This window comes from Pleurodeles waltl, chromosome 5 (genome assembly GCF_031143425.1).
Source record: "Pleurodeles waltl isolate 20211129_DDA chromosome 5, aPleWal1.hap1.20221129, whole genome shotgun sequence".
Lineage (NCBI taxonomy): Eukaryota > Metazoa > Chordata > Amphibia > Caudata > Salamandridae > Pleurodeles > Pleurodeles waltl.
The window spans coordinates 1,354,661,634-1,354,733,722 of NC_090444.1; positions in this window are offsets into that span (position 1 = coordinate 1,354,661,634).

Consider the following 72,089-nt stretch of genomic DNA (forward strand, 5'->3'; position numbering starts at 1 on the left):
AAGATGCATTACAAAAACAAAAAATGAAACAATTTCGTTTCATTTTTTCAGAGCAGGCAGAGCAGGACCACTGCCTGCTCTGAAAAAATGTTTACAGTAACATTCACAACAGGGAAGGGGTCCCATGGGACTGAAATGGGTGCAAACTCTGATTGGTTTGCGACCGCGTTCGCGGTCACAAAACAATTCTACATTGCACTGTGAGTCACAATTAAAATTGCGAGTCCCAAACCCGTTTTGCGATTCGGTAATCAGGTTACTGAAACGCAAAACTGGGTTTGTGCATCAGAATGTACTTTTTGCACGTCACAAACACCGAAATTCGCTGTTTGCGACGTGCAAAAAGCTACCTACATGTGGCCCCTAGTGTGGGTGACTCCTGGCCCACAGGCCCCTGGCCCAGTGCCAGGCATCGGGCATTACCATGCTTACCCGAGAGGATGGCTCAGAGATTAGAAATTATGATCATATTGTGGCCCAATTTAGGGATTTCTACAACAATTTATACTCTGCTCAGTCTACACCCAGAGTCGTAGTAGAAGGGTATCTCCAGCCAGGGAACCTCACTCGGCTGACTCAGACATAAGCAGACAAAATGGAAAAGCCCATTCGCACCAAGGAGGTCATAGCAGTCAGCGCATCTCTACATAAGTACATAAGTCCACAGGTCCAGAGGGCTTTCCAGCAAGCTGACTGGCACCCATACTGACTCAGGTGTTTCACTCAGTAGATGACACGCACAGTCTTCCCTCCTCCATGAGTGACGCCTCCATGGTGGTAATCCCTAAACAAGGTAAAGACCCTCAGAAATGTGCATCCAACAGGCCGATCACTCTTCTTTTTATTGATTACAAACTGCTCACTGGTATCCTGACAGCCGCCTGAACCCGCTGATGCCCAGACTGATTAGTCGAGAGCAGGCTGGATTTATCCCCTTGAGACAATGCAGTGGCAACACCAAGCGAATCCTGTAAATCATTGACAAGGCTAGCTGATCCAAGTACAAAGTCCTGCTTCTCACAGTTGATGCCGAAAAGGCGTTCAACTGTGTTCACTGGCCTTACCTGTCAGCCACACTAACCCCCTTTGGCTTCGGACCTAGATTTTGTGCCTGGGTGCTGAGTAACTATGTACATCCCAAAGCTACAGTTTGAGTGAATGGGACAACCTCGGCTCCCTTACCGATCGGCAGAGGCCCTGGCAAGGGTGTCTGCTGTCACCCCTATTATTTGATCTCTATATGGAGGCTTTCACCCAAAGAGTACAAGACAACCCAAACATTACGGGAGTCCATTTCGGGGGGGAAAGACCATACCATATGTCTCTACGTGGACGATGTCCTGTTAGTCCTTGATGACCCGTAATCATCCTTGCTGGCATTCCTGGAGGAAGGGGAGCACTTTAGTGCAGCAGCAGGATTTTGGATTAATATCCCTAAATCCCAAGCTCTAAACTTCTCAGTATCCCCTCAAACAGAGGCACTGCTATCTGTTAGCTTCCCTGTCCAATGGACCAGGACACCCATCCCATACTTGGAGATTCAGCTGGCCCCGACAATGACAGAGACTGTCAGACGTAACTACAGCACCGTCCCTAATCAAATTATGCAGGATCTTGCCTGCTGGGGTTTATACCTGCTCTCCTGGCTCGGTCAAATAGCAGCATTAAAGAAGACTATTCTTCCCAGGATTCTATTCCTGTTTCAAACTCTACTGCTGAACCCACCACCAGGCATGATCAACGCCCTTCAGTGGGCGCTCTCCCGGTTTCTGTGGGCAGATAAACGTCTGCAAATGCATCATCTGCAGAACTATTGACCCCTTAAGGAAGGACGGCAGAGAAACCCAAGCAAACTATATTTCCAAGCCATGCAACTTTGCCACCAAGTTGAATGGTCAAGGACAGAGTCTGAAAAGCCATGGCTCTTCATGGATAGGGCGATCGCCGGTATACACCTATGGAAGGTGCCCTTCCTTAACAAGGCACAGCATTCTTGAGGACTTTACTCCTCCCCGGTCACGAAGTCACTACTTCGAGTGTGGGATGAGGTGGCGGTGGACTTCACTACCTTTCCCTCATCCTTGACGCCCATCCTAGATAGCCCAGACTTGATGCCAGGTTTGGATCAGGTAGCACGTCACCACTGGCAGAAGAGCAGATGTTGCTCCATTGGGCACTTTTTGGGGTAGAGGGTGTTTTCCATTTTGACAAACTGCGAGAGAGCTTTACTCTGCCAGAGTCCGAACCCCTCTACTACCTGCAAGTTAGGCACTGGTTAACAAATCCCTGATGAAGCTGGGGGCCCAAATGACGTTAACACCATTCAAAAAATGGCTGCTCACAAAACTTACAGACAAAGACATGATATGGGACCTATACCACATTTTACTTCATTCCTAAAACCATCAGGTCAAATACGATGCAAGCGAGAAATCATTAGGGAACTGAGCCTCAAGGACTGATAGGAGATCCATTACAGAGCTAGGACCACTGCCCATAACGTAACAAACACCAAAACTGCTGTAAAAGTCACCACATATTGGTACCACACACCCCATCATTTGCAAAAAAAGCTACCCTACAGGCTCAGCTACAGGCTCAGCTGAATGTTGCAGACAGTGTGGCCAAAAGGGCACCTTGCTCCACATACTCTGGACACGCTCTAAGCTCTTGCAATTTTGGGACCAAGTACTCCTAGACATTGATACCCACCTGAAGACACAACTACCTGGTTTGCCAGCTAACAGGATACTAGGCCAGCCCAATCCACTTACTTTTCCGCTCAAATCCAGCACGGACCAATGCATAGAGTTGGCCTTGGGAGCAGCGCATCGGGCGATCTTAGCTCACTGGAGCACACAGACTCTGGCACATTTTGGGCATGGAGAAACTCTCCTTGGTTCTTACACTGCAGTGACACTCATACCGGGAACTATGGAAACAATTTATCTCACTCTTGTACCAGGAATTCAAGGAACTCACATGCCCCAAATATCTGAGGCTACTGCGGCTCTTGGAAACAAAACCATCAAATGGAGCCCACAATGCTGAGACCTAAATTGCATGGAAACCTTACCCCACTCTTGTTATTAAATTATAACTATTGCTAGAAAACATCTAAAAATGTCCTTCTTGGACTCAAAATCATAGAATAAGTCCATTAACTTGCCATTGTTTGATTTGTTATAGCTATTACAGAAAAGAAGTTAGAGACATTTCTTTTCTGTGAGCCAAAATCCAATCTTCCAGAAGCTCTTTTCTGATTAGCCAGCCTCTGCCAGGCTGAGCCAAGCTATCTTAATGAGGTATGAAGTGGCCTGCCTTGAGACAAAGGATTTCCTGTGGGAGGAGACCTGCAAGTTGCAGAGCAGATTGCAGGAATGGGGGTGGGCTTCAAAGAGGGAATGACTGTCTGGACAGGACCCAGCCTCACACCCACATCCTGAACCCCCAGACAAACAGAAGCCCCGGTAATTAGAGTATTGAGGTGGATGGAAGTGGAATGTTAGGGAAACTTAGCCACACCAGTTGGATGGCTTAGCCTGCTCTAACCCTTCCGTAGAAAATTTCTCCATCATGGATTTTGGAAGAATACTGCTTTCTGGGATTGAGTTTTGTCACACTTCGCAGGAAGTGGTCACCCCAGATGGTGGCACCCTACACCCCATTGGTCAGGGGTACCCCCATGCTTGCCAGCCAAGGAACACTGAATAAATAAGACAGAGTTGCACATGAAGTCAGATCCCTGCCTAGAAAAATCGAGAAAAGGACTGCCATGCTGGCACCCCTGGTCCTCATCCCAAGAGCACTGAACTCAATAAGGACTGCACCTGCTGCGCACTTTGGAACTACAGCTTTAAAGACATTGACTTGCTTCAAAAGGTTTAAGGAGGGACTCCCTCAAAGCAACAGGTACAAAAGAGCTACTAGAGATTCCTGTCTGAAACTACAAGAAGAAGAAGGACTGCCCTGCTGAAAACCTGGCTGTACCAAGAGGATTGCACTCTGAATGACTGCACCTGCTGAACACTTTGGAACTACAGCCCTAAGTACTTTGTCCTGCTTTGAAAAGTGAAAGGAGTGGATTCCCTGAAAGCAACATGTTAAAAGAGCTCCACCTGCATCATCTCCACCAAGAAGAACCCAGCTGGACTGCGTCCAGGGAACTTTAAAGGATTTGGCCAGGAACCTTGTGGGAAATGTAGTTCCAACATCCCAAGGACCATCTCAGAGCTTCTAGACCCTTGGACATTTCAAGAAGAAGTTCCAGACGTTTGGAGATGTTTGGAGCAACTGTAAACAACTCCATAAGCTGAAGAGGTGCATTGTGGGAGTTGAAGTTCCAGACCTCAAGAGGCCAACCAGAGCATCTGAACCCTTGGCTGTTGCTGTGGACCACTTTCCTGCTTCAAGAAACACTTCAAGAAGTGAGTGTAAAAGAGTTACATTGTGGGGGGCCTGAACTCTGGACTTTGTCCTGGTCCAGTGCGACCTTTGTTACCCTTTGAGCGCTACTTGCTTCTAAGCGCTAGTTTTACTTTTAATCTTTTAAAATTCATATCTCTTGTTCCTTATATTGGATTTTTGTCAGATTTGTGTCATTTGAATTTAAAAATAAAAATATTTCTTATTTTTATAATTTGGTGTTAGATTTGTATTGTGTGTTGTGTCTTTCTTATTTAAATTATTGGTGTTTATAAATGCTTTACACACCTGTCTCCAAAGTTAAGCCTCCCTGCTCATTGCCAGCTACCAGGTGTTGAGCAAGAGATTAATTTATTGAGACCTTAACTGAACCTGGTACTGTGATTGTGGCCTTATTGCTAGTTGTGGGTACCTACCAACCCCTACTAATAACCTACTTTCCAACATTAACAAATGCTTTTACACTAACTAACAGAAAGCTTCTGGAATTTTACAGCACTTGCAGTGGAAGAGAAAACATCTTGTGCAAAAACAAATGTTAAAAACAAAAAAAGGCCTTTCAATGTTAATGTATAAGGGCCTCATTACGAGTTAGGTGGTCATAAGACCACCAAACTTGCGGTTGCAGTTGGACCGCCAGGAGACACCACCGTGCTGATCATGCCTTCCCTTTCCACCAACCTTTTCATGGCAGGGGATGAAGGTTCATTATTTTCTGACCTTTGAAAAGGGACATATCATAATTTGCAACAATAATATTCAAAGTTCTTGTCTGTAAAACCAACTAAGCAATATACTACATGTGACTACATATGAATGTGTAACATGAAATTATGTTACATCCTCGGCAGCTGAAGAAGTTAAGGCCCAGATTTAAGAGGGTCTAGCGTTATCCAATGCCACATTAACATCATACGATAATGTGGCGTTTGTAGGCTAAAAACGCAGCACTATATTTACAAAGTGGCACAATGTACTTGTAATCCCTTGCTTTGTAACCCCTTGCTTCACATTATGCCTGCACCAGGCATAATGCATGCAAGGGGGGCATTCCAGCACTAGGGAGGCCAAAAGAAAATGGCGCAAAGAAATCAAAGAGATTTCTTTGTATCATTTTTATTGGTATTTTTAATGCCTGCTAACAGCGGGTGTTAAAGGGAGGCTCCCATTATTTTCAATGGGCCTCTGGGTCCTTTGCAGGATTAGCATCAACATTTTTTACGCTAATCCTGCAAAACGCCAGACTAGCGTAAAAAAGTATGGCACTAGCACCCCTGACTACTGCCATGGTGCACCAGTATTTTAATCATGGCGCACAAATGGTGGTGTTAGGGGGGCCCAAAGGGGCACAAGAAAAGTGGCTCTGCACTAGGTGCCGTGCCACCTTTCATAAATCTGCCCCTAAGTGTGCACGAACTTAACAGTCTTTAGCATCTGAAGCTTGGGTGTATTCCCTAACTAATATAAAAAAAAAGTAGCTGTGAAATCTCCAATTGAAGCATCTATGAATTAAGCTTTCAGTTTTCTCTCAACTATTGTATGTGCAGTTGATGGAGGTGCACATGTAGATTTAAGTGTTTCTACCTTTGGGGTAAAACTCATACCAACTAAAAGAACTATAAATTCTAATGTAACTGTTATTGTGACAGCAATTACTATTCTACACTTGGCCTTGGTAAGGAAAAACATGTTTGTCCACTGTTAGACCGTTAGTAGAATTCAGCAGCAGGCAGTGTCAATATTCTGTGTTGACTTGTACTTCTGCAAAATGACAAAAACCTTTGATGGTTAACTTGTGGTTATTTCATTCAACTTAAATACAGTAATCTTTGTGAGGCATCCCTAGCTGTACTCCGTCTTATTCTAAGTGTGCTAACATTACTCTTCTACTGCAACATTAACATTTGTCTTTATTATCTTTGCAAAAATGAATAGTAGCCTTGTATATTTATCACAGTCTTTACAGTTCGATTCAGACACAGCTTATAATTTGTAGAATCAGATGTCGCTAAATTGAATCAAGTAGATAATTATTGTCAAGCCATGTTTTATATTATTGTCTCAACTGTTTGAAGCAAATGCAGCCTTAGTGTGGCTTATCACGATCTCAGATCATTGAGATCCTGATCCATTGCATTAGACATGTTACAGGTGTAGTAGGTCAATTCAAAGGCTGAATACCTACGACAAGGTACTTTTGCTATTTTGGATCTCCTTGGTGTCTATTGATCTTCTTCAGTGTCAATTATACCACTGAATTCTGCTTCTTTGATGATGGTTAATGATATGCATTCAACTGACTCACTTGATTTCAATTGTCTCCTACTACTTGGTAATTCTGATCTTAATTGTAGTATTTCCTTCCTCACACAAGTTCCTTCACCAGGATCATTCATTTGTTCTGGTGGCAACTGCTACCCTACTTTCAGTTCTCAAGTCTCCATCTTCTTCAGAGGATCCTTCAATACCACTTTGTGAAATTTCAGGAACTCAGACAGGTGAGGAATTCTGTTTAAGGTTACCACCCTCTTGTCCTTCAGGACGTATGGACACCGAAGAACGTGGGCTCAAATGCCACCACTTCTTTATTCAGACACCTAACTCTCTAGGTGTGAGATGCACGTACCCATTTGGGTATCCCAGCACCTTTCACAGCAGTGTTGGTGATTAGAATCACCCGGTAAGGTCCCTTCTACCTTGGTTACAAGCAGGATTTTTGAATGTGGGTTTTAACAAGGATTCAATCTCCGGGGTTAAGGTTGTGACACTGCTCCTGTTTAGGAGTTGCAGTGGCAGCTCCAACCTAGTAAGAGACAGAAAACACCCGCTAACCGTTTGCAATAGTGCAGAATCATGTCATCTGTGATATTTACACACACATTTGCAGGCACAGCAGGTTGTCACGTAGGGCAATCCATGATTGTCTCATGTGGCGATAATCCTTTCCTTCTGTCGGGGGTGCTTCGTAGACTCATCAATACTAATGAAAAAGCATCTGTCCATTTCAGAGAAGTAAATGCACAGCCTTTGGCCAAATGTGATTTCAGTGTCCCATTAAGCTGCTCAACTATACCAGAGGCTTGTGGACAGCAGCTACAATGCAGTCTTTGTCCACTTAGAGTGCTACACACAGCATTATGATGACCTTGTTATTAAAATGAGTCCCTCGGTCTGAGTCCAGAGAAACTGGAAATCGAAACCTTAGCAGGAGTTTGGCTACAGTGAGACTGATATTTCTCTGTGTTAGGTAGGCTTCCATCCATTGGGAGAAAATGCACATCATAACCAAGGTATTTCTCAGCACAATACAAATAGGCATTTTGATCAAATCCAACTGCATCTTGTTAAAGGGTCATCCTGATCTTCCTATGCGGTTCAGCGTTACACTGGTTCTTCTCCCTAAATTAATTTGTTGATATCACACACCTGTGGCATAGCTCTTCAGCTAAAACTCTGAATCAGGGATTAAATCAGTTCAGCCTGAATAATCTCACCATTGCATCCTTTCCGATGTGTGCAGGGCCATGAAAATGTCTTGTCATGGGAAATAACAGACTATCTGGTAACACATGTCTTCCATCAGCTGAAACCCAAATATTATTTGCATTTTTAACACATCCTGCTCTGATCCATCCTGGTTGTTCTGCCTCTGAAACCCCTTCATGCAATCTCTTACATTTCTCCCATGTACCAGCTACTGACAACAGCATTGAAAAGGTGTAGTCTGCATCATATTTATTTGTATATTCTCATTAAATGCAAATGTCACAATGGCAAAATATCATGGAAACTTCTTTGGCATATATCTCCAACAGTTACATATCATTTCCACTCCTGTGGTCTTTGAATTCAACAACTGCAATTTCTTATGACAATTGTAATGCTCCCAACAATATCCTCACCTATTTCCCATTCCGTATTGGAGATCTGGATGAAGTCATGAATCCCTTTTGTGATCACAACTGTCCAAAATCAGGACCACACCAAAGCCATACTATCTATAAATATAGTCATTCACAATTATGCTGAAAAGTAGCAGACTTGTGTAATGGTGATCAATTCCATCACTTGTGCAGAGTTAGTACCTCAAACCCAGGAGGCTTTTACCACGTCATGAATTGTATAAGCAGCATAAGTTGCTCTCAAAGTCTCCTCATTGTATCTCAAACTTGAGCCATCTACAAAGATTACATAGTCAGGCTCATCAAGGGGTTCATCTTTAAAGGTAGGCCGTGGCTTGGTGCATTGATCCATAAAATCAAGGCAGTCATGCTCAACCTCTTTCCCATTAATTAGAATTTCATTTTCAGGCAATGTTACACTGTAGCTGGCATCCTTTTAGCATAACATTCTCTGCAGCAAGAATCAATTGTTCATATTTCATAAGTCTGCTGTTTGACAAATATTGTGACTTGGTACAAGTGAGCAAAATCTCACGTGAATGGGGGCCAATCAATGTAAGAAGATGTCTTATTACTATGTTCTTGCTTCTTTCAATGCTGACACCAACCACTGCAACCGATTTAAGGGAGATGGCAGTCACGCAGCAAAAGGGTCAAGAGTAGTTGAAAAATATACCACAGGTATTTGAGAGTCTCCATGCAACTGAGTAAGCACTGAGAGAGCACAGCCCACTCTGTGACTGCAAAACAACATTAACATTTTATGGTAATCAGGCATTGCCAATGGCAGGGCGTGGCAGACATTTTCTCCCAGCTCTAAGAATGCTTTAAAGCAGTTGCTGTTCCATGGAAGTAGATCAAACACATCCTTGTGCATCAGCCACAGTAACGGTTTGGCCATTAGGGAAAACTTGGGTCTACAGTAGCCCACCATTCCCAAAAACATTCTGGCCTCGCTCTGTGTTTTGGATGGAATCATATTAAAAAATGCTATGATTCTCTCATGTGACATATTTTTCATTCCCTTTTCAATGAGATTTTCTAAATAAAATACCTCTTTCTGGCAGTATTCCAACTTGCTCAGGGACACCTTGGCCCATATTTATACATTTTTTGCGCTGCATTTGCGTAATTGTTTGATGCAAAAGTGACGCAAACTTACAAAATACAATGATATTTTGTAAGTTTGTGCCACTTTTGTGTCAAAAAATTACGCAAAAGTGGCGGAGAAAAAGTATAAATATGGGCCTTTATGTGCATTGTCAGCCAAATGATTTGATAGAAGTTTCTTGTGTACTTGATGTCACAAATATGTCATCATTGTTTTGAACAAGAACTGAGTTACCAGACATTTGTAGTGCCTCAAGAATGTTTTTTAAGATCAGATTAAAGTGCAGAGGTCTCTCTTTATAACTGTTTGGAACTCAGCACCATGTCAAAACTCTATCTCTGAACATTAAGGAGAACAGGAATTCACTTTTCTCATGTAACAGAATACAGAAAGAGGCCGGGAAGAGATCCACAACAGTAAGACATTTAGCATCACAGGGAATCTGAAATAATTATCTAATTGGATTCGCTACCATGGGACAACATGGGGCAACTATCCTGTTAATTTTGTAAAGCTCTTAGACATTTCTATATTTGCTGTTAAGTTTCTGTAAACACATATTCAGAAAATTGCAAGAACTTCCAGCTATTTCTCTCAAAATTCCTTGTTCGGTGTGAGATTATAATGTTGGTGTTCTCTGAAACACTACATTCTGTTTCATTGTAATTCAGACTGGTTCTACACCTTTGATTCGTTTGATATCTTTCCTTGAAAAATTCCATACCTCTGAGTTTACAGTATCAAGTAAATCATGAGATAAATCCTCTACACTTCTTAGAGGGTACAACCCAACAGCTGTTCCCTGTCTTTCCATTTTAAATGCAACATCTTCATTGTATTTGGAATTCAACACCATATAGTGTGCAGTAAATTGTACAAGTTACCTTGCACAAAAGATACCTTCCTAACAGATTCACAGGAATTGATTCACTCATAACAAATTGGTGATCTTGCTCAAATAAACCTATTTTTACAGGAACTTTCTTTGAAAAATGGTTAGTTATTTCTAACACCTATGACTTTGATCTTCTTTCCCGAGAGGGGTAGATTTGGGACTTCTGCTCTTCTAACACTGGAACCTCTCCTTCTACAAATGGTCCACTTTAGTCTACCTCTAAGACTGCACCACATGCATAATCTTCAGCCCCCCTCAAGCACTTTCTTTGTGAATTGTCCGAATCAAAGCTCTCTTTCTCAAACATGGGGAATTGTGTAAATGGATTCTGATTTTGAGATGGATTTGAGTTTGGCCTTGGTGCTTGATTCGTATTAAATCTGAGGTTGCCTATGATCTGTGGAGTCATTGGCGCTTGTGAGACCTGCATCATAGGGGTTTGTGTCTGAGTTGGTGTCTGCATTCACTGAACTGTGACCTGAACTGGAACATTTTGTACCTGCATTAGATTTACACCTTGCATTTGTCCATCCCCACTTACTCTATTAGGATTCTCTCTAAACTCTCTGTTCCATTGCCCAAGCTTATTACAGTAATGACTAGGAGTCGATTTTTTCAACATTGCAACATCTATCCCTGAATTTAGATCAGTTGGAGCACTCAACCCCGTTCATGAGAAACATCAACTCCACCTTGTTTCATCAGACCTCCATTCTCAAAATCCCTTGCATTCCACCTACATGATCCTCACATCAAAGAGTGGTGAGACGCCCCCCTCTTCCCTTGTCCTCCCATTAAACTTCGAAACCACACACACTAGAAGGGAAAGAGTCAATGTGGAGTAGTCATCCCTATTGTTCTCTTGTTGGGTCCTGAGTGAGTTTGTTAAAAATTACCTCACCCACTAATGAAGTAGCAGGCTTCATCAAAGGGCATGCTACAACACTCTGGTACAGACCAACAGAAGATTAAGATACTTTTGACACTGGCCTGGGGTCATGACCAATCACCCACAGGCTCGATATGAGCACTATGAATGAAGAGTAAATTCAATGTGCTATCCACCATGTTTTATTGAAAGGAGCTTCAGAGTATATGATGTATACATTCACAGAGCCCTCAATGCTAATGCATTAGGAGACATACATCATGGTTATAAAAGGAGTGGTAATAAACTAATCATATTGCCTTAAATGTCGGTACAGAGTGTGACTACTGGGCAATGCCCCACTACAACCCTCGTTTTCAAGAAATTAATGTGAAACTCTGGTAAGAGTGAGCATTTTAATTTTTTAAATGTGTAGTTTTCAGAATGGGGACAGTGTGTCTTCTAGATTCACCATGTTAGTGAGATGCACTTGAGGGTGAGGTTGAGCATGGAACCTGTATTAAGCTTTGAACTTCTTTGTAATCTCGAGCAAGTATAAAAGGAGTAGTAAAATACACTCTTTCTCTTTACAGGATTACCCAAGGCATTACCGGGAACTACCAGATGCACCCCACCACAGTAGGTACAGATAAAAGAGGGGAACTCTCATGATAAGGGATTGAATATCATGATAAGAGATTGAATATCCTGATGAAGGCTGTCATGATGTAACTGGTTATAGAATGTGAGGCTGACAAAGTTCCACAAGGGTCAGTTGGCCTCTGAGTCTCGGGAAGGATCAATGCCATGTTGTCCGCTTAATAAATCATTCAGCTATAACCTTGTTTGACTCCCATGTCATCAGCTTTGAACCCACTATAGAATTTGGTGACGATTTATAAGGCACCTAAAGGAGCTGACCACCACACACAACCTGGGTGACCCAAGCAACAGTGATGGGGAAGAGTATCCAGAATATGAGGGTGAACATGTGTCATATTCAAGCTAAGAGAAGTAGGCAGACACCTAAAAGAGAGTAGTCCATTAGTAGGGATTTCAAAACAAGATAAAACATTAAGTTAGTTAATATTACAAATAAAATAGAAATAATACAGCAAGCATCTTCCATAAAGGAATTTCCCTAATCTAAGTTAAGCATAAGAATGGCAATTTACTATTTAAGTGAAGGTAAAGGTATCAGTTCAGAAAACCAGTAAAGATTTTTGATGAGAATAAAAGTGCATAAGCATGAATTCTTTGCGCTTAAACTATAAAGATTTTTCAAGCTGGAAAGTATTCTCAGCTATAAATCAGTAGACATCTTTTGAAAAGGAAAAGGCTCAATTGAGAATTTCTCCTGAAGAAAGATAATCCTACAGATCTCAGAAAGAGAGTCCACAGTGCTGCCAACTACTCTAAGAACACACGCTGATGTAAATTTGCTGAAACATATGTTGAAACATTTGATGCATTTGCATTCTCGGTATCCAGTCATATTTCAACAAGCTCCTGGGAGCAGGTAAACCCCCCAGCATTTCATAGCTGCACAACAGGTCACAGAAACAAGTCTTCGAAAAGATACTTTGTCCACAACTTGCAGTTCAGACAGTTCTTCCCATGAGTCATATTTTCTGCCATCTCACTTTCTGGTGTGAACCTCACTATCAGTTGTCTAATAATTAGCAACTGCCTATTCACTATCTACCAGAATGCTTCTGGAAAGTTACAGCATCTGCAATAGAAGAGAAGAACGAGTTACTTACCTTCGGTAACGACTTTTCTGGTGGATACATTAGCTACCTGTGGATTCCTCACCTCATGAATACTCCCATGGCGCCAGCATTCGACGGAAATCTTCTTACTAGTCTCTGCACGTTGACGAGGACGTCACTGTCGCCCACGCGACGCCGTCTGACGTCATACAGGCAATAAGAGGTCCTCGACGACGTGCGGACGTCAGTACCAATCATTTTTTACGTGCATGAGAACAACCAGGCAATGCAATGAAAGAGCAAGGCAACATCCATTATATTGTAAAAATACACCACATTGTATGAATAACTGTAAATCTTTTTATGTACATATATATATATATATATAAAACTCTCTCTTTTAAAATATATATGCACACCAAGTATATACACAAAGATATATACATATATACATATATATATATAAATATATTATATATACATCTATTGCACCCTCAAAGACCAAGAGGAGCGCACTCAAGAATTACTTGGTAAGACCAGAAAGGCAACGGGGAGGCGGGTGGGACCGTGAGGAATCCACAGGTAGCTAATGTATCCACCAGAAAAGTCGTTACCGAAGGTAAGTAACTCGTTCTTCTGATGGATACAACTACCTGTGGATTCCTCACCTCATGAATAGAGTCCCAAAGCAGTACCACGCCCGGCGGTGGGTGCCTAAATGGTCAAACCAAGAAATCCTGCAGCACTGACCGTGCAAAATGGCCGTCCCTTCTAACCTCAGAATCCAAACAGTAATGTTTTGCAAAAGTGTGAAGGGACGACCAAGTTGCGGCCTTGCAGATGTCGACCACAGGAACACCTCTGGCCAAGGCCGAAGTGGCCGACTTAGCTCTGGTGGAATGAGCTCTAATGCCCTCAGGAGGATCCTTCTTTGCCAAAGAGTAACATATTTTAATGCAAAGAACAACCCACCTGGATAGTGTTCTCTTGTGGACTGCCTTTCCTCTCCTCTTGCCCACGTATCCAATAAACAGCTGATCCTCCAGCCTGAAATCCTTTGTTCTATCGATAAAGAAGCTCAACGCTCTCTTTGGGTCCAGACGGTGCAGTCTTTCTTCCTCTTTGGAAGGATGAGGCGGAGGATAGAACGTGGACAAAGTAATTGCCTGAGCCAAATGGAAGGGTGAAACAACCTTCGGGAGGAAAGCAGCCTTGGTCCTCAACACCACCTTATCCCCATAAAAAGTTGTATAAGGGGGTTTTACTGATAAGGCCTGCAACTCACTCACTCTCCTTGCTGATGGTATAGCTATCAGGAAGACTGTTTTTAAAACCAAATACCTCAAGGGGCAAGAATGCATAGGTTCAAAAGGGGACCCCATAAGGAAAGTCAGGACTAAGGACAAATCCCATTGCGGCATAACGAATGGCTTTGGAGGATATTGATTTAGAAGACCTTTCAAGAATCTGATAACAATAGGGGATTTAAATAAAGATGGTTGGTCTGGAAGACATAAGAAGGCTGACAAGGCCGATAAATAACCTTTAATGGTAGCCACTGCACAACCTTTCTGCGCCAGAGATAGAGCAAAAGACAAAACGTCCGATAGATGAGCATGCAAAGGATCAATCTGCCTCTCTCCACACCACGCAACAAATTTAGACCACCTATTAGCGTAGATAGATTTAGTGGAGTGTCGCCTGGCCGCTAATATAACATCCACTACCTCAGGCGGGAGAGAGAAGGAACTCAGGTTGCCCCGTTCAATCTCCAGGCATGTAGGTGCAGACTCTGGAGGTTGGGGTGTAGAACCTGCCCCTGCGACTGCGAGAGGAGGTCTGCCCTGAAAGGGAGACGGAGCGGCGGGCACATTGAGAGTTGGAGAAGGTCGGAGTACCACACCCTCCTTGGCCAATCCGGAGCTATTAAGATTACTAGAGCCCGGTCTTGGCGAATCTTCCTCAATACTCGAGGAATCAAGGGTATGGGAGGAAACGCGTAAAGCAACTGGCCGCACCAGGTCATTTGAAACGCGTCCCCCAACGCTTCCTGCATCGGATACTGAAGGCTGCAGAACAACGGACAATGCGCGTTCTCTCGAGTGGCGAACAGATCTACCCGAGGAAACCCCCACCTCTGGAAGATCAAACGGACTTGATCTGGATGGAGACGCCACTCGTGGTCTGCCGAGAAGTGGCGACTGAGACTGTCCGCACGCACGTTCAAAACTCCGGCCAGATGGTTTGCTATCAAGCAAATCCGATGGTCCTTTGCCCAGGACCATAGTCGAAGAGCTTCTCTGCAGAGAAGGTACGACCCCACTCCTCCCTGCTTGTTTATGTACCACATCGTGGTAGTATTGTCCGTTAGGACCTGTACCGACTGACCACGAAGGGAAGGGAGGAAGGCCTTGAGAGCCAGACGTACAGCCCGTAATTCCAACAGATTGATGTGAAAAATCTGTTCCTCTGGAGACCAAAGACCTTTGATCTCCAGATCCCCCAGATGAGCTCCCCACCCTAGAGTGGAAGCATCCGTTATGACTGTGGCCACTGGTGGTGACTGCTGGAACGGCTTTCCTTGCGAAAGATTGTTGCTTACAATCCACCACTTCAAATCCACAGCAGCATCTCTGGAGATCTTGACAGTACCCTCTAGATCCCCTCTGTGTTGAGACCACTGCCTTCGGAGGCACCACTGAAGAGCCCTCATGTGCCAGCGAGCATGCGTGACCAACAGAATGCAGGAGGCAAAAAGACCGAGCAGACGAAGGACCTTGAGGACTGGAACTACCGCTCCATTTCGAAACATTGGAACCAAATCCTGAATATCTTGAATCCGCTGAGGCGGAGGAAAGGCCCGACCCAATGTTGTATCCAGTACTGCCCCTATGAACAGGAGGCGCTGAGAGGGCTCTAGGTGAGATTTGGGCTCGTTCACCGAAAAACCCAGGTCGAACAACAACTGGGTTGTTGACTGCAGATGACGCAACACAAGCTCCGGGGACTTGGCTTTGATCAACCAGTCGTCCAAGTAAGGGAATACTGCTATCCCCTTCCTTCTGAGCTCTGCCGCAACCACCGACATCACCTTCGTGAAGACTCGAGGTGCTGAAGTAAGACCAAACGGAAGGACCGCAAACTGATAATGTTGCGATCCCACCACAAACCGGAGATACTTCCTGTGTGACTTGAGTATCGGGATATGAAAGTAAGCATCCTGCAAGTCGACAGACACCATCCAGTCTTCCATGTTCAACGCCAAAAGCACCTGTGCTAGGGTCAGCATCTTGAACTTTTCCTGCTTGAGGAACCAATTCAAGATCCTCAGGTCCAGAATTGGTCTCAAACGACCATCCTTCTTGGGAATCAGGAAATACCTTGAGTAAACTCCTTGACCCCTTTCCTGCTCCGGGACCAACTCCACCGCGCCCTTTAAAAGGAGGACTTCTACCTCCTGTTCTAGCAACAGGAGGTGTTCTTGTGAACAATACGAAGGGCGGGGCGGGATGAGGGGCGGAAACTCCCGAAAAGGAAGGGTGTAGCCTTTTCCCACAACACTGAGAACCCAATTGTCCGACGTAACAGTCTCCCAATTGGTGAGAAAATGCTGTAATCTTCCCCCTACAGGAGAGGCGTGAGTTGGAAATGGTGGAAGCCTAAGGCTGCTTCCCCTGCTGCACCCCGCCAGAGGATGAGGAAGAGGCAGAGTGCTGCTGAGAGGCTCCTCTGGTGCGGACCCTACCTCTCCCCCTGAAAGATCTATAGGGATGGGAAGAGGCAGGTTGCTGATATCTTCCCCGAAAGGAAGAGGAGGAAGAGCCACGCCCAAATCCACGAAACCTCCTGAAGAATCTGGAAGAGGCCGTGGAAGAAGGAGCTTGGAGCCCTAACGACTTAGCTGTGGCCCTGCTTTCCTTAAAACGTCTCAAGGCCGAATCAGCCTTAGCCCCAAACAGTTTGTCCCCATCAAACGGGAGATCCAACAATGTGGACTGTACATCAGCCGAAAAGCCCGAGTTACGGAGCCAGGCCTGTCTCCTTGCCACCACAGTTGTGCCCATTGCTCTGGCTACCGAGTCGGTGGTATCCAGTCCCGTCTGGATAATTTGGGTCGCAGCAGCCTGGGCATTTGAGACAAGATCCAAAAGACCCTGGGGAAGCTCTGTAAACGAAGAGGAGATGTCATCCATCAGAGCATGAATATACCTCCCCAGGATACAGGTTGCATTGGTGGCTTTTAACGCCAGACTGCAGGACGAAAAAATCTTCTTCGACTGCGCCTCTAGCTTCTTTGAATCTCTGTCCCCAGGCACCGTCGGAAAAGAACCAGGCGCTGACTTGGACGAACAGGAGGCCTGCACCACCAAGCTCTCCGGCGTAGGGTGCCTGGACAGAAAACCAGGGTCAGTTGGAGCCGCCCGATACCTCCTGGCCGCGGCTCTGTGAACTGCTGGGGAAGATGCCGGCCTCTTCCACACCTCTAAAACCGGATCCAGCAGAGCGTCATTAAAAGGTAACAGAGGCTCCGCCGCGGCTGAGGCCGGATGTAACACCTCTGTCAAAAGGTTTTGTTTCGCCTCCACTACCGGCAAAGGCAGGTCCAAAAAACTAGCTGCCTTCCGTACCACTGCATGAAAGGAAGCAGCCTCCTCAGTATATTCCCCCGGGGACGAAAGGTCCCACTCAGGGGAAGTGTCCAGCCCACTGGCCGACTCCAGTCCACGCAGCCCATCACCCGAGTCCTCTAGCTCTCCTTCCTCTAGGGCTCGTTGGTACTCCTGCTCTTCTAGTACCCGGAGAGCACGTCTCCTTGAATGCAGTCGTTGCTCAATCCGCGGAGTCGACAATGCCTCCGCCGAAGTCGGAGATCGGCGCCGATCTTCCGAAGCCACCGACGCCGCATCCGGCGCCACAGGTAACTTCGGCGCCGACTGAAGAGCAGTTGAAACGGATGGGCCCACCGGAGTCACAGGCCGAAATCTCGACGTCGACGGGATGGAAATCCCTGGGGCCAATCCTTCCGAAGCCACCGGAGCGGCCACCGGCGCCGACACTGGCGCCGAGCCCACGTTCCCAAACGGGAGAAAGGGCATAAAGGGTGCCGGCCGAAGAGGCGCAGGATCACCCAAAGAAAAGGCCAAAGGCCCAGCCGGAGCACCCCCTGGAGCCATCTGTTGGAAGATGGCATACATCGCATTCAAGAATGCGGAACTATCGGCTCCAGGGGTGGGAAAAACCGGATACTGGGGTGCCTGTCTCGGAGGCGACCCCGACGCCGGCCTCGGCGTCTGCGCCGGAGAAAACACTTGAGGCTCCAATACCTCAATCACCGACGCCTGTCCAGGTGAAGTTGGAGACGCCGGAGAAGGCAACGGCGTCGAAGGATGCGGCGTAACCGTGGGGCTGACTTCCCATGTTCTTCGGCGCCGATCCGGAGACCTGGAACGAGCCTCCCTTGAATGACGCCGAGATTCTCTACGGCGCCGGGAGTCTCGATGACGCCGATGTCTTGGAGAAGACTTCTTGTGATGCTTCTCCTTTGACTTGGCCATAAACAGCTTCGCCTCACGTTCTTTAAGAGCCTTTGGATTCATGTGCTGACATGAATCACAAGTCGAGACGTCGTGGTCGGAGCTCAAACACCAAAGGCAATCGGAATGAGGATCCGTCACCGACATCTTGCCTCCACACTCACGACAAGGCTTAAATCCAGACTTTCTCTGCGACATTATTTCCACAGCGAAAGACTACGCAGCAAGATATACACTGTAACCGCAAGAGTAACAGTTGCTCCCTCGAAGATAACCGTTTCGAATGCACGGAAAAAAGGGAACTGACGTCCGCACGTCGTCGAGGACCTCTTATTGCCTGTATGACGTCAGACGGCGTCGCGTGGGCGACAGTGACGTCCTCGTCGACGTGCAGAGACTAGTAAGAAGATTTCCGTCGAATGCTGGCGCCATGGGAGTATTCATGAGGTGAGGAATCCACAGGTAGTTGTATCCATCAGAAAGCATCTTATGTAAAAACAACAGTTAAATGTGAAATACAGGCCTTTCCATGCAGATGTCTAAATCACTGTTAATATGGCATAAGTTACTTCATTTGTATGTTTGCAATGCCTAAGTATAATTTGCCCATTACAAAAATTACATCAATTGTACATGTGTTATTTTGCATAGATGTTTGCTTTTTCTTTCGAAATGCATTTTTATTTACAAAATGAGGAGCTTCTCTTCAACAAACTTGCATGCCATGGGCTGTTATTTTCGTACCTCCATCCTATTGCTGGCTCACAGGCAGCCATTTGTTATAACCTGTAACAGTTGAAATAATCTGAAATAGTTAATATGCATTATATCCACCGCTTCTCTGTTCCATGCCCTGCTCAGCAAGTGTGTGATGTCATGGAATGTTGGTGAGTGACTGAAGAAGTGGACAGGTAGGGAGATTAAGCTGAGCAGAGAGGATGTTGCTTCTGTTGGGGTTTTCCCTTTACGTAACCTGTAACCTACCTTGTAACCTCTTGAATAAATCTACAATCTGTTATCCTACATGAACTGGCTACCTGACTCCTACTTACTAAGAAGGGATCTTTAATGACAACACAATTCAGTGTGTATGCCCATGCACAAACCTGGAGCTCAACGGGTGTAGTGCTTGGATTAATTTTAGTGCTGTCAATGTGCGCCTTTTGATGAGAACATCTGTTTAAATATTGACTGAAAATGTTTCAGTGAGGAAGCTCAATATTTTGTCTTCTGCAGTAACAGCTATCAAGCTGAGTATTTTATGACCTTGCAAAAACCTTTAGGTAACTTTTTCTGAATTATCTGTTAATATTTTGTTGTAGTGGCTAACTCAAGTCAGTATAGATTTATGCTTTGGATGCCTACATGGAATCTATATGTATAAGTGTGCCATTGTTTGTGCTCATTTGTAAATCAGGCTATTGTTTGTTGTCAAAGCATTACACTGTTTGATATCAGCAAGGTTAGCATTTTTCTGCTTTCCTCTTTCTTCTACTATTACAATTTCCCAGTTTCTTGTACATTGAGCACAATAGGTTGTGTTTTGTTACTGATTGGAGCATTATACTTTGCGCTGGTTTGAGAGATACATTATCTTATTTCTGCTCATAACTCCGAAACTAGGTGAGTGATAGCCTCTTTCTTCAGAAACGTTTGTGATCATTTCGTGAGAAGAAATTAAAATAATTAATGTAAATAGGTGTTTCAATTGTTGTATTATATTTATAGTGAACACTGCAGAGATTACTAAGTATTTTCTGTATATATTTTTATGAAAGTGGACTACAAGGTTTGCTTAATTCAGTACCGATGCAATGCATAAAAAAGATACTTAACCTCTTAGCTGCTGGGCCTTTTCCCCCCCAGTGCTGAGCCCTTTTTTGGCTATTTGGGGTAGTTCGCGCTTAGGCATAACTTTTGTCCACATAAGCTATCCATGCCAAATTTGCGTCCTTTTTTCCAACATCCTAGGGATTCTAAAGGTACCCAGAGTTTGTGGTTTCCCCTGGAGGAGACCAAGAAGTTATCCAAAATAGAGCAAAAATTTCGTTTTTAAAAAAACAAAATGGAAAAAAGGGCTGCCGAAGAAGGCTTGTGTTTTTTCCGCTGAAAATGGCATCAGCAAACGGTTTTCGGTGCTAAAATCACCAGCTTCCCAGCTTTCGGGAAAAGGCAGACTTGAATCAGAAAACCACATTTTGCAACACAATTTTGGTATTTTTCCTAGACATACCCCATTTTTACTATTTTTTGTGCTTTCAGCCTCCTTCCAGTTAGTGACAGAAATGGGTGTGAAACCAATGCTGGATCCAGGAAAGCTAAATATTTTTTTAAAACAAACAAAATTTTGAATTCAGCAAAGGTTCGTTTGTGTAAATCCTACAAGGTTTTCCTACAGAAAATAACAGCTGAAATAAAAAAATATTGAAATTGAGCTAAAAACAACAGCCATTTTTCTTTATGTTTTACTCTGTAACTTTTTCCTGCGATGTCAGATTTTTGAAAGCAATATACTGTTATGTCTGCTGGACTCTTCTGGTTGCGGGGATATATAGGGCTTGTAGGTTCATCAAGAACCCTAGGTACCCAGAGCCAATAAACGAGCGGCACTCTGCAGTGGGTTTTCATTCTATACCGGGCATACAGCAATTCATTTGCTGAAATATAAAGAGTGAAAAATAGGTATCAAGAAAACCTTTGTATTTCCAAAATGGGCACAAGATAAGGTGTTGAGGAGCAGTGGTTCTTTGCACATCTCTGAATTCCAGGGTGCCCATACTAGCATGTGAATTACAGGGCATTTCTCAAATAGACGTCTTTTTTACACACTCTCTTATATTTGGAAGGAAAAAATATAGAGAAAGAAAAGGGGCAATAACACTTGTTTTGCAATTTCTATGTTCCCCCAAGTCTCCCGATAAAAATGGTACCTCACTTCTGTGGGTAGGCCTAGCGCCTGCGACAGGAAATGCCCCAAAACACAACGTGGACAGATCAAATTTTCCCAAAGACAACAGAGGTGTTTTTTGCAAAGTGCCTACCTGTGGATTTTGGCCTCTAGCTCAGCCGGCACCTAGGGAAGCCTACCAAACCTGTGCATTTTATAAAACTAGAGACCTAGGGGAATCCAAGATGGGGAGACTTGTGGGGCTCTCACCAGGTTCTGTTACCCAGAATCCTTTGCAAACCTCAAAATTTGGCCAAAAAACCCACTTTTTCCTCATATTTTGGTGACAGAAAGTTCTGGAATCTGAGAGGAGCCACAAATTTCCTTCCACCCAGCGTTCCCTCAAGTCTCCCGATAGAAATTATACCTTACTTGTGTGGGTAGGCCTAGTGCCCGTGACAGGAAATGCCCCAAAACACAACGTAGACAGCAGTGGACAACTGGAAGTCAAGGAAAGTCATGAGTCTTCCTGTGGTTGTCTGACGGTAAACAACATATGCATTATATGTTGCCATCTGAATCAGGTGGGTAAACAGTTTCTTGTACCAAGTGCGAGTTTTAAGACACGCATTGTATGGTTGAAGAACCTGGTCGTTCTTGTCCACTTCGCCCATGTACTTATTGTAATCAATTATACAGATGGGCTTGTGGACTTCGGCCATCTGACCCCAAACCGTGATGTGGAAAGTGCTCTCATCATGAATTGTAGTGAGCACGTATACATCACGCCTATCCAAGAACTAGACTGCGAGCAGTTCGTTAGAACACAATGCAGTACTCTCTGATTTCTGGAGCTTCTTGCAAACAAGCTCCTGCGGGAATCCTTTGCGGTTACAACAAACTGTACCGCAGGCCACAGTGCCAGCTTTGTAGAGCTCACTGAACAGCTCTATTCCTGTATACAAATTGTCCAAATAAAGGTTATAACCTTTGTAAAGAAGAGGCTGGACAAGTTCCCATACAATCTTACCTGTGACCCCTAACGCGGAAGGGCAACCTACGGGGTTTAGGGTAGAATCCTTCCCTGTATACACTCTCAAGCTGTACACATTGCCAGAAGAGCTCTCACACAGCATGTACAGCTGTATGCCATAGCAAACTCTTTTGCTCGCAATGTACTATCTGAAAAGCAGCCGTCCTTTGTACAGGATCAAGGACTCGTTGACTGCTATATTCTTTCCATGAGCATAGATCTCTGGAAACCAGGCAGACAAATGTTCCACGACAGGCCGAATTTTGAACAACCTGTCATGGTCTGGATGGTCCCGGGGCAATGCAGCAGAATTGTCATTGAAATGCAGCATGCGCTGCTGTAAAGAAATGGCTCCCTGTTGCAGTTACCCCCCACTTTTTGCCTGATACTGATGCTGACTTGACTGAGAAGAGTGCTGGGACCCTGCTAACCAGGCCCCAGCACCAGTGTTCCTTCACCTAAAATGTACCATTGTATCCACAATTGGCACACCCTGGCATTCAGATAAGTCCCTTGTAACTGGTACTTCTAGTACCAAGGGCCCTGATGCCAAGGAAGGTCTCTAAGGGCTGCAGCATGTCTTATGCCACCCTAGAGACCCCTCACTCAGCACAGACACACTGCTTACAAGCCTGTGGGTGCTAGTGAGAACAAAATGAGTAAGTCGACATGGCACTCCCCTCAGGGTGCCATGCCAGCCTCTCACTGCCTATGCAGTATAGGTAAGACACCCCTCTAGCAGGCCTTACAGCCCTAAGGCAGGGTGCACTATACCATAGGTGAGGGTACCAGTGCATGAGCATGGTACCCCTACAGTGTCTAAACAAAACCTTAGACATTGTAAGTGCAGGGTAGCCATAAGAGTATATGGTCTGGGAGCCTGTCAAACACGAACTCCACAGCACCATAATGGCTACACTGAAAACTGGGAAGTTTGGTATCAAACTTCTCAGCACAATAAATGCACACTGATGCCAGTGTACATTTTATTGTAAAATACACCCCAGAGGGCACCTTAGAGGTGCCCCCTGAAACTTAACCGACTATCTGTGTAGGCTGACTAGTTTTAGCAGCCTGCCACAAACCGAGACATGTTGCTGGCCCCATGGGGAGAGTGCCTTTGTCACTCTGAGGCCAGTAACAAAGCCTGCACTGGGTGGAGATGCTAACACCTCCCCCAGGCAGGAATTGTCACACCTGGCGGTGAGCCTCAAAGGCTCACCTCCTTTGTGCCAACCCAGCAGGACACTCCAGCTAGTGGAGTTGCCCGCCCCCTCCGGCCAGGCCCCACTTTTGGCGGCAAGGCCGGAGAAAATAATGAGAAAAACAAGGAGGAGTCACTGGCCAGTCAGGACAGCCCCTAAGGTGTCCTGAGCTGAGGTGACTCTAACTTTTAGAAATCCTCCATCTTGCAGATGGAGGATTCCCCCAATAGGGTTTGGATTGTGACCTCCTCCCCTTGGGAGGAGGCACAAAGAGGGTGTACCCACCCTCAGGGCTAGTAGCCATTGGCTACTAACCCCCCAGACCTAAACACGCCCTTAAATTTAGTATTTAAGGGCTACCCTGAACCCTAGAAAATTAGATTCCTGCAACTACAAGAAGAAGGACTGCCTAGCTGAAAACCCCTGCAGAGGAAGACCAGAAGACGACAACTGCCTTGGCTCCAGAAACTCACCGGCCTGTCTCCTGCCTTCCAAAGATCCTGCTCCAGCGACGCCTTCCAAAGGGACCAGCGACCTCGACATCCTCTGAGGACTGCCCCTGCTTCGAAAAGACAAGAAACTCCCGAGGACAGCGGACCTGCTCCAAGAAAAGCTGCAACTTTGTTTCCAGCAGCTTTAAAGAACCCTGCAAGCTCCCCGCAAGAAGCGTGAGACTTGCAACACTGCACCCGGCGACCCCGACTCGACTGGTGGCGATCCAACACCTCAGGAGGGACCCCAGGACTACTCTGATACTGTGAGTACCAAAACCTGTCCCCCCTGAGCCCCCACAGCGCCGCCTGCAGAGGGAATCCCGAGGCTTCCCCTGACCGCGACTCTTTGAACCTAAAGTCCCGACGCCTGGGAGAGACCCTGCACCCGCAGCCCCCAGGACCTGAAGGACCGGACTTTCACTGGAGAAGTGACCCCCAGGAGTCCCTCTCCCTTGCCCAAGTGGAGGTTTCCCCGAGGAACCCCCCCCTTGCCTGCCTGCAGCGCTGAAGAGATCCCGAGATCTCTCATAGACTAACATTACAAACCCGACGCTTGCTTCTACACTGCACCCGGCCGCCCCCGCGCTGCTGAGGGTGAAATTTCTGTGTGGGCTTGTGTCCCCCCCGGTGCCCTACAAAATCCCCCTGGTCTGCCCTCCGAAGACGCGGGTACTTACCTGCAAGCAGACCGGAACCGGGGCACCCCCTTCTCTCCATTCTAGCCTATGTGTTTTGGGCACCACTTTGAACTCTGCACCTGACCGGCCCTGAGCTGCTGGTGTGGTGACTTTGGGGTTGCTCTGAACCCCCAACGGTGGGCTACCTTGGATCAAGAACTGAACCCTGTAAGTGTCCTACTTACCTGGTAAAACTAACAAAAACTTACCTCCCCCAGGAACTGTGAAAATTGCACTAAGTGTCCACTTTTAAAACAGCTATTTGTCAATAACTTGAAAAGTATACATGCAATTTTTATGATTTAAAGTTCCTAAAGTACTTACCTGCAATACCTTTCGAATGAGATATTACATGTAGAATTTGAACCTGTGGTTCTTAAAATAAACTAAGAAAAGATATTTTTCTATACAAAACCTATTGGCTGGATTTGTCTCTGAGTGTGTGTACCTCATTTATTGTCTATGTGTATGTACAACAAATGCTTAACACTACTCCTTGGATAAGCCTACTGCTCGACCACACTACCACAAAATAGAGCATTAGTATTATCTATTTTTACCACTATTTTACCTCTAAGGGGAACCCTTGGACTCTGTGCATGCTATTCCTTACTTTGAAATAGCACATACAGAGCCAACTTCCTACAGCTGCAGTAGCAAAAAACGATCTCTGCTCATGTATGGGGCGAAGATGGGAGTTACCCAAACCGTGCGAGTCGTCCAGTAGGACTGCAAGGTGGGTTTCTGCACTAACTCCATTTTGAGCGTAAGGCCCAAAAATATCTTCAACTCCGCCAGCAAAGTGGGAGTCCACTGGTGTGCCCTAGAACGGAGCCCTAGAGTGCCTCCACGCTCCCTCAGAAATTGGTCTGCATGCAAATTTGTTTGCTGCACAATTTCCTGAAGGAAGTCAACATCCAAAAATAGATGGATGTAGTCGACTGGCAAAAAGATAGCTGTATCAACTTTACATCCAGCATCACCAGTAAAAGGTGGAATTTGGGGCTGACCTAAACAGGGGGGCTGCCAAGAGAGCACTCTCTCTGTGCTTGTGGCCGCAAGCACCTGTTTTGTGGGTTTGGCTAACCCAGTGTTGTCCCGCTGCACAGAAATGTGCTTGCGAAGTGACAGCATGGCTGTCGTCATTGTCTCCTTCAAACTCACTGGAAGAGGTGTCGTTGGATGGGACTCCGCCGACTGAAAAATCACTCCCAGATTCTGCCCTATTGTCCTCTCCCTCAGATGCTGTCTCAGTATCTGCTGTCTCAGTCTCTGAGCCTACATCAGAACTGTCCTCCATAACCTGAGTTAGGGCTTGATCAGCAGTCATCCAATGAGACACCATCTACTGCTACTGGCTAAACTGTCCCTCTAAATTACTAGCCTACATAGAAGGCAGATAGCCACAAAATTGCTCGTGGGTATGTTTGATGTGTACAATAGGAAATGTCGTCACCTTACCTTCGCTTCTTCTCCAATTCGGCAGATTCTGAGAACACTAAAAAAACAACAAAGAATGTATTACTTCACCTTACCACATACCCATCATCACAGCCTTCAGCGCTGGTGGCACCTATTGTGACAGTAATTTTTGGTGCTCTGCCTCCCATTACCTCCTCTTCTAATTCCCTCAGTACCACCCAGCAAAAGTGCCGCTCATATCTCCATAGTCCCCCTCGCATAACATTTGTTTTAAAGCACAGGTAACGCTTGCCTTTACTAATCCACTCAGCTAAATATATATAAATGTATATCCTTTGCAGCAGGACAGTAAGCCATCTGCGCTACTTTATGGCAACTGCCACTAGAGAAAAGACATACATGCATGCATATATATATATATTTTGTGAACAAGAATCTCACCGCACTCCACGAGGTTCAAATTGACATGTTTTATTGCAAGCAACAGCCACCTACGCGTTTCGACTCTCAAGGAGTCTTGATCACGGTAAATGAGTCCGTCTTTTCTTTCATTTTTTATACTTGCAATAAAACATGTCAATTTGAACCTCGTGGAGTGCGGTGAGATTCTGGTTCACAAAATATTTTCGAGGTTGGTCTCCTCCGTCACCGAGCACCGGCAGTGGAGTGCGCCGTGCAACAATCTTTTGACCAATTTGTGTTGCATATATATATATATATATATACATATATATATATATATATATATATATATATATATATATATATATATATATATATATATATCACTTTTATATATGTGTGGTTTCCCTGGTTGTGACTCCCGGAAAACAACACCCGAAAAAAAAAAAAAAAAAAATATATATATATATATATATATATAGAGAGAGAGAGGGAGAGAAAGTAAGACACTAACTCTCTACATAACTTTTTTCCCTTGGCAAAGCACTCATGCATGAAAAAAAATACCCCCATAGAGGGTCACCCTAAGGGCTGACCCCCTATATTTTCTTTTTTTTTTTTTAATAGAATCTGGTTTTCCCTGGGGGGCGATCGGGCCACCCAGGGAAATCTAGATTCTTTTTTTTATCCCCCAGGGGTCGGGCGTGTTTGGAGGGCCAACTCGCCATTTTGTTTTTTATTTAAAAAAAAAAATTATCTGGGGGGCGCGATCGCCCCCCAAAGCAACCCAAAACAGTTATTTTTTTAAAATAGTGCCCCCACGGAGGGCGTCCCAGTTACAAGGGGGCCGACCCCCCCAAAGAAGATCCCTGTTGTCTAGGGGCATTTCCTGGCCATGGATCACAGCCGCGCTGCGATCCATGGCCAGGAAACGGTGCCAGGGAGGCATTGATGGAGAGTCTCCCCTTTCCATCGATGCCTCCCTGGAATCTGGGGAGGCCGTTTTGGTCTTTTTTTTTTCCACCGGAGTAGGAAGAGGATGCTTACCTGTTCCTCTACTGCTCTGGTAGGGAATAATGTGATGTCAGCGCGCCTCGCAGCGCACTGACGTTACAAAGGGGCGGGAGGGGGCGGGGAGACACGCTGAAGTTGTTCCGCGTCTCCTACGATAATAACACATTTTTTTAAATCCTCCGGTGAATTTTTAACCCCCTCCCTGGTGTCGGACACTGGTCGTGACCCGCACCAGGGAGGTAGTGGCCGACGCCCGCACTTATTGGGTTAATGTGCTTAGAACACACATATTTCTGTATGATGAATGGTTGTCATGTTACTAGGGTACCATTGAGAAAACTATGAAATGTAAATAGTTTAATTACCCTCTTGTTGTTTATTATTATCCATTAAGAAAACAAATATATTTATCATGTCTGTTTGTTAAGTAATTGCTTTGAGTTTGTTTATACACCATGTAATTGTACTTGACACATAAAGGTGTTCAGTCAAAATATCGATCAAATGAACTATGAAGACACGGTCAGTGTCACATGCATTCTACTAAGGAAATAATTGGATAAAATGTAAATTAAGTAAATCTGCTTTCATTACACTGGGGTGGGGCATCATATATATATATATATATATATATATATATATACATATATATATATATATATATATATATATAAAACTATATATATATATATATGAATATAGATATAAATATATATATATATATATATTTTCTAAAAGTTGATTATCCATTAGTTCTTTTCTGCAGGGAGACAAAATTTGTCTTGGGATGGTCCATCTCACTTATAGATGGGTCTGAAACATTAACGGACATATTTATATGTTTGCACCGGATTTGCGTAATTTGTTAATGCAAATCTGGCGCAAACTTAACACCATTTTTATATTTTGACGCTCGACCCGTCTAGCATCAAAATAATGGTGTTAACGTAATTTGTCGGATGCGTGAAATGTCCTTGCGTCAATGAGATGCAGGGTAGGTGTTCCCGTCCAAAAAATGACTCAAACACCCTAGTGCCATATTTATCCACCCAGGCAAAAAAGACGCATGGGTGGGAGGCAGACCCAAAAAATAACATTAACACCGATTTGCGTCAACATTTAACGCCTGGGTCTGGGCAGGCATTAAAATGAGGCAAACACACCACTACTTAAGGAAAACACACAGAAGCATCATTACAACCTACAGGACAAGATGGAGGTGCTACAGACACAGCTCGCTAGACGGTGCAGAGGGCAGCAACAACTCCAGCAATCAGCACCACTACAACATGGCCCACAAAGGCAATGCAGAAGGCAGGAGAGGCTCTTCAGAACCAGGACAACCCTCCTTGGCCTCAGGGACCTGGACATCATTAGGACTTATAGACTGAACCGACAAGTCATACTACACCCGCTGCACCACACTGAGACGTAAATTGCAGCTAGCCTGCAGACCCCACACAACATACCACCTATAACAAAGCTGCTCACTGTCCGGCACATGCTGGAAAGTGGCTCATTCCAAACAACGGTGCACTGGTTGCTGGTGTCTCACAGCCGTTGTTCTCTGCATTCCTGCCAAAGGTCTTAGACGCCATCATCTCCCTGACACCCAGCCACATCAGATTCCCCAACACCTATCAAAAGCAGCAGGAGAACAAACAGGGGTTCTATCAAATCCACGGACTTCCCACATGTGCTCGGTGCAATGGGCTGCACCCATGTCCGGCTCATACCACCTACAGCAACAGAGCACTTATACCGGAATCGCAAGCACATGCATTCCTTTAATGTGCAGGGCATAGTGGACATGTACCCTTTGAAAACAGCAGAACTACACCAACGAGTAGAAGTGGCCTCAGGTTGCCCACTTTGTACACATCACACACTACACCAAACAAACAATAGCACAGACATGTCAAGGGCATACACCATGCCCATATAATTTAACTTTCAAATAGACACAGATGTCTCATGTCATGTCATGCTAATCACTGCCAGAACAAATATCAAACATGACACAACTTGTGCCAATACCTACTGCATCTCATCAACACATACCTAACTTACCTGTAGTGTGCAGAGACATCTCCCTGGCGCAGTGGCTCACACACATAGGAATACAAGACCAATCACCAACACATACCAAGTACCAGATGTGTTAGAAGTGGAACCACAGTCACTGTACTGCAACCTCACATCCCACAATCACTGACTCACAACACCATCATGTCTGTACCAGATACAAGAAATGGCCTAACTGGGGACAGAGACACAGTCAGACAGTACAGATCATGGATGTTATAGTGGGACCCAGTAGGAGACAACAGGACATCACTGACCTCACATGCACTGTGCCAAGGGACACAGTTGCTAAGTAACTGAGCTACATCCCATAGCCTGCACTGTGCATGTGTCGACAGTAGAAATGCACATTATTGTTTTGGAAGATAGGAGAGACACTGCTTGTTGTGTTGATCATCCAGTGGGAATAGGATACACAACCTTGGACACCTTATGGCTCACACAAACAGTAGCTGCCACTCTGTAAAACCAAGGAAACAATGTAATAGCCCATAGTTCCATAGTCATGGCCTGCACTGTATGTACATCTTGGCGGATGACCATCTCTACATTACTTTAAGCCATATTCTAACTTGGCTACCCTCCCATGCTGCATGTAGCATGGAAGGGGTGTGCAATATTTCTCACTGCGAGTCTGTCACTACAAGATACATGGCATGAAGGTGCAGACTCACATGTTGCTTTCCCCTAAGAGCTGAGGAAGTGCCTACAAAAAAATACCACCCCAGGGGTGCAGTATGCAGTTTGCAAATAGGAGGTAAATGGTGATATGAACTCATATGAATGTGGCATAAATGCATGCTGCACACACTGCACACACAGAAAGAGCCAATTGGCCATCAAAAAAGCATATGTCCAGGGCGGTGTACCATACAGCACAGATACATCCACCTCCACATGGCAGATAGCTAAGTACCCTGGTGTAGGGTTGGTAGCATTGGTGCATGGCTACACATGTGCAACTGGCACAGGGGACAACAAAGGGTTGCCAAGTAACATGTCACACATGGGGCGTCCTTGCATTGTTGAAATGCTGCAGGACACAGCAGCCAATTTAGGAGACATGTTGTGCATTCACACTGACCAATTTCATAGGCCCTAAGTGTCACACCTCATATGTAATGACAAATGTCAAATGGAATGGGATGTCCAGATGCTGTAGTGCTACCATGTTGCCACCACATTTGACCCCATTGTGTTGTCAGTATGTGTCATGTCCCCTCTACTGATAGCACACTGATACAAAAGTACACTACAAAACGCATGGTACATACATAATGACTATCAGTGTGGAATCCAAATCAAATGTTCTAGGTCCTTGACCCATACACCAGATTTTCATGTCCAACAACCTAGTGCTGAGGAAAGATCACACAAGGTTAGGAACTCACACCAAAACACAAATACATATGAGCCACAACCAGATCCTAATATCAACTGCCATGCTACATGGCCTACATCTTGCAAGCCCTCACAATGATTTACTCCTGTAATCTTTTGCAGCGGATATAGGTTTTGGCATACAGCCATGGATAATGACCCCATTTCACAACCCAAGCACAGCTGCAGAGCGTGCATATAATGAGGGACATCAGAGGACATGGACCATTGTGGAGTGAACATTTGGCATCCTGAAGTCCAGATTCAGGTGCCTGGACACAGCAGGCAGCCTCCTATATGCCCCAGAAATGGTCTGCAAGATCATATTAACCGGTGCCAACCTACACAACATATGTGTACCAATGAACATACTATTATATGAGCAGGTTGATGACCTGTCTGAGGAGGAGGAGGACGATGGTGGAGAACTAAATGAGGGGGGGAGACCACAACACAGCTGCTGGTATATACTGCAGACTGCAAATTGTACAGAACTTATTCACATAATAATTACGTAACTCACTTTGTAAATTTTGTCAGTCAACATCCCACTCATCCATACAATCTGGCTTTGGTGTCTTCAATCTCTGCAACATATACCTTACGATTATTAGTCTAACCTCAGGGAGCATGTTACAAATACAAATCAGAAGAGTACCGTGGCAACATCATATGTGAAGCATAAAAGTGAACTGCTACCATCAAACACGTCACAATTAGCCCCATCACTTGAATGTGACAACTGAAGGACACAGTTTATGGACCACAACATATAATTTATATCCATGTTGCCAACTTGTATGACAATAGCACATCACACACAACAACAACATGTCTAAAAATGAATTATATAAGGTGGCCACACATGAGGCAGTGAATGTCAAAATATGGTGAGACTGTAATGTTTGAACAGACCACTAACACAAGTCAGTGTGAGATTTGCAATGGCTACTTGGAGCATGTGTGTCAAGGTGGGAACATCATTGGTGACAATGCCCAACATGATTAGCCCAGGTATGACAAACAATGGGGGAAATGGAGCATGCGCATACATTCATGGAAATCACACCTGCCACTGCCATGGTGCCCAGTCCTGTCACAGAGTACACATGACCTCACACTTTGCACGGACATGTCTATGGAATGCACATCAGAATGGATGAGAACATATGCAGCAAAGGCTACAGGTCCACCACAAAGCAATTGTAATTACAAAGCAAAATGTTATGATTTTCAACTGGCTATTGTGCTCAAAAGATGAAATGGTAGGAATGTAGGCAGAGTGTGTCAATCACAGTACGTAGCAAAGATGTACACGTCAGACATCTGTGCAGTCCACACACAAGTCATCCATATACTTAAGATCAACATATGGAGACATTTGTTGCATAACATTTGCCAATTTGCAAGCATCAGACATCATCAACAATCCCTAAGCTGTGGATGTTGCATGAAATGTGATGCTCTGTAAGACACCTACAAACAGCACATAAGTAAACACAAATCACAATCACATACCATGATGCTTGCATAATACTGACTGCCATACATATGTGGATACGCTGTTATCACATATACAGACATATGCATGACATGTATACATTCACATGCTGTTGACTCTGTAACACACACATTGGTGTAACACAACAATCACACACAAATCACATTGTACAATGCACTACCACATGTGGCCATACTCAAAATGCCATACTGCAGCCCAGCACATACAATTATTCTGTTGTTACAGGGTGCATACATCAACAAATCTCAAAATCACGCAATCACGATTAGAGAAGAAAAAGACACAAGTGTGTCAAAAATATCCGCAAATGCAAATTACATGACCCATGGGCCCTTAGTGGGTTTTCCACCTTCACACTCCTTGCAATGCTGATTTACTGTTAAATCGATGCATAAAGGTGATGCATCAGTTTAAATAGATGCACGTAAATAATGCGTCAGAAATACTTACGCAAATATCAGATGCGTCAAAAAAATACATGCATAACAGAAAACGTGATGCAAGGGCACAGGCAGTGATGTAACAGGATATCCTGTTTACAAGCATGGTATGGTGGGTGTGCTTTCACTTTCTCTTTACAGTTTGTGCCTCTTGTGACTGTGTGGTTGTGTTTTGGAGTTGGTAGTGTCTTCTTGCTTTTTAGTCTATCATGTGCTGTCCCTCCTGTTGTGTTTACTGTTGTATTTTAATGTCATTTGTCCCAGTGTCTGTGAATTTGTTGTGTTTAGTGTATTTTACCTTGTACTTGTGCTGTTAGGTGTCTGTCTGGGTTAGTACTATATGTGGGTTAGTTGGGTTATTGAATTTTTGGTTGTTAAGTTTCCTTTCATTATTTCTGTTTCTCCATTTTACTGTCTAACATTTTTTTCTACCTGTACCCTAGTGCAATGTCTGGCAGGGGGAAGCTGACCAGAATGGAGGAGGAGGAGCTGGGATGCTTTATTTAGCTCGTAGCCCACTATTTCCCATTGATGCTAGAGATGGATGGCTGTGTGATCCAGGGATACCGTATGGAGAAAGGGGACTGCTTTGGGGAAAGGTTCTCCACCACCTGAAGAGGGTGTACCTCAATGACCATCAGCTGAAGCATCGCTGGGCTGACCTTGTGGGCAGGGAGCAGATTCTTCTGGGTCATCTTGGTGTGGTGATTGGTGGGCCTGTTGTTGAGTACCCCATTGGCTAACTAATTACTGTTCACTGCACTTAAATGCCAGTGTCAGATGTGTTGGTGTGCTGCATGCAATGCTTGCGGACAGGTTGCATGCAACCAGAATGAAGTGTCACTGTGCCAGTATAGACATGGGCTTCACATATCCTAACATTTAACCAATGCAAGTCAGAAGTTTGGATAGTCATGCACATCCATCACCAAGTCACATATTTCATGGGCCATGGCAACATCTGTGCCCCAGCATTGTGTCATGTATGATAAGGTTAAACACTGCCAGCATAACATTTGTGAGTGAATTGTGGTAACTAAGTACGGCAATCCATGTATGGTGCAATAATGTCAGAGTTTCACATGTATCAGCCCTGCCATTATGTTTACAAAGGGAGAATACCTGCCTTAGGGTGGACTGGCATTGGGCCATTTGATGCCATCAGCCAATGGTGCCACATCAGTCAGCATGTGAATTGCAGACTAACTATTTAGACGCTTCTCCTCCACAAAGTGCCTCTGTGTGCTTTGCAGGACAAGCCAGAATACCTGAATCAGTTGTCTTGCAGAGCACAAGGGTAGTGTCATTTATCTGTCAGCCAGCTCCCCCTCATACAATGGAGTTCCATCTTCTACATATTGGCCACACGTGGTTGTTGCAGGGTGTAGCTCTACATGAGTCTCAGGCCCTGTGTAAGAGTACAGATATATGGCTCTCATACACCAGATTGACAGTCTTGTTGTGAGTATGCAGTGTGTCTGTTGCACTATCCACAACCTGGATGAATACCTCACTCTTCTGAAATAGTACATACTGCCACATGTTGTTCACTAGTAATGACAGTGATGTGATACTAACCATGGTTTTCCATCCATATATTTCAGGTGGACCTCCCCCCTACACCATAGGTGAAGTGGCAAGATTTGAGGACCTAGATGTCCAGTAAGTGTGGTTTTGTCTGCCCTGTGTAGTGTTGAAGTGTTTAGTGTGGGTGAGTCACAAGTTCAGTACCCAATGCTAGGAGTGATGAGCTGTAAAATGATCAGAGAGCAGAGTAGGATGGATAGTGACAATGTGTCACATTTAAGTGGTTTCCCATGCACGAGCAGAGAGTCACATCTTGTGAGGCTTTTGGCGTTCAATGGCAAGCATTGTGTAAACAAGGTGACGACAAGCCACATGTGGCTCCTTATGTGACTTAGATGTGCACCGTTGTGTATGTAATGGCACTAGAACACAATGTCATTCACACAACACAATGATGCACCATTTTATTTTATTGACAACTTGAGGCATCCCGACATTGTGATGTACATGTAGAAATGTGTGGGTATTTGTCCACCAGCATGGTGCTAATAATCTTGTACTTCACCTAGGTGACAACTAAATGGAATGTGATAGGCGTGCAAGAAAGGTCAAGTACAATTGTGTTCTGGCATGGTTATGGGTGTGTGAGGAATGGTATTGACTGATTAGGTATTGATGGGTGTCTACACCTGCACACATGAATGTAGAAGTAAGAGACCTATGGTACCAGCTTCAAATTTTGTCATCACTTAAATTATGCTCCACCCCCTGACTCCATGTGTGAGGGGGTATGCATTGGTTGATGGCCTGGACAGTTGAGATGTTGATCTGCATGCCATACCCAATGGGGCACCGGGGGTGGGATCAACAAATGTGTAGGTAGATGTGATGCTCACTGTGTAAGTGACAGTCCTTTTGATCAGGCTTGCATGTGTACCTATCAACACTGAACCCTTATGGTAAACAACATCATCCCATACTCACAATAACAGCATCAAGTCTCAGGTGATGTATGTTTGAAAATTTGACACTTAAGAAGAGGAATAGTGGCCCTGATCTATGTGAATTTGACGCTGGTTTAGCACTGTCACACATGGTGCAAAGTCTAAGCACATTTGCATTTGTTTGTTACCTAATCTTGTTGTGGATGGCTATGGTGTAAGGGAAATGGTGCTTAGGCAGCGTTGTTGTTTCATCCATCAGGGGCATTGTATCATCTGGATTTTGAGTAGGAGTGCATGTGCTATTTGATGTTGATAGTAAGCTGATTTACTGTACATACTCCACACAATGCTGACACTGATGGTTGCCTGTCTCATTTTTACAGCTGCCAACATGAATGAGAACCAGCTCTGTGCATTTCAGAAGAGGGTAGTGTGCTGTAGGCACATTTTGGCAGTGGAATCTGGGTTCAGGGGGATGGCACGCTGCTATCACTTGGAGTGATTCACTGGTTAGTTGCGGGCATTCAGCCAAGGTGGACCCATAGCTGCCAACAATACCATTGCTCCAGCTGCTGCACCCACAAGTACCATGACACAGCCAACCACATCAGCTGCCATCGACATGAGGCCCAGGTATATGGGCAAGCTTACATTGGCATGGTACAAGTTGCTTAATGTGTATTGTATCCCTCTGCGCTCCTTTGACATACATTGTGTGAGTCCTATGTGCCTCCCCCTTCTTGCACTTGACATTTAATCATATATTTGCCCCATGCAACTTACCCTGCATTTGTGGTGTTTCCTGGTTTTGAAATGGGGTCTTTGGTTGGCAATCAGGTTACCCCCTGCCCAAGCAAGGACCCTCACTCTAGTCAGGGTAAGTCACACACAATCCAAATTATCCTGTGCCCACCATCTGGTAGCTTGGCTCTGAGCAGTCAGGCTTAACTTAGAAGAAAATGTGTAAAGTATTTGTACAATTAATCATACAATAACACAGTAGAACACCATAAACAATACGCCACACAGTGTTTAGAAAAATGTATTATATTTATTTGGTAAGATTCAGGTCAAAACGATTAATATGCAATAAGTATATGTTGAAATATCACTGTAAAAATGATATAAAGTGTCTTTAGTCTCTTAAAAAGCAACAAGTGTTTCAGGCAAGCACAAAGTACCTGGTTTGCGTTCAGATTCTCCGCAAGGGACCGCAGAGGAGGAGATGCATGGAAAAAGGGGAGGTGTGAGTCGATTTTTCCGGCGCACACAGATGATGCGTTGTTGAGTTTTCACACAGGGCAGGCTTTGCATCAATTTCCGGCGCCTAGACTGGAATCCTCTTTGGGTTGCAGGGTTTTTGGACACCCCGGGGATGATGCGTTGAAATCTAGTGCGTGCAGGACGAAGTCACAGGGGCTGCATCGATCCGGTGGACGTTGCATGAAAATTTCTACCACACGGCAGGCGATGCGTCGATTTCTCTCAGGAAGTCGGACTGCGTCGTTCCGGCTTGGCTTTGCATCGATCCAATGGGCCGTGTGGCGAATTCCCACTTGCTCCGCTGGCGCTGCATCGATCTTCTCCTTGCGAAGTCAGGCTGCGTTGTTCTGGTTCAGCATACGGTGATTTTCTTACTGCTGTGCAGGCTGTGCGCCGTTTCTTGCAGGCTGTGCATCATTTTCGCCATTGGAGAGCACTTCTCAGCACAGCCAGAGAGCAGCAAAGCAGCAGGGCAACAGCAAGGCAGCAGTCCTTCTCAGAAAAGCAGTCAGATGAGTCCTTTGGGCAGCCAGGCAGTTCTTCTTGGTAGGTTGCAGGTTCTGGTTCAGGTTCTCTTTTCCAGGAAGTGTCTGATGAACTAGAGTGTCTACCTCAGAAGTGTCTAAGTTGGTAGGGTCAGAGGCCCTGTTTAAATACCCAAATGTGCCTTTGAAGTGGAGGAGACTTCAAAGAGTGGCTTAGAAGTGCACAAAGTCCCCTTTCAGTTTCATCCTGTCTGCCAGGGTCCCAGTAGGGGGTGTGGCAGTACTTTGTCTGTGGGCAGGCAACTGTCCTTTGACATGTAAGTGTCAGGCCCTCCACCCTCCCAGCCCAGGAAGACACATTCAGTATGCACATGTATGCAATTGTGACTGAGCATTCTGTGTTTGGGGTTGTCTAATTGAATGCACAAGAGAGCTGTCAACTAAACCTAGCCAGACGTGGATTGGAAGGCACAGGAGGATTTAAGTGTAGAGAAATGCTCACTTTTTGGTAGTACCATTTCTAAAATAGTAATATAAAATCTACAGTATTTGAGGGTAGCCCTAATGCTATCCTATGAAAGGAGCAGGCTTCACAGCAATGTAAAAACGAATTTAGGAGTTTTACATTAACAGGTCATATAGAACACACATGTTCATGTCCTGCCTTTTACCTACATAGCACCGTGCCCTAAGGGCTACCTAGGGCCTACCTTAGGGGTGACATGTAGAAAAAGGGGAGTTTAAGGCTTGGCAAATACTTTTAAATGCCAAGTCGAAGTGGCAGTTAAACTGCACACACAGGCACTGCAGAGGCAGGCCTGAGACATGGTTAGGGGTCTACTTATGTGGGTGGCACAACCAGTGCTGCAGCTAAATAGTAGCATTTAATTTACAGACCCTGGGAACATGTAGTGCACTTGACTAGGGACTTACAAGTAGATTAAATAAGCCAATTGGGTATGAGCCAATGTCACCATGTATTAAGGAGAGAGCACATGCCCTTTAGCACTGATTAGCAGTAGTAAAGTGCGCAGAGCCTGAAAGCCAGCAAAAATGAGGTCAGAAAAAGAGAAGGAGGAAGGCAAAAAGTTTGGGGGTGACCCTGCAGAAAGGCCATTTCCAACACCTGGTATTCTGCTTTGTCCTGTCCTTGTATCACTGTGACTATTTCTCCCGGGATGACGGCTGCAATCATCTCCTCCATCTCATCCATGTCCTCTTGAGGTGCTGGACTCCCACCTCCAGTTTGCAGTGCTGCCTTGCTTTTAAATGCATTTTTTTCCTTGGTCCTTCTCTTGCAGTCATGCCAGTGTTTCTTGCACTCAGTCACTGTTCTCCTAACCTCTGCCACATTGTTGACCTTATCCACAATCTGCTGCCAGATTGCCTCTCTCCTTCCAATTGGCAACTTGGAGGTGATGAAGATTGATTTTGATGCTCCGTCACCTCTCTCACCAGTATTTCATGCTCTTCTGCGATGAAATGATACTTCCTCTGTTTCTTCTTCCTCCCCTGGGTCTTGTCTGTGTCCTGCTCACTGGTTCCTGGTTAATTGGGGTCTCCCTTGGGTCTCTCCTGGCGTCTCGATCCATTTTAGGGCTGCTTTGCACTGTTTGCTCCGTTTGCGTCTCTTTTTGATGCTATTGCGTGCAAAAATGGTTCATTTCCGCTTTACGATGTGTTTCCATGTCATAAACTGGATTAGAATCATTTTTTCTCCGTTAACATCATTTTGCCTTACGGCAAGGCGCAATGGTTAATGTGGGAAAAAATGACTGTAAACATTTTTTTGCGCCACCCAACGTCAAAGTATACATTTGATGCCCGAGGGTCGTTAAAAAATGGCACTAGTCAGCTCTAACCTTTTTGACCCAAAACTGCGTTAGCGCAGTTTTGCATCAAAAAGTAAAAATCAGGGCCCAACTTCTTTATCATCATTTGGACTTACCTATGTGTGCTATCTATAGTGTCGTAGTAAGAACATGCACACTTGGTGTGACTGTGGTTTTAATACGTTTACTACATGGGTATATCTTTATTGGGGTTTTTTTGTGTACCTGAGAAAAACTCTCTATTTTTTTTTTTAACTGAATTATTTTGAAACATTAAAACAGTCATTCGTTTATCGCTGCCTCCCTTTTATGTTTGAGGAGTAAACAGGAGTGTTTTAATCATTCTTTCAGCACCATTATTATTGTTGAACAGAATAACGCTTTAGGAATATTAGTCATTTTATTGTATATGTACTTACCCCAACCCCTGTAGGTGATTTGAATAATTCTTCTTTGCAATAGAGTATATTTTGTGATAGGCAAAATTTCAAAACAACAAATACTATCCTAGTATCTTCAAACATCTTTTCGAATTGGCCCTCTGCAATGTGTCTACAAGCATTTAAACACTATTCATGCCTAATGATCTGTACAATAAGTTGACATCAAGAGCAACCTCTAGTTTTGCAAACTGTTAATCAATTGCAATACATATGAACTATCTGTTTTATACTCTTCTTTTGTAATGATCTTTTAATAGTTTTGGTCATTGAATTATCTTATAACTTTTCCCTCAGGCATCTCTCTGGAAAGTACCACAATGATACCTGCTTTCCCGAAGGGCTTGATCTTTATATAAGGGTTATTACTCAAATTTACCCGTGCCCCTTGCTGTTGTGTGTTGGATTTGACTGATTCCTTGTTTATGCCTAAAACATTTTAGTTCCTAGCCCAAAACCTCTTGAAACACATAAATGAAGCAGCATACCCAGCATTATTTTAGAATTCTGCTTAAAGCAGATATTGGTAAATTCCTTCATTAGCATGCCCCTATTTACAATTGCAAATTAACCTTAGCATTCTCCTCACAATAATTTGACAAACCATACAAAGCCTTCAAACCCTTTAATATAATTTATTTGTAAATTGTTTGACATTATTCCCTCAGTGCTTGTAAGGCTCATCGTCTTTGAAGATAATGTGAGTTACTTCTTCAGTTTTAATTTTCTCATATAGTGAAAGAGTTCAATACTAGTGTCTTCATAATAGAAAGGCCTAGAAGAATGAAAAGAAAGCCCACTTCCAGCAATCTAAACGCATCAATAGTCAATGTATAGTATGAGATATTAGCAACAGTTCATTGTTCACCATGTTAGTCATCATCATGTGTTGGTCTTGCAACTTCTGAAAACCCTGTCCATAAATTCCCCTATTGCTCGAAGTGGTCCTTTCGTTTTTCAGTGGGTTTTCCTCTAACTCCTTTGCCTCATCCACCATTTAGTCTGCTTCTCCTTAATGATTGTGATTTATGGTTATGCTGCAGCAGGCAAAACGCATCTAAAAAGTTAATTTCTTGTTTAAATCCTGGAAGATCCTGGTTCATTCCCTTCTCAAAAGCTGATTTCGTATAGCCTCAAATCCTAAGTCTGACAAACGTGACTCCTGAGGCCTTTTTGTTTTTCATTTTTTTTAGTTTTGGCTGCATATCAAATGTCCAAAGGCCAGAAGATGACCAAGTTCATAATCTCTTTTATCACAAAAACTTTGTTTCTGGATTTTAATTTCATCCTTGAATCTTGTGAGTCACGTGTTTATGGCACTTTGACAAATCTGGATCATATTTTGGTAACTCAGCCATAAAATGATAATTCCACAACTTTTCCTTGTCTAACCAAGCACTTTTCACCAATATCTACAATATCACCTTTGACTATGATCCAGCGTTGGGGGCCCATTGCTCTAACATATAAAGGTGAGGATCTTCATAAGAAGGAACAATGAAAACCTTAGACCTCAAGTTTCTCCACCTATGTTAAGATATTTTTGAAGGGTGTTAACCTCCCAGCATTTATTTAATTCATTTCTGATAGTCTTTCCAATCTGTCCACTTCTTGTTTTAATGTTAGATAATGAATAACCTGTCTTCCTCCTTTGATAACTTGCTGTTGGTAATTCATTAGAATCATTAATTAATACTTGAGCTGCTTCTTTCTGGTTCTATTATTTGCTAGCCTCCATGAATCCTACATGGCCTGATAAATGAATGTGTCCATGATGTCAGCAAAGGAAATCCTCAAGGAAAACCCCTGCCACTCTACTGGTTGATTGAAAAATATGAACAGCAATCATTATTATCTGAGGAAGTCAGTTTACAGTGCTACGCCTTCTGACACACATTTAAGAAATGCTGAAAACTCAGGATTGCACCAACTGCTCTCTGTGTGTAATATGCCGTAACTGCTGCACTGGATATGTTTTGCCTGAAGCAAAGATGTCCTTCTAGAGTTGGTGCTGTACTGACGGTATCGGGTAACCATTATAGACTACTCCAAACAATTCCTTTGATTCAGGAATGAAGGTTGCATTCACTGAGTAAGTTGCAGTAAGGTTTATATATTTAAACTACAAAGGAGACCAGACCCGACTAGCCAAGGAATTTCAGCTTCACAGCCTTGTCCTGGGTTATTTACTCTGTATGTGTCACTTCCCTTTCAATGCAAAGCACCACAATTGAGAGTTAAAAAGAAGTAAGTTATGGAAAATATCAACCATACAAAGTTGGCTTATAGTTCAACTACACTGTCAATGAACCTCAATTAATTTCATATGCTACTGACCACTATTTGATTTGCATTTAAATCAATTAGCTGTTCATAATTTGTAATTACATTATTAAATGTCTACCCTAAAAAAGGAAGAAAAAACATTCTATTTACTGAACTTACCCAAGTGGTTAAAATAATTCCTCAAATCAATACATCTGACAGCGGTCAATATTGTCTCATATTTACACCCCAGTGGGTAAAAACAAATGATCAAATCATTACATAAGAAGAGAACATAATAGTATCAAAAAAGTGCATACGCAAATTGATTCCTAAAAGGGTACACATTATTTTACAACACAAATATACATATATACATGTCTCCGTTATTTATTAATATAAATGTATGTTTGTGTGTGTTTTAAAGTACAGTTGCAGCAATGAAATTAACACAGAAAAACATATTAAATTCACCAGTTACAGTTAGCTCTGCAAACCATAACTCACATAACAGCCCGTGAAATCTCTGGTTTCCTGCCCAAATCGTCTTTAAAAGAAGCCTACCAAGAGGACTTCATTTCCTATCATCTATCAGCACAGGAGCTGACTACACTGCATTTTCCATCATCCATTTGATTTGCACAAGAAGTAACATTGTTTGATTTAACAGTATCCTTTTGCACAGGAAGTAACATCACTTGATTTACCAAAGCATCTTTAAAAGAAGAAGAGGGGTTTGTGGCCAAGATGGTGGATGGCTGAGATGTGCATTACCATCTCTCCACCCCTACTGCTGGCCCAGCCCGCTTCCACTGCCTCACGCATTCGGCATTATAAGCCCTCAGAGCACTCTCAGCCATCAGATCCTGTGGAGCACCGGGGGAGAGAAACGAGGTGATCTGACCCTGTATGACGGCCCTGGCAAGCAATGAGTAATGAGTACGGTAGCCCGCCCACAACAAAATGGCAGCTGAACAGTCACGGGCCTACTGAGACTGCCCATCCGTAGGACCTGCCGGCATCTGCAGACCACAGACCACAGCCTAGCCCAGTGGAGTGGTGCCTGGAGGCAAGGAGTGCCCCACGGAGCTCTTCAGAGGCAGCGAGGATCTGAAGCCACTACGACCTCAGAAGCGTGACTTGCCCCCGATCTCAGGGCACACCCTGGGAAGCACCTACATTTCCTCCTGCACTTCAGTGCACCTGAGGATAGCATGGCCACCGAAGCCTGCGGCTATCGTAGTGCGATTTAGCGCTGGCCCTGAAACTTGGCGCTGGAGTGCAGGTAACCCAGTGCTGAGGTCCTGGCATCATCTGGGGGGACACAGCTGGAGGTGACACTGTGAGCGGTGCATGAGCAAGGTGCAGATCAGCCCTACTGTCCTAATCATGGGGGCTGGATTATGGGAGAGATTCCAATGAACCTCCCTCCCCCCAACAGGCCCAACAGAGGGAGAGGCCTGGAGCACTGGGCCTACATCACCACCAGAGCTTGACCTGAGAAGCACACAAGACCCAAAGTAAGGACCCAGAGCGAACTACTGATGGATCAGAAAGCTATGGTCTAAGGCATGACAAGGAACACCTGTAGGCTTCAGACAACGCCATCCTCCTGAGACCCAGAGGATCATCCCCGCCCTAAGACACAACACTGGCATTATCAGCCATAGTTACTGACCAAGCAGTAGACTGAGAGCCTCACTAACAAGGTGTAGAGCATGCATGCTATGCCTTGAAGCACATCTGGAGGCCACCCACACAGCAGCAATGGCATTGTTGGTTAGGGCACACCTCGGCATCTTATTCACTGTTTTTGGGGTGTTGAGAGGTGCTGTTGCTCAAAGGACGAAAAGACTTGGGGCAGCTGGAGCCTGCTGCTTCAAAGGTTGGCAACCTGGCCATCAGGTAGAGAGCAGCCCCTTGGGACGCCACTGAATTACTCTTGGATCCTGGCTCACTGGGAGCAAGACATCTGGCAGGTTCCTTGTTCCTTCACCTCCGGTTGGAACCTCAATGCCACCAGGAGGCATGGCTGCAGCGCATGGGAAGAAGGACCACACTTCGAAAGACATGCCTACGAAGATGACTGAGGCTCTGACTAGCGACCTTTCGCTATCATCAGATCTAGATTCCGAGCCTGACAATGAGGAGGCAGAAGACCCAGTGACCTGCTCCTTCTTAGAGGCACTGTTTGCTTCTCTTTGAGATGACCTCCAAACAGTCAAGAAAGACTTATGAAACAACCTCAGAGAGGCAATCTCAATATGATGGAGCACAGGGTCTCCACCCTGCAAGACCATAAAACGTGCAGAGATGAAGAAATTGAGCAACTACAACAGGAAATCATTAGGCTCAGAAACCAACAGCTTGATCTACAGGCCCAAGCCAAAGATTTGGAAAACCGAACAAGGTGCACAACATGTGCATTCAAGGCACAGATATGGGAGCATAAGTAAGCGACCTTTTTAGATTTATCTTAGAATGACCAACGGAAATAGACATTTAGATTGGCAGAGCGCACAGAGTGGGCCATCAATAACCGGACTTGGTGCCCCAGTGGCCATACTGGTGTGCATCCATGACTTTCAGCTTAATCAATGCATTCAGGCCAGGAATTACAACCCAGTGCAGTTTAAAGGTCACAAACCAATGCTTTTCCAAGATCTATTAGCCTCTATGCTACAGAAACGCCTAGACTTACACCTTGGGAGTAAAGGAATATTGCACCCTCGGGACACCTATTCCAGGTAATCTTCTGCCTGAATGGCAAACTTCATTAGCTCCATTCTCTCAAGGAAGCTTGTCAGCTACTCAACATCAACAATTCGTCCATTGCTGAGTCCCAGGCTGATCAGCGTAAATGAGGGACGCACAGGTGCTAATGACGGCAAAGTGCCAGGGCCTTGCCTATTGGGTTTTAACCCGATCCAGAGACCATTCCCCTGGAGAGGCGAGCGGTGCTGGAGACACTCTCCGTTAGCTCCTGCGGAGCAGACAATACGTGAATATAACTGAGACCTCTCAGATGATTATATCTCTTGGGGCAGTGGGTAGGGGATTAGGGCAGGGTAGCGGACACTTTGAGCCACCACACAAACCTGATCACCTCATTCCCCTTGGGGCTTTCTGATCTTTTGAGGTCACTTAATTGCAGACTATGTATTTTCTTTTTCTTATTTCCTGTGTTTTTGGTTTGTTATGGGGGGAACATTGTCTATCTCACATGCCTCTATACTGGACCACCCACAGTCGGAGTCGCCCATTGTGAAGGACGGCCTGGATTCTCACCCATAGGATTCTTCACAGCTTGAGCACCATACCAGTGATATGCATAACACCATAAAGTTTCTCACCCTCAGTGTGAAGGGACTTAACAACTCCATTCAATGCCAAGCCATATTGTCATATTTGGAACAGTCCGGAGCAGACCTTTGTTTCCTCTAGAAAACTGATTTAGTCTCCAATGACTGGCACCGAATGTGCTCGCATGCCTTCTTGCTGCAGTTCTATTCATCTACCTTACCCAAAACTGCAGGAGTGGCCATATTGATATCCCGCTCATTCCGAAGCAAGATATTTCCCAAATTGGCTGAAATCAAAGGCAGACTACTGGCCCACTCAGTGAACTTTGGTAACCACACTTTTAAGCTAGGGACGATATACGCCCCTACTGATGCTGCCCTGTGGCTGAGGTGATGTCCACCCAAGATCAGCTAGTGCTTCTGGGGGGTACTTCAATTTAGTGTTCAAAAATGCCATTGACAGATCTGTGCAGTGCCACGGACAAACTGGGGCCGTATCCTGGGAGGGTGCCCTTTGGCTACATGAGATGGGTCTGGGAGACATTTGGTGCGAACTGCATCCATACAGTGGGGACTACACATTCTATTCTCACACAACTAAAACATATAACTGTATAGATTATTTTCTCAGTAGGAAGGAACTCAAGTCTTTAGTTACAGCTTCTAGGATAGAACCACACTCATTATCTGATCACGCAGTGGTCACTCTCACCATGGCCTTCCTCCTTGTGAGACGTTCCTCTGGGTCATGGCGGATGCGTGAACCCTTCCTATACAGACCCAAAGTAGTCAAGTGAGTCAACTGGGCACTCATAGACTTCCTTCCACTATACAATACTGCCAACACTTCCATTTCCACACTCTGGGACACCCTGAAAGCTGTCATCAGGGGCTGCTGATTGCTGTCTCAGCAGCAGATAACAAATTCTGACGAGATAAGTGGGAGCAATTGACCCAACATGTACGAGAACTCAAACCTATATACAAGCGCACTGGGGCCCCAAGAATTTGGCATCAGTTGGGAGGGGCATACCCGCAACTAGCGAGTCTTGACTTAGACAGGGCAGAACATGCTGCACTTAGACTCTGGCATTCCTTTTATATGGGGCATGATAAATGTGGGTGCCTTTTGGCCAATAGACTAAGGGCACAGCGACAAGCTACCGGAGTACATTTCCTTCTACCTGCGGATGGCACTGAACTCACCAAAGATGGCCCCATTGCCTCTGCTTTTCTGGATTTCTATAAGGAGTTATTCACGGAGCAGTCTGTGTGCCCAGATGGACCAGGTATCTGCCTTCAAGAGGCTTGCACCCGAGACTAACGCCGGAACAGGCGACTACTCTGGATTAGCTGATCCAGATTGAAGAAGTCATGTCTACCATTGCACAACAGAAACCCCTCAAAAACCCAGGCCTGGACGGCTTTCTTGTGCTCTTTTATAAAACATTTTGCACTACGCTTGCTCCCTTACTGGCCTGACTTTATAGTTCAATCCAAGTCCTGGACACAGTGTTGCCCTCCATGTCGGAAGTCTCCATAGGGGACATCCCACAGCCAGCGAAAGATAAATGACAATGCGCCTCATATCGCTGTATGCCCCTCCTCAGTGTGGATATCAACTTATTCACTAGCATCTTAGTCACCAGCCTTGGCCCCCTCATGCCAGGCCTCATAGCCATGGACCAGGCAGGATTTGTGCTGCATCACCAATGCAGCGACAACACGAAGCGTATCATGCTCCGGATTGACATAGCCCAATGCTCCAAGTGGGAGTGAATGCTCTTGGCTATTGATACTGAGAAGGCATTCAACAGGGTCCACTGGCTCTATCTGGAAGCCACACTTAAACATTTTGGCTTCAGTGAGAGCTTTTGTCCATGAATTTTTAGTAACTATGGCAATCTGACCTTGACTGTTTGGTTGAAAGCCCCTTTTTCAATACGTAGAGGCACACGTTAGGGATATGCTCTTGGCTGATGATGTGATAGTGACCTTGGAGGAGCCGACCACATCTATCCTGGATGTTTGGGCTGGATTGGAGACCTTCAGGTGAGCGGTAAGGTTCTGCATTAATGTTCACAAATCCCAGGCACTCAATCTTTTGTTGTCACAGGCCACACCAGCAGCACTTGTCCATCAATACCCAATTCACTGGGCGGCTAACTCTGTTCCCTATCCGGGAATTCAACTGGCCCCTATGGCAAGGGCAAACGCAACTCTGAACTAAAAGTCCCTACAACAACAACTCAAACCAAACCTGACTAGATGGAAACAATACCGTCTCTCTTGGCTCAGTCGAGTGGCCATCCTGAAGATGTTGATTCTGCTGAAGATCTTGTTCTTATTTCAGGCTGTTTTGGTTGAGCCCCCCGCTGGTTCCATCCAAGCTCTACAACAAGACATAAATCACTTTGTATGAGCAGAGGGCTGATCTGTGTTATAGACCTCCGAGAAAGGGAGGCTTGGGCATACTAAAACTTTTACAACCATACTAGGTGACTCAACTTCGGTTCCTGGTTGAATGTTCTCGGCTAAACCCTGAGAAACACTGGCTATTCATGGATTGGGAAGTGGTTCTTACTCCAAGCATCATAATCAGTAAATCAAAATCATATTTGTATAGCACAGCACTGTTACCTCTGGGGGTATCTGGGACCTAGGGTGCGTAGTCTCTGTCAAAAAGCCAGGTCTTCAATTTCTTCCTGAAGTCCGCTAAGGAGAGTGTTGTTCGGAGGTGGAGGGGAAGGTTACTCCTAGTCTTTGCAGCGATGTAAGAGAAGGAGCAGCTGCCACTGAGGCTGCAACAGATTTGGGAAGTGTGTGCAAGGGCTAGTGCGGAGGAGCAGAGGTGTCTGAGGGACTGGTGGATGCTCAGTTGGTAGATGAAGTAGGCCGGTCTTTGATTTTGTAAGACTTTGCAGGTGTGTGTGAGGATCTTAAACTGGCATCTCTTCTGTATGTGGGGCCAGTGAAGGTCTTTGAGGTGGGGGTGATGTGGGCCCTTTTGGGGAGGTCCAGGACAAGTCTTGCAGCTGTGTTCTTCCTGGTCTGGAGCCTACTGAGGAGTTGGGTGGGGATGCCGGCATAAAGTGCGATGCTGTAGTCTAGGCGGCTGGTCATGAGGGTCTGGGTAATGAGTTTCTGGATGTTGACTGGGATCCATCTGAAAATGTTACAGAGCATGCAGAAGATGTAGAAGCAGGAGGAGGCAACTTCTTTAATTTGTCTCTTCATGATCAGTTGGCTGGTGAGGATGATGCAGAGGTTGTGTGCATGGTTTCTTGGCATTGGAGTGGGTCGGAGTTCTGGTGGCCACCAGCTGTGATCCCATATGGATGTGTTTTTCTCAAAGATCAGTACTTCTGTTTTGTCGAGTTGGAGGCAGTTTGTTCTCATCCAGTTGGCTATGATGGCCATGGCATTGCAGAGGTTTGTCCTAGTATTGGAGGGATCTTCGGTGAGCGAGAGGATGGGCTGTGTATTATCTGCGCAGGATATGATGTTGACACCGTAGGATCTGATGATGTCAGCGAGGGTGGTCATGATGGTGTTAAACAGCATAGGGCTGAGAGATGATCCTTGGGGTACGCCACATACGATGCTCTTGGCTGCAGAGGTGAAGGGAGGTAGTCTGACACTCTAAGTATGTCTTGTCAGAAAGAAGGTGATCCTTTGGCCTCTATCTTGCAGCCCCAGACTCTTTGTGCCCTACAGAGCAGAGTGAACAAACAATAGAGAAGGTGGTAAGGACACAGACTTGTGCTGTGTTTTTTTAATCTTTAAAACTGCTCTTTTTCTATCCATGGGTGTTTGAATTTAATCTCCTGTCCTGTGTGCAATAGGTACTGCTAAAATCTGCATTTTTTGCTTGTGACTTTTTTAATTGAACTCCTGGTTTCTGTGAGTTTTTTATTGTCTAAACTGCTGTTTTTCTACCCATGACTGTTTTACAATCTGTCATAGTTTCCCGTGTACTGTGCGGAGGCATGTAGGGGCAACTCCCTAGCCCACCCCCATTTGAGTCTTTTAAAAGTTAAAAGCTGAACTAAACCCTCAGAGGCTAATCAGAACGTGTTTAAGAGACAGCTGAATCTGCTTTGTGGTCTAAAATTTGTTTCTGGCTAGAAAAAGGTATTTGTTGAAGTGTGCAAAAAGCAGTATTTAAGCGGGTAAGATTTGGGCCTCCCTGCAGGCTGAACCAGGACCACCAAAGTGTGGATTGACCCTGTCTGTATCCAAGGTGATTCTATTCTTCAGGAGCAACTCTCTGCCAACTGACCATCAGCCTGAGCCGTCCTAAATGGCACTCTAGATCCCAAGCAACCACCAGCCCTCCCCCCCACCTGAAGTACCTCTTAAGGTGTGTATAGGGTCCCTCAAGACAGCCACCACCATCTTGTACCCTCAGCCTCTCTGTGCCCCCCAGCGCCCAGTAAAAAACGACAGAGAAGGTGGTAATGACACATAATTGTGCTGTGTTTATTTGAATCTTTAAATTTGCTGTTTTTATACCCGTGACTGAATTTAATCTCTTGCCCTGTGTGTAATTGGAACTACTAAAATCTGTGTTGTTTTGCTCGTGACTGTTTGAATAGAAATCTTGGTTTCTGTGAATTTGGTATTGTCTCAACTGCAGTTTTTCTACTCTTGACTGTTTTACAAGCTGTCCTAGTTTCTCCTGTACTGTGCTTAGGCATGCATGGGCAACTCCCTAGCCCCACTCCCCCATATGAGTGTTTTAAAAGTTAAAAACTGAACTTCACCCTCAGAGGCTAAGCAGAATGTGTTTATGAGACAGCTGAATCTGCTATGAGGTCTAAAAAACTGTGTTTAGAAAGTATATGTAACCCTAATTTTTCTGGCTGGAAAAAAGGGATTTGTTGAAGTGTGCAAAAGGCATTGTTTACATTGGTAAGATTTGGGACTACATGCAGACTGAACCAGGACCACCAAAGTGTGGATTGAGCCTGTCTTTATCCAAGGTGATTTTGTTCTTCAGGAGCAGCTCACTGCCCCCTGGCCATCAGTTTGGGCCTGGCTGATTGGCTCTCTTGCTCCCAAGTATCCCTGAACCCTCCCCCATGCAGTACTCCTTAAGGTGTGTTCAGGGCCCCCAGACAGCCACCTCCATCTTATAGCCCCAGCCTCTCTGTGCCCTCCAGAGCCCAGTGAGCAAATAACAGAGAAGGTGGTAGGACACAGACTTGTGCTGTGATGTTTTTAATCATGAAAACCGCTCTGTTTCTAACTGTGACTCTTTGAATTTAGGGCTACAGGAAAAATACATTTTTCTAGTTGTAAACAGGCCTATTCGCAGAATCGGCCCGTTTGCGACTAGAAAAATGCTTTTGGGATATACAAAGCCCAAACTGCGATTCAGTAACTTGTTACGGAATTGCAATTTGGGTTTTGCGATTCGGTACTAGGAAGGGTAGTGTTCAGGTCGTCCCTTCCTAATACCAAATCTAAATGGTATGTAGGATTGCTTTGTGACCGTGAATGCGGTCGCAAAACAATTGCAGTTAGCACCATTTTCAAATTGGTGCTAACCAATTCGCAAAGGGGAAAGGTTCCCTAAGGCGCCCCTTCACCTTTGTTAATGCATGTGAAAACGTTTTTTAAGAGCAGGCAGTGGTCCATGGGACCATTGCCTGCTCTTAAAAATTGAAACTGAAATGTTTAATTTTATCCTTTTTAAACGCAACCTGTTTTCCTTTAAGGAAAATGGGCTGCGTTTAAAAAAAAATGTTTTTTGTTTAAAAGCAATCACAGACATGGTGGTCTGCTGACACCAGCAGGCCACCATCCCTGTGATTTTTGCGATTCCCAGTGGGTTGCAAAATGCAACCTACCTCATTAATATTAATGAGGCAGGTCTATTTGCGACCCACCGGGAATCGCAAAATAAACTCAGTGGAGTTTCTTACATTTGGGATTGCGATTTCCTAAATGCGATTCGCATGAAATCACAATTAGGAAATCTCAATTCCAAATGTTCATACATGTGGCCCTTAGTCTCTTGTCCTGTGTGTAAATGGAACTGCTAAAATCTGAGTTTTTTGCTTGTGACTGTTTAAATTGAACTCTTTTCTACCCGTTGCTGTTTTACAATGTGTCCTAGCTTCCCCTGTTGTGTGTGTTGTCATGCATGGGCAAACCCCAAACTCCCCCTCCTTTTGTGTCTTTTAAAATTAAAGAACTGAAATACACCCTCAGAAGCTAAGCAGAGTGTACTTATGAGACTGCAGCGTCTGCTTTGCGGTTTAAAAACTGTGTTTGGAAAGTGTATGTAACCCTTGTTTTTTTGGCTACAAAATGTGATTTGTTGAAGTGCATGAAAAGCAGAATTTAAGTTGGTCAGATTTGAGCATACCTGCAGGATGAACCACGACCAGCAAAGTGTGGATTAAGCCTGTCTGTATAGAAGGTGATTCTGTTCTTCAGGGGCCGCTCACTGCCCCCTGGGCATCAGCGTGAGACTTCCTGATTGGCTCTCTAGCTCCCAAGGAAAGCTGAGCCCTCCTCTTGTGTGCAGGGCTCCCCAAGACAGCCACCACCATCTTGTAGCCCCAGCCTCTCTGTGTCCTGCAGAGCCCAACGTACAAACAACAGAGAAGGTGGTAAGGACACAGACGTGTACTGTTTTTTTGAATCTTTAAAACTTCTATTTTTCTACCAGTGACTGTTTAAATTTAATCATCTCTTGTCCTGTGTGCCACTGGTATTACTAAAATATGCTTTTTCTGCTTGTGACTATTTTCAATTGAACTCTTGGTTTCTTTGAATTTTCTATTGTTTAAACTGACTATTTTGCAACTTGTCCTAATTTCCCCTGTACTGTACTTAGGCATGTAGGGGCTACTCCCCAGGCCCCCTTCTTATGGGTGTTTTAAAAGTTAAAACCTGAACTACACTTTCAGAGGCAAAGCAGAGTGTATTTATGAGACTGATGAATCTGCTTTGAGGTATAAAAACTGTGTTTGGAAAGTGTATGTAACCCTTTTTTTGCCTAGAAAAGGGGATTTGTTAAAGTACGTGAAAAGCAGTTTTTAAGTGGGTCAGATTTGCGTCTACCTGCAGGCTAAGCCAGGACCAGCAAAGTGTGGATTGAGCCTGTCTGTCTCAAAAGTGATTCTGTTCTTCAGGAGCAGCTCATCACCCCCTGGCCATCAGCTCATCAGCCTGTGCTTGAGATCACCTGCTCCTTATATAAGGTACTATTGGGCATTACATCTGTGCTCTGATTGGTTCCTGTTTCGGGTGTTTCTATTAGGCTTAGGGCTAAAGGTTAGAGTTTCTGATTGACTGATAGGTCAGGGGCTGTGATTGGTCCCTAAGGTTAGCTTTTCTATTAGACTTAGGGCTTGGAGTTAGGGTTCTGATTGCCTGATAGATCTTGGGTTCTGATTGGTTCTCAGGGCTAGGGTTCCTATTGGACTTAGGGTTTAGGGTTACGGTTTTGTTTGGCTGCTAGGGCTAAAGCTGTGATTGGTTGTAAAGGCTTGGTCTCCTATTGGTCTTAGGGCTTAGGGCTAGTGTTCCAATTTGTTAGGGTTATTGCTTGGATTCCCATTGGGCAAAGGGGTCACATGACCTAGGGCTTTTTAGGTTTAGGGCTCAGGGCGTCTTAGCGCGGGCGTCGGGGCTAAGGGCGTAGAGGACGAGGGCTGTTGCCTGTTGGGGCCTGTTCTGGACTGGTCGGGCCTAGGGCCACAATTGCTGCCCTTATTTCCATTCACCAACATACACCTGAACACATCCACAGACATATTAACACACTCACAGCAAATAATCCCCACTCATTTACTACAAACATACACTAACCACCTTTCACCCTCTCAACAACCCCCAACACCCCCCATAAGCCACACTTATACACCCTTCTACCCCACACAATGGAACGTTCGCTCACACACAAAACACCACTCTATACTGTACCACTAGGTAATCTACACTTCGCCAAAACAACCCAAATCCACACTATACGTAACTATATCCCATCCATACATACACTCCCTACTAGTACAAAAGAGCTGCTCTACCCTTTACCTACTCCTAATGGACCCCCTTTTGTCACCACCAAACCTATACTCAGCCTTCCATCTTTTCGTCCACCAAAACCCTCCTCCTCTTTATATAAAAAAAATCACAACCACACAACCCTTACTTTCCACTCTACCGCACATATTACCCCTTCCAACAATCAAATCTAAAATAAACACTCTTAACTCTTGCCCATTACCTCTCAAACACCACATACTCTTTTCCAAAACACTCCACTTACTTTGCAAACAAATACTTCTCAGAAAACAAATACATCATCATCTCCTCTCACTACTCCTCAAAATCAAAAGCTAACACACACATCAGCACAAAATCTCACACATGCTACCTAATAATAATTTAAATCACAAACTAGAAAGATACACCCACTTCCACCCTCTTGACTTCACAAATAGTACACATCCTAAACCAACTCTACTGCCAAGCTCAACTCAGCAATTATCTTCTAACCGCCTGTCATCCATTGGACAATTTAGAACATTACAAAATGACCTACATGCTGTACCGCCACCCTAAATAGACAAAAACCAATTAAACAACATACCACTCTTCACAACTTTGCATCTCCATGTCTACTGTACAGCAAGGCTACTCTACAACAACAACACAGCTCACCAACTCACTCTCAACTGCCATCTCCACCACCTACACATGCAGACACATCAAAATGCCTTCCTAGCCTGTTGGATGAGGAATACGATACCAAAAAGCTACGCAATTGCTATCCTCAAACAGCTAATACCAACACTAATGACACACCTGCTACATGTCCACAAATTACTGCTCACTCATCTACAAAGCAAAGTCACACCATCACCAAAACAAATTACTAAACTGACTACTAATAAATGCTCAATTTTTCTCTGAAAACAAGCATCACATCTACGACCTTCTCACTGACACACAACCTGACTTACTCTTCATAACTGAATCATGATTGGGAGATAACATGGCTCCAGTGTTGCATGAAGCTGTTCCTCTAGGCTGTCAAACTATCACACAAAATCGTATATAGGCAAAAGGGTAGGTGACCTAGCTGTTGTACTCAAAGAAACATTAAAGATTACTAAAGCTGACTACTTCTCCATAGAAGGTTGTGAAGTCCTCTTCACCAGATGCAACCCTACACCATCTTCCTCCTGTAACTTCTTACTCCTTTACAGACCTCCACCTAGCAATGAAAAATTCCCAGACACATTTCTAGAAATAGTTTCAAACCTGATAACAAAGCACTCCAACCTATGCGTTCTTAGTGACCTAAACATTTGGTTTGACAAACCCAACATGCCCCATCCGAAAACAATCATCACTGGCATAGATGCACTCAAACTATATGAGATCGTCCACAAACCCACGCACATTGCTGGACCCATCCTATATGTCATTTTTGCAAATACAGAACTAGTTAACTTTCAAATCATTACTCTAGTCACATTGTCAGACCAACATTTGCTTGCTTGCCAATATAAAACAGCACAAAGCAACACACCTATCAACCACGGAACAAACTCAATTTTGAACACTTAGGGCCATATTTATACTTTTTTACGCAAAACTGCGCTAACGCAGTTTTGCGTCAAAAAAATTAGCGCCGTCTAACGCCATTTTGAAGCGCCGTGCGGGCGTCAAATTTATACTTTGACGTACGGCGGCGCAACCAACAGGTGGGAGTCATTATTTCGTGACGCACACAGTGGCGTTCCGTCGTAAAGGAAACCAACGTTAAGGCGACGCACATCACTGTGGGTCGATTTACGACAGCGCAATCCGGAAAGCGCTGTTTTTTTTCACGCTATTGCGTAAAATTTTGGCGCGAAAACTGCCCTTTCAGCAGAGGAGAGCCAAAATGGATCCCAGATGCCACTACAGACCCCAGGAGGATGACAGCAGACCAGGAACCAGCCAGGAGGATCCATACAGGAACCAGGACATTTTCAGAAAAAAAAGAAAGTGTCGCTTCAGTGAAGAGGAGCAGGAAATCCTGGTGAAAGAGGTGACGGAACACCAGCACCAACTTTTCATCTCCTCTAAATTGCCACTCAGTAGGAGAGAGGCCATATGGAAACAAATAGTGGACAAGATCAACAGTGTGGCTGAAGAACGCCGCAAAGTCACTGAGTGTAAGAAACGCTGGCATGACTGCAAACGTAGGACAAAAGAGAAAATGGCCAGGAACAGGAAGGCAGCAATGCAGACTGGAGGGGGGAGTCCAGCACAACAGGAGGCCCTGGACCACATGGAGGAGATGGTCGCAGCCGTCATCCCGGAGGAGATCGTCACAGGGATTCAAGGACAGGACAGCGCAGACTACCACGACACAACGCACATGCAGGGTAAGTCGCATGGGGAATTATAATACAATAATGATAACTGCAACCGGGGGGGGGGAATACCTACTACACAATGCATGTAAGTCTGCACATATATGAACTGGCATGGGTAAAGGGGCACAGCAGGGGGGCATGCCCAGCACAGACTGAAGCTGGGGCACGACAAAATACAGCAACAACAACAGTCCCATGGGGACATCCTGTAATGACAACAATAGAGCCAAGGGAAAGCAGCGACAGGTGGGAAGGCCACTACCTCAAACTCACATCCAGGCACTTGTTTTGTAAAATCTATCCTACATCAACTAGGTCCCTATCAGTAATCCAGTAGCCAAAACAACAACTGCAATGTAACTGCCACAACAGCTTACAATAACACCTCTCATCTCTGTGCAGCTACAGTACCAAATGGCAGAAACCTCCCCATGGAATATACATACCCAAATTAGGGTGTGAGGATGATATCCGCAACAATTCATAGAAATAAGACAAAGGCACCAGTACACTCAAATGCCGAATGTCCATACCTGACACATACATAAGCCAAAGTAAACAGCAATAGGAGCCACACAGCACTAACGACACACACATGCTGCATACGTCAGGGTCCCTCACGTGCCTGGCTAACAAGGCTACATCACTAATGTCATACTGCTCAGACAACACCTGAGGAGGGGACACAGGCAACTGGTCACTGAAACACACCTGCAAAGTCTGACAACCAAATAGGACCTTCATACGATAAACAGGCCAATCCAATTAAACACACATGACCCAACATCATCTTCAAACATCAACAATGTTTACATCCATACCACATCCTAACATTAACATGCATAGGTAATGCCACGTAACATGTACAGTTCATGCAATGTGAATAAAAAGTGTATGGGGCAGGTCCTGAGAAGCAAGGGCCAGATGTACGAAAAAAGCAATTTGCGACTTGCAAATTGCGAGTCCCTGCGACTCGCAATTTGCAACTCGCAAATTGCTATGCAGTACGGTGTCTCAGACATCGACTGCAACTCGCAATGGGGTCGCAATGACCCACCTCATGAATATTCATGAGGTGGGTCGCAAATTGCGGCCCCATTGCGAGTATAGGCACTTGCTAACATGGAGGCCTGCTGACGTCAGCAGGCCTCCATGTTAGCGACCTGCTTGTCAATAAAGCAGGTTTTTTTTTTTTAAAGTGTAGCCCGTTTTCCCTAAGGGAAAACGAGCTGCACTTTAAAAAAATCCGAAACCTTTAGTTTCGGTTTTTCAGGGCAGGGAGTGGTCCCTTGGACCACTCCCTGCCCTGAAAAATTAATATCTGGTCCAGTCACAAAGGGGAAGGGGTCCCATGGGGACCCCTTCCCGTTTGCGACTGGGTTACCATCCACTTCAAGTGGATGGTAACTGCGAGTCCATTTGCGGCCGCTTTCGCGGCCGCAAATGGAATTGCATACCAGTGCGAGTCGCTAATAGGAAGGGAACACCCCTTCCTATTAGCGAGTCTGAAATGCATTTTGCGAGTCGGATCCGACTCGCAAAATGCATTTCTGCATAGCAAACCCACGTTTGCGAGTCGCAAACGGCGATTTTCGCCGTTTGCGACTCGCAAACGGGTTGCTACATCTGGCCCCAAGTGTGCTGACAGGACAGTCACAACACCCACAGTCCGTCAAAGTGTATTGTGGCAAGTGTAACGTATACTTTGCGCATTAGCCTCAGGCTGTAGGCCTTTGTGCACCTTACCCTGAATGTACTTTTACTCATTTGCTCACCTCTAAGAGCCTCAGAGCACTTTGCACTAAATGGTTCTCATTGGCCTTCCTATCAGTTAATATAGCAAATAGCCAGTCCTAGGGTGTTGTTAATTAGTCAAATCACACTGTGTTGCCTACTTCTGCACTGGAGTTTGCCAGAACATATTCACTCAGTGCCCCAGTCAAGGATACAGTCTGGTACTTTGCTGATAGATGTGGTAGGGGTTAAGATTTGGCATTCCTGCGTAGGGAAACTTTGTCATCACGATGACATATGACTTATAAAATCACTTCCTTGTCACAAGACACGCAAGAGGGAGTTTCCAAACAGAGAAACACAACTTGATGCTGCCTGCCTTGCTGCTGATGCACAACCAGATCCCAGGCCATTCCTCTGATATGAGGGATGATGTCTCCCTAGTGATTCCGACAGGCAAGCTCCAAACCTAACATGCTGTGCTATACATAGAACAAGCAGAGGGAGAGTAGAAACTGTTAGGCACCATGATAGCTGTGTACTAATGTATTACTCTCCTGCGGACTATTTAAATTCTAACAGTGTGTATTGTTTGGGTTATTGTGGCTCACACCTAAATATCAACCAGTCAGTTGTACAATGAAACCTCATATTAAACAAATACTGTTTTTGTCATTTGTGTATGGGAACATACCGGAAAAGAGAGAATTGTGTAGGATCTGAGTGACCACGACTTCCCTGAGAAGTTTCAAAGATGTCATGCGCTCGGATGTCTAAACATTCCTTTGCTGTGGGAGACCAGAGGCACTGCTAGTTAGTCTGAGCAAAAAGAAATATCAGGGTGACAGAGTTATTTACAAGTGGGTCAGACTTAGTCCCCCACACCATTAGCTATCCTGCTGCCTAGAAAGCCAGTAATCACATGTAGGATAATGAGAGCCCACCCAACAAAATGTCCCTCCATAACAATAGTTAAACACAGAGGGAGGAGTAGGACAAAAACACGCCTATTCCTAAATAATTACAAAGCAACACCTAGAGGCGATCAGGCAGACATGTCTGATAGCTCCATATCATACATGTGACACACAGGTGGGCCATAGGCCTACAACAATGCCCTATGACGGACAGCAGATACCAAGACAAACACAGAGCACAAAGTTAAGGCATCCAAAGGCTTGTATCTTAGTGCAAAATTGTCACAACACAGACACACTAATTGTACCCTGTTTCATTGCAGAGGAACACGGATCTCCTGCCGATATGCCTGTCCCTGAGTTCCCTGATGACATGGATGACGAGCCCATAAACATCCCACAGGAGACCATTCAAATGGTCCTTGAAAGCCTCCAAACCCCACCTTCAGTCACAAGGAGGAGCACAGAAGAAGCAGCCACCACAGGAGAACCACCCGCCACCCCAATTGTAAGACCTGCCAGCTCCAACACAGCTGAGGACTCTGACGACACTGGCACCAGCTTCGAAAGAACTGTCGTTGGGGTACAGCGGGAGCTGGCCAAGGAGGTGCGGGTGGGGATGCAAACTATGGCAGCCTGCCTTGAGGGGGTGCGTTCGTGCATGATGTCTACTGCTGATCAGGCAGCTGCTATGCAAGCCCGAACATCGCTCTTGCAGGAACTTTTAAAAACACAGAAGGAAATCTGCACAGCTGTCATCCAGTTGACACAACAACTCCAACTGCAATCCAGTCAACGTGTGCACGAATGCAACATAGAACCCCTCAGGGCCTACCTGGCTGCCTACCATCGTGATGTGGCTGCCATTCTGAAAAACCAGCAGGCCCTCCTTGCTGCAGTACTGCCCTTCAAAACTCAACAGGGAGCAGCCCCCGGGATGTCTGCCTCCATGTCTTCTAACACTGAGGTGTGTGTTGCCCCTTCACAACCAACAACAACAAGGACACACCAGGCAACACACACATCAGAAGAAGAAGACATGGAACAGATAACATTCACACGGAAGAGTACCCGGAAGCCCTAGTCCCTGCACCATGGCCTACTCTGACCAAGGTCCTACGTTTTGTCAAAGGCCAGTCTCACTACAACTACACTCAATGACTGTTCGGCAATCCACTGTATGACTTGTCCCCATTGCCAGTGAATGTCTCTCTCCTACTATTTGCCAATTCCTGTCCCTCTGCACTGTCTGTGACATCACCCCAGCATGTCAGGAGCATCATCCACACCCCTTCTGTAGGATCACCATGTAAGAATGCACCAGAACGGACTCAGCAAATATGGTGAATGGACAATTTGCACTAAACCACCTATAAATAAATAGCACTTGCACACCTATTGTGTCTCTGTGTCATTTCACACTTCAACTGTGCAGTACCTAACTCCAAAGTGGCTGTGTGGTAACCATGTCGATTCTCTATACTACTGTCCTGATTTCATGTATACTGAAACATCTGTGCAGTGGCCAGGATTGCATCATAGCCTTACCATACTGAGGAAAATAACTGATGAAGGAACTAAGCACAAACAATCATGCTGTGTTGGACAGAATGATGCACCATCTATCGCTATTCCAGAGAACAAATGGTGGCTGAGAAATGTAGGCACCATGCAATACTTAAATAAGAATTAATGCCGCATAATGTAAGGAATCATGAACAAATTACACTGCATCAATCACCCTTACAGAGTATGCTTCCATGAAGGAAAGTCATGCTGAATCAGTACACACATGATGTAGGTCAGCAATGAAAGCAACAATACAAGAGTGTGAACAACTCCTCATCTACAAAGATCTCCCTGAACTTCACACTGCTGTCCGACCTATCAATTTACCCACATTAACAAGTCTGGAAGCACTCTTTGTGAAGTAGGATACATACCAAAACAAAACCTTGGTGATCAATGCACACTACCAATGGTGAGTCTCCCAAATGGTGGATACTTAACAAGTTAGCACACAGGTAGCTGGGATGTTAAACCTCCATTTCCTGGGGATGGTGAGCATAGGACACAAATGTCATACTAAAACATTCTGCTACACTGATGTCAAGGCCATGATAAAGTAGCACCTAACGCATCATGTAAAGGGTTAACTATATATTTATTTCAATCGAGTAATACAAGAGGCAACTAAGGGAAAGGTAAACCTACACTAATCTAACCTAACTACTAATAACCCACAACTGTCCCTAACTAACCTAAGCTAAACTTACTCTACACATGTAACAAAACGATCTAAACATCAACCCCCCACCCACCATTATGAGACAGGACACATGCAGGACAACACTAACTAACCTACACACATACTATACTATCCTAAACAAACATATATTTTTTTGTAATTTTCTGAATTTTTTTATTTTTTTTAATTTGTTTTATTTTATTTTTAAACATGAATCCCAACAGTGACCGCCACCCACCCACCCACACAAAAAAATAAGATAGAAAGAATAAGGACCCCCCACCCTCTTCCCTAACACTAACTAAGCTAATTACCTATATTTATCCTAATACTAATCCCCAAAACCCAACTAACAGTAGAAAATAGGAAAGAGGTGAGAGGGGAGGGGTAAAAGTTCAAGAGGGCAAACGTGCTACAGGTTTGCCCTCCGTAGTGTGCGCCTGATGGAGCGGACCCTCTTTTTGATGTAACTCATGTCCTCCCTCAGGTTGTCCACCTTTTTGACTAACTTGTCCAATTTTCTGGTCAATGCCAGGAAGGCAGCTGGGTCCACAGGAAGGTCTGTGCTGGTTTGTGTGCCGGCGGAGGTTGATGTTGTGGCAGGAGTTGGTTGGCCACGGGACAGTCCTGCTACCACCACACGGCTGGGTCCAGGTCTGGAGGAAGATACAGGGTCCATTGCTGCAGACGTTGCTGGGTCCACTTGGGCAGACCTGGTGGATGTGGTGTTGGTGGTTGTTGGTGGCAATGTCGGGGGAGCCTGTGGTGTGGCCCACCACGCCCCGGAGGCCCGATCAGAATGGTACTTGCGGCCCATCCTCCGATACCCACACTGCACCTGCAGGATGTGCCTGTATCTCATGGCACGGGGCTCAAAATGGTTGCGATCTGCGGCACTCATGTTTGCAGCTGTGAAGAGAAAAGGCAAATATTTACCTTTGGATTTGCAGTGGGTGGAATAGCAGAATGGGTTATTTGTACATTACTAGAAATGTATTGGTTGCAGCAATTGTCACAACATAGTTCACGGAAGGGCTCAGAGGAAGTACATGTGAAGCATGCATACATAAGGGCATATCACACCTAGCATATCCATGTCTCTACATGATGGATGACATCACCCTAAACTACTCATCCAAATCATACCTAAGGCATTTTACATAATGGCTGCACCTCTTCCGCATACTGACTTCACTACATATGTCACTCTATGTGATAACAATCACACTCCTCACTCAATGCCATTTGGAATTAGTTGTGTGCTAAGATTGAACCCATGGGCCATAACCAAATGTCTACACTAGGGGCCAGATGTAGGAAGATGGAAAATGCGACTAGCAATTTGCAATGCAGAACGGTGTCTCTGACACCGTCTGCGAGTCGCTATGGGGTCGCTAAGACCCACCTCATTAACATCAATGATGTGGGTTCCAAGTTGCGCCACCTTAGCGACTATGTGCACTCACGGGGATGGAGGCCTGCTGGGAACAGCAGACCTCCATGGCCGTGACTGCTTTTAAATAAAGCAGGTTGTTTTTCCCCAATTGTAGGCCGTTTACCTGAAAGGAAAATGAGCTGCACTTAGAAATAAATTACAACAACTTCAATCTTGGATAATTTCACGGCAGTTAGTGGTCCCTTGGACCACTGGCTGTTTTGTACAGGATTATTTTGGTCCACTCACAAAGGTGAAGGGTTACAATGGGGACCCCTTCCAGTTAGCAAGTGGGTTACCATCCACTTCAAGTGGATGATAACTGCGACTCACTTTGCAACCACGTACTCGGTTGCAAATGGAATTGCATACCACTGTGAGTTGCAAATAGGACTGGAAAACCCCTTCATATTTTGGATTTGGAAAAGCATTTTGCAAATATGTTCATAATCACCTAATACATTTCGGAATAGGAAACAGACGTTTGCAACTCACAAACAGAAATTTATGACATTTGCAACTTGTAAACAGTTTGCTACATCTGGCCCTAGGTACTAACTCAAGTCACAAAAGGTGTCAAGTACGTGTAACATACTGGTTGCTACAGTCCTAGGTACCCTGTTTCACATTAACATCCCAGTCTTTGAGGGTGGTGTGGGAAGAACAACCAACAATCCCATGTTCAATGCACACCTAGGAGTGTATAGAAAGTTCAACAAGTATGTGCCTTCACACACAACACCTATGAATGGCTAGCAACACGTTGGAGTCAGCCAAACATTGTCACATCCAAGGTCCACACATGTCAAAAGGATATGACTTAGGCCAACATGACATACTATCAGTGAGGCATGTTTTACAACACACACAGAGGAGGTAGAACACCCATTCTCATGATTGGACAGAACACCTAGGCCATTGCACTCAAGTCACACACACTTCTAGTTCACCTTGTGGAAGTACATGCCCCCGGAAGATCCAACCTACAGTGTACACAGTCCATCCTCAACTAGGAAGAAGCACTTGTCATCAAAGCCATGTGCCTAAGCTATATGGGAGACTGTCAGTCTGATATGCAGACTCAGTTCATGCCAAGTCCCCGACCAAGTCTTACATTGACCAGTGTATTCCAAATGACTCATCCCATTCCCCATTGCGGCCCAACTGGAATGACCTACAGCCCCTCAATCTCAGAGATCGCTAGGTATTTCTTTACAGAAACATAAGTCCTATTTGATATCACACTAAAACAACAATGCCAATGAACGGCCAGCGCATCAAATCATGAATTCTCTTGAACACACAGTAGTCCATCATGCTTCATTACCAAACAATGAAAATAGCACTCAGGCGACACACACTGTAGGTATCGGGGTCCTCAAAATGTGCCACCTCTCCCACGGTGTACGGGGCTGGTCCACCTGTAAAGCATGAAAGGAAGAATATACTCAGACTGGGTGAACTGACAAATAATTTTAGTGACAATGACACTGTGTGAATATGACATGGTAATGATACACTTTCCCACATGCTCATACTGCATGGATGACTTTGTATTCAACATTAACATTGGATGAGTCTCCTGCTACAGTTACACACCCTACTACACACATGCAGTGGCCAGGACAGTCAGGTGTCGTCCAAGTTAACCCTCCATTAGTATGCCCCAACAATAATGTTATCCATACATCTCAGCATGTGCATCCCAGAGAGACATCCAAAAACTGGTTCCATGAGGACTGCATGACCACTCACAATCAAACAGGCTAGGTGGACATGTTCAACACACAGCAACCACACACACATGTGACATATCTGTGGACAACATATCTAACTTCATGTGACGTGAAGGCAACACACATGTATAGCATCATCATGGGTTTCAAATTTTCTGTCTAGCTATGGCGTCTACATATGTAGGTATGTTGTTTCTACATGACTTACTCACTGGCCATTATGACCTGTAGAGTACAAATAGAGCCGTTAACGTGTTGCTTGTCTGACACAAATGCAACACTACATAACATACAGCTACAGGCATCTGGTATGTGTAGAAAAAATGAGCCATCTGACTGCTAGCATTGGTCTTCATACACATTGTGCAACAAATACACATTAGGGCACATATGTATACCTTTGTAGCGCAGCATTTGCATCATTTTGTCACGCAGAGACGGGGCAAACTTGCAAAATACAGATATATGTTGTAAGTTGCTGCTGTTTTTGCGTGAAAATGTGGTGCAAAATTGGGGATATATATGTATAAACATGGGCCTAGGTTTCCCTAGCATTACACACAGTCAGCTACTTATCTAGCAGATTGGGTAACAATCATCACATGTTCCCACACAGATTTCTATTATTCCCATGTAATTGATTTTACTCACCAACATGGCCACCAATCCTGATTCCCAGGTGGTCCAGCAGGTCCTGTTCCCTGGTTATCAGATCTGGCCAGCGGTGCTTCAATTGATGGACATTGCGCATGCTCCCGTAGACCCGGACCAGGTGATGGCGCACCTTCCCCCACCGGATTTTCCTTGCCTCCGTGTGATACCCCTGTATCACACGGCCCCCAGCCTCAAGCATCAGTGGGAGGAAATGGCAAACTAGCCATATGAATCCCCCCAATTCATCCTCACCCATCCTGGACAGGCGAGGCCTACCTGACATATTGACAGCAAGAGTAATTGACAAATGAAATAATAAAGTAAAAGTGGGAAATGGGGAAAGGTAGAGGTGTGAAGGAAAAAGAAAAAGGAGAAAAATAGCCCAACTAACCCCAAAAACTATGCTACCCACAACAGACTCCCACAGACAATACAAACAAAAACAGGAATAGACAAAACTAGGCTAAACAGACTGAGACAATGTTATGCAACAAGAATAGATTCACAAAAAGACAAAATACAAGGTACACAGGACACAAAAGCAGTAAAACACAGGACAACACCTTTCACAGAACCACACAGTCTAGATAAATCTGAGACTGCAAAGTGAAAGTGAAAGTTAACTCCCAGTACAGATTTTGTAAACAGGATATCCTATTACATCACTTCCTGCATAAAATGGCCGCCGTTTTTTTTTTCCCGTTATGCGTAATATTTTCACGCATACACAATTGTGCGTAATTTTTTTTTACGCATAACATTGCACATGATGCTGAGTCAAAAAATATGATATGAATATTAATAATTTTTTAATGTACATGAGATGTCCAACATATTGTCCATGTTGCGTCAATTTTACCACGCATACATCATGGGCGTCATATTTTTTCCACGTACAGGAGTGCACATGATGCTGAGTCAAAAAATATTATATGAATATTAATGATTTTTTAATGTACATGAGATGTCCAACATATTGTCCATGTTGCGTCAATTTTACCACGCATACATCATGGGCGTCATATTTTTTCCACGTACAGGAGTGCACATGATGCTGAGTAAAAAAATATGATATGAATATTAATAATTTTTTAATGTACATGAGATGTCCAACATATTGTCCATGTTGCGTCAATTTTACCACGCATACATCATGGGCGTCATATTTTTTCCACGTACAGGAGTGCACATGATGCTGAGTCAAAAAAAATATATGATGTCAATTATATTTTGATGGCTAAATATGTGAAACTTTTGGATACATTTATATTTGACTCTGCATTCTGTGCACTCATGTACGTGAACAAATTATGACGCCCATGCTGTATGCGTAGAATTTTGAGCAATTTTTTTTGTTATGTCTTCATGTTTTTAACTTGGGGAAGGTGATTTGTCATGGTCAAACGGTGCTATGTTATTCACATTTGTGGTTGGATATGACACATGTCCGTTGTTGTATATATAGAAGGCATTCACACTGTAATGTTTCGGATACGTTAAATAATGTATTGACCATATTTGTCAACATATTTTGGGTAATTGCTGATGGCTATTTTGAAATGATGGATGGGATACCATGATGTATTCCTTCTCCAAAATGTGTCCACAATTATGATGGTGATGCTTTTATCTGTAGTCCTAACAGGGAGTGCAATAGTCACTTACAGTTTTTATGGGGCTAACCATGTCCCATTATGATTTTGTGTTTCTGATTTGTGTTTGACTTTTGACATGTAGCCCACACATGTGCCTTATGCATGTGTTTAGTTCACAAGTACAAGATTCTTGTATGTTTGGGGGGCGGTAGAGGTGGACTTAGGCCCCCAGCACCCTAGGATTTGACCATCCAGAATAGCTACTGTATCCATGGCTTTTATTTATTATATTATGGCAAACCTGCAGCAGCAGGCTAATGTAAGGCCATATGGTATGAATGACTGTTGACCATTCATTCATCTCATTAGCCCATTTGACGTTTGCAGTAATGATGATTTGGAGCAAACTTGCATACCATTTTCCAATGACTATGTTTGCAAGACTCTCAGCGTTCCTGATGTGCTGATGAAAATTATTTAGTTGTTGTCTGTGTCCCTTTCTGCATTAACTGGTTAAGTGGCATGTTACATTCTTCCTGCTAGGTTCAAACTGGGACACAACTGTGATGGTCTACTTTCAAATATTAGGTTGATTGTATGACATATGTGTACATGTGTGTTGGAATGTGGATCCACTATCACCTGTCTGGGTGTATGTTGTCACTGTGACTTCAAGGTCTCCTCCTGAGTTAGTGGCAGCTAATGTTGTTCCAATTGTGTATTGCTCATATGACACACTTGAGAGAAGCCATTGATGACATGGTCACGTACACATGGATGGTCCCCCCCTGTCTCTGAACACGTGTGATGTGACTTTCAAATGATTTACATTTTTGGGCTGGGTGAGAGACTGTCTCAGGTGTTTGGATCCGGCATGTGGAATTGCCACATTTGTACTCCTGTTGGCCTCTGTGTATGGTAATGCATCATGTCACATCCTACCCTCTGTGCATACATTTGTAATGTTAATTTTTGTTGTGATGATTGTTATAGCATTCTTGCTCAATGAGACGACATTCTTCTTCAGCAATTTCAAACTAAAGGTGGTCAGAAATGCATAGGCCAAAGCATGATGTGGTGTTTGTTATCTGTGTTTATTTACAATTGTGGAATACAAGTTATTGTGATACATTAGGAAAAAAAATGATTGACAAGCTGTTGGCGCCTACGCACTCCTGCTGCCGTGTTAGGTTGTTCCCCCTCCTGTTGCAGGCCAGCATCCTCCTCTTCGTCATTCTCAGGCATGTCTGGGTCCAGTTCAAGGAGGGGAATATTCCTTTTTACACATATATTGTGCAATATGGCACAAGTGAGTATGATCTTACAGACCATCTCTGGGGAATAGAGTAGGCTACCGCCAGTGATGTCAAGGCAGCGGAACCTTGACTTTAGGATCCCAAAGGTCCGCTCCACAATGCTGCGTGTCCTCTTGTGGGCGTCATTGTATGCCCGCTCTGCAGCAGTATTTGGGTTCCCAAATGGTGTCATTATCCAAGGCTGGATGCCATACCCCTGATCAGCTGAAAGAGAAACACAGAATGGAATCAAATAGATGTAGGAGGCACTGTTGTACAGATCTTTGATGGCAGTAGTTGTCTTGTGTTGTCTGTGACTCTTTTGTGTACTAATGTGACAACCTATGGTTGTTGGTGAAAACTTTTGCATTGAGTTTTTTTCCTTGGCTGAGCAAGTGTTTGTTGGCTAACTGTTTGTCAGCAGGATGTATTGGTTTTTCCAGTACAGTGTGCCCTCCCTAGCATTGTGACTTGTGATACAGGTGTCCGTGTGTCCTCACTGGGGGTGTGATGATAGTTCCATGCTGAGTTGAAACATGAAAGTGTATTTGAAACGTTCATATGAAAATACCCAGGCCATCCCATACCTTTAAACTTATGCATTGTATTAGTGTACAGGTTATTGTGAGACTTCCAATTTGCAAGGTGACATTTAGGCAACCACAGTCATTAATGTCTTCACATTACGCTGTAGAGTAAATTCCAATGTGTTATAGGTTCAATGGTGACTTCTGAAACATGGCTAGTGATGTGAGTACCTCAGTGTGTTCCTGGCTAGGTGTTGCTATTGTGGTGTATGTGTTGTTTGTCCTAGAGGGTTTCTGTGCAGTGTGTATATGAGTTTGGTTTTTGTCCTTACCAACAAGTAGTCCATTGCCATATCGTCCATCCTGGAAGTGTTGGTTGATGGTGCAGTGACGGAAGATGAATGCGTCATGTACACTCCCAGGATATTTAGCCACAATGTTGCTGATCAGTCCTTGGTGATCGACTATGGCCTGCACGTTGATTGAATGTGTGTGCTTCCTGTTGCGGTAGAGGTGTTCTGTTGCAGCAGGTGGCACAAGGCGTACGTGTGTGCAGTCGATTGCACCAAGGACGTGCGGGAAGCCACTGATGGCGTAGAACCGCTGTTTAGTTTCCTGCTGCTTCTGCAGTGTGTTAGGGAAGCAGATGTGGCGGGGTGTCAGGCGAATGATGGCATCCAGTACTTTAGGCAGGAATGCGGAGAATGATGGTTGTGATATTCCACCAACCAGGGCACCAGTTGTCTGAAACGAGCCACTTGCCAGCAGGTGAAGTACGGCAAGCAGCTTTGTTTCTGTTGGGATAGTGCGGGGAGTCACTAAAGTGGGGGCCAACTGCTGTTCAATATTTCTCAGCAGCTGCTGAATGGCCTGCCAGTTCAACCGGTACCTCTGGATGATGTTGTGTTCCCTGAGGCCATGCAGGGTTGTTCTTGGGCGGAATATCCTCTCCTGCCTTCTGCGCTGTCTTTGGGGTCCCTGCTGTTGTTGTTGTAGCTGCTGTTGTTGCTGCAGGGCTCTGCGTCTACGTGCACGCTGAAGAAAAAGCACCTCCATGTCTCCCTGTTGCTGCTCTGCTGCTCTGCTGCTCTGTTGTTTGTTCTGTGTGTTCTGATTAAGTACAGGTGTGTTTGCCCCATTTTAACGCCTGCCCTGACCCAGGCGTTAAAATTTCACGCTATTCGTGTTTTGCGTAATTTTTTGCACCGCCTACCGCCCGGGAGTCATTTTTGCCCGGAAGCATAAATACGACGCACCGCTGTGTGCGTCGTTTTTTGGACGGGAACGCCTACCCTGCATGTCATTAACGCAGGGCGGGGTGCCGCTTCCAGAAACTGACGCACATAGCGTATAAATATGCCCCTAAGAGACACAACTAACATCCAATATAGAATTAGACACAGTAAATTCCGCTAAAAAACGATGAGTAAAGGAAGCTTTAGATATCCTAATATCACTAAGAACAACAAAACAGGACCAAAGAAAATAGGCACTTTGGAGAAATACAAAGAGATAAAACATCAAATTAGAAAGCTGCAAAGCACCTGGCTCAAAACAAACACCAATCAAGACAAACTTTAAATACAAAAACTTAAAAGACTCTACAAGTCTGCAATCAAAAAAGCTAAACAAATACTATTCAGCCAGAATTTAAAATGCTGCACGTGCAAATAAAGAATTCTATAAAATACTCACTGAATTTCGTAAGCCAAACTGCCTGGAAGGAGCTCATCCCATTACTCAAAAATACACAGACAAACTGACAAATCATCACACAACCAAAGCAGAAACGTTGGACTCTTATTTAAAACAAAGGAAAATCACTAGCACCAAACCTTTTCCAAAAAAGACCTCTAAGAGTAGGCTAACCCAGTCTCTGCATTCCTTCCAAAAAATAGCACACAATGAATTTATGGATCTGGTCAAAGCAAGCAGGCCTGCCGGAGGCCCGTCTGACCATGTCCACCACAAACCTTTAAGAAAATTCTTCTGACTGCTTCTGCTGCCACACCAGTAAGAAGAATCATCAACAATTCCTTATCTACAGTAATATTTACAGAAGATTTTAAAAATTATACGTACGCCCATTACTAAAGGCAACCAACCTGGACCCACTTAACCACAACAACTACAGACCAATTACAAATGGACCTTTCCTGGGCAAACTGATAGAAAGAGCAGCATTCGCCCAGACGTCACAATTCATTGAAGATAATTCCATACTTTCAGACTTCCAAACAGGATTCCGTTCAGGTACAGGCACAAAATCTGCCTTCATTGCCATCTGGGATGATCTGGAGAACACAGTTGACCGGAATGGGGTTGCTGCACTACCTTTCTTGGACCTCTCATCTGCCTTTGACACACTTGACCATGATACTGTAATACATAGACTCTATGAAGCCAGCATAGAGGGAACTGCTCTCGACTGGATCACATCCTACCTTCAAAACAGAACAAATGTCATCCATACCCCCTTTCCTCATCCAAACCGTACTTCACAAAAGCAGGGGAACTTCAAGGCTTAATCATCTCACCCATGCTTTTCAACATCTACATGAATTAATTACTGACACTGATTAATTAATTTCACATCACATACTACAACTATACAGATAACATACACATACTTCTTAAACTGGAATGCCCCAAAGACATTGGAAACTCACAACATTTCAGTTGCCTCAGAGCTGTTGATCAGTGGATGACATGGAGCCATCTCAAATTGAATGCTTCCAAAACGGAAATACTCACATGTGGGGATTGGAAAAATTATGACCCACTACCCATCTGTGAACACTGCCTAAAGTATCTAAGGAAGTAAGAAACCTCAGAATTAACATGGACTCCAAGCTATCAATAAATGCCCAAGTGGACAAAGTAGCAAAATCAAGCTTCATTACTATAAAAGGTCTGCTGCCCATTTTACCCCACATGGAATTTCCACACAAGGTCCAGGCTACTATCTCTCTTGTTCTGTCTAAACTTGATTATGCCAATAGCCTCTACCACTGATCATCTCTAACAACTATGAAAAGACTACAACTGATTCAGAAATCTGCTGCCAGACTACTCTGACATCTAAAGCCACAAGCCCACATGTCCCCTGCCTTGAAGGCCCTACACTGGCTACCGGTTACCAGAAGATCCACATTCAGGCTGCTTTGTATTACCCACAAAGCACTACATGGAAAAAGGCTACTCTTCATCAGGAATAAAATCACCAAATACATTCAATAAAGAACCTCCACACTAGATTGATCCTTAAAATTCCACATACAAGAAAAAAACATAGGTGGCACATCCTTCTTTGTTCAAGCAGTCAAACTATGGAACTCTTACCCCCCAAAATGGATCCATGGATAAGTATCTTATCTTCAGAAGACTACTTGAGTTGGCTCTTTCACACATGACCACCATACTCAAACACAAATGTACAACATATCCCTGTATGTATAAGCATTTATTTGGAGTATCTACGTGTATCTAGATATGTGTATTCCTTTGTATAAATGTGTTTTAAAAATTATGTTTATAAATATATAGATATTTGCTAGTTCTGCTTAAGAAATGTACATATTACTTATGGTTCTGGTTATCATTCAATGTTCAACATGTAAATAGGTGACTGCATAAATAGATACATTTTAAATATAACTATCTACAATTACTTCAATATTGAACTAATTAAAAAAACAATAAAATAAGCTTAAAGTACAGTAGCACTTGAAAGTCTGAGTTTATTAAATACAACTTAAAGCTAGATATATTACCTTCCTTAAACATATATACCTTCCATGTAAGTATGTATCTTTATATTTATTTCTTTACTTCTAATTCAGCATATCTAATGCACTACCCTATAGCTTACCCTTTACCCCTCTCACTATATCCTCTACCTCCAGTCTCTGACTCATCCTAAACCTCATTCTATCACTCTCTACAATGTACTACCCTAATTAACACCCTATACCTCTTTCAATATTCCACTACCTCCTCTTTCTGAATCATCCCAAACCCCTTTCTACTAATATGATCTTCAAATTAACACTTTCCAGACTATTCCCTTCTCTACCCTTCCTTGCATCATCTCAAACCTCTTTTACTATTCAGATCCCCCAAAAAGCCTCACTAAACCCTTCCCTCTGACTCCTCCCCACCTGCCCTTTACTTATCCCAAACCTCCTTCGACTGCTGTGATCTCCAATTAAACACTTTCTAAACCCTTCCCTGTTCTATCCCTCTACTACCCTTTTCTATCCAGCTAACAGACTCACATGTCTACCGCTCAACTTAATTTCATATTTCTCTATACTAATTCACCAGAGTAGCGTACTGGCTGAAAAATGTTTTGACAGCTCGTTGGGGGCAGTAAGCGCTATATAAATGCAAACCCTTCTTTCGTCTATCTATCCACTATCCTGTTTTCAAGTCAACTAACAGATTCACATGTCCATCGCTTAAATTAGTCTCATATTTCCCTATACTAAC